Below are 72,089 nucleotides of genomic sequence, written 5' to 3'. Positions count from 1 at the left end.
TGCAACTCTTCCCTGTGTGAAAGGTCATGGGTGCCGTAGGAGAGCATAATGTTCAGAGTAAGACGTCCTGGACCGAAAATGGGTTGTAGGACTTACCTTCTTAAAGCTTCAGTCCCTTTACTCACGAGACTGAAGATAAAGGTCAGTTGTTCCGATATTTAAAGGAAGTGTCTAGCTTGTGTTAGCATGATTTGTCCCTTCACTTCCGAAGTCTCTCCAATCCCCTGTTGACCTAGCAAAATTTATTTTGAGCTAGCAAAATTTATTTTGAGCAGCATTATTTAGTATCAACAATTTTCTATTTTTCTACCGTAAAAGTAAAATCTTATGTTCCAGCAAATAATAATAATAATAAAGCATTCAAAGTAAACCTCCCAGACTGTAGGCATTTTTTTTAAGCTGTCTCAGAATATTCAACTCAGATTCAATTACTTGCAGCGATAATTAATAGCACATTAGCAGATGAAGCCAGGTTTCTAGAAGTAAGAGCCCAGCAGCAGAAAATGAGCTCAAGGCTGCTCTTGGCTCTTAAGTCTCTGCTGAGGAGGAGAAAGGGAGCCCGCCAAGGAATGTTGCGGGGAATTATCAAGCTTGTGGGTTTGCCAAAGCAGAATTAGTCAGGCTGTGGGTGCCTTGCAGATGAGATGACTGGAAGCAGTGCTGGAACCTGGGTGGGGCGTGGTGGGGAAGGGCTGGGCTGCAGGGGGGGCCAGGGGACCGTGGTAAAGAGGGGCTAGGGTAGTGACAAGGAGTGGACTTGTGCACCCTGTTACAGGTGAACCCGGCTGAATGGCCAGACTCAAAATATGGGAGCTTAAAAAGGCCTCCACATCGGGTAAGAAATCTGAGGCCCAGCCTGGTCGACTTGCTCACAGACTTTCATGTTACATAAAGGAAGAACCTTCTTGTATATGGCTGGCTTTCTAGAAGTCATTCAGAGAAAGGAAATCCAGTGGTGTGGTTCTTGGCCAAAGTAAATATCTAGAAAAGGCTAAGCTCATCTTATACAAATCCCAAAGAAATGCCATCTCATGTCTGTCACCACTGGGCAGAAAGGGTCCCGCATACATACAGACTTACATTGCCAATGTCCTTTTGGAATTTGGGGTTGTGGGAGTTGAAGCCAAGTGCTACAGTTTAAAAAAAAATAAACCACCTTTGTTGTTATTGCAACACATATTTATAATATTTTTATAATAAAATATTAATACCAGTAATGAATCAGACACCCATTTGTGAAAATGGCTCATCTTCTCTGTCCTGAGACAGAGGTGTAAAATTGAATGCCTGTGACCAGTTATTGGGGGGGGCTTCAAACACACACCTCCTGATAAAATGTTGGAGAGTATCTCAGGAAGAAGTGCCCTCTCCCCTGCTGCCTTGCTATTCAGAGCCCTAGTTCTCAAGCTGGTGTCCCCCCAACACCTCTGCCCCCCTTGGCTCCTCCCCAGGTTAGGCTCCCCATTTGCACCTCACCCCACAAGGAGACAGCCTGGCACTGGGAGAAGGTGGTCCCTTGGTTCTGCAGCAACAGAGGTGCCAATTGTAGCCTTTATTAGGCTCACACGCAGTCTCTGCCTTTCAGCTCCTGAAGACCACACACACACTCAGTTTTCCTGCGCTGGGACAGGAGACCTGTGTGGTCCTGCCGACTCACTTATAATAAATCTGCGAGCCTAATAAAAGCATTACTTCTATCTTTTGATCTCTCTTGAATTACTCATCAGCTCTGGGTAACATACTTCTTGACTGACAGGCTCTTCCCAGGGAAAACCCAAGCATGGTGCTTCTTCAAACAAAAAGTGGCATGGAAAGGTGTGTGTGTGTGTGTGTGTGTGTGTGTGTGTGTGTGTGTGTGTGTGTGTGTGCGCGCGCACTGGCAATGACACACTATGTGATCTGTAGGCCGGAGAGTGTGGCCATCCTAGGAGACAAGGTGGTCAGAGGAGAAAGCACCACCTAGGGCCGGCCGCTCATGGCGGTAGACCGCACAGCCCTCAAAGGCCGTGGAACCCCTATGTGCCTCACCTGCTCCAGTCTCCCCTCCTGCCTTCCTTCAAAATCCTTCCCACGATTCCATTTCTCCATGGAACCTCTCTTTTCACTCCCTGTGAGCACCAAGTCAGCTTCTATTCAGTCTGCAATTGCTGAATGCACTGAGATAGCTTTCTTGTGCAACCTCTTGCCTATTTAAGTCCCTTAAGCAAAGGATCAATATTCCCTTTTCTTTCCCACTTCCCGGCATATCAGCCACCATGTGTAGGTATTTGCTGCACTTCCTCTGTGCCAGGCTCTGGACACATGCTATTCTAGTGTGTCTACACAGTAACCCTATAAAGGAGGGACTGTTACGATCCTTAGCATTTAACAGCTGAGGAAACCCAAGCTTAGAGAATCTGGATAAGTTGCTCAAGCTCACACAACTAATAGGCAATATATCAGGGGGTCTCATCCAATAGCTGTCTGAATCTGCTGGCTCTGCTCACACCTGCTCTGCCCTAACCTCTCGCACCTGGCCTCTCTGGGCTTCTCTGCTGTGTATGAATTTTGTACTCCCTGTGATACCCTGGCCCTGTGTCGAGGTGAAGTTCTCAATGTTCCTGCCTCCCTAGGACTCACATCATACTCACAGCTGCTCAGGGAAATGACAGCTTTAAGGAATCATGGGGAAGATGCCAAACTCAATATCAACTCACTAAGTGTTGGTGTTTCAGGTGAGAAGACAACACTAGCCTCATACCTGCCCTCTTTATCACACAGACACAGCCTTTTTCATGGCCACTCCCACATGAGACCATAGGTACAGGGTCCACAGGGCCACACACAGCAGAGATTTGTGTTGCCTGGTGGTGAAGGGTGTAGACTCTGCAATCAACCGAGGCCACATAGGATCCCAGCTCTGACCATTCATACCCGCTTGGCCTTGAGCAAATCACTCAGCTTCTCTGCTTGGTCTTCTCACTGGTAAATGTGAGATAATAATGGTACTTATTCTGTGTGCATGTTAAATGAGATAACCCATGTAAAAGAGCCAGAATAAAGGAAAGTCTTTTTTTTTTTAAAGGTTAGGAATTTATTATTTTTGTGGATTGAATTGAGTTCCCTCAAAAGATATGGGAAAGTCCTAATCCTCTACCTGTGAATGTGACCATAACTGGAAACAAGGTCTTTGCAGATGTAATCATGCTGAAATGAGATCACTGGGGTGAGCCAGAATCTAAGGACTGGTGTCCTTATAAGAAGTGGGAAAGTTGGACACAGGTGTACAGATAGGAGAACACGAGGTGAGGACACAGATATAGGAAAGATGGCTGTATGGAAATGAAACAGACATGGAAGTGATGCTGCACACACCAGAGAGCTCCTGGAGGCCCCAGAACCCGTAGAGGCAAAGTCGTACCTAGTGGTTGCAGACGGAGCCTGACCCTTATAATACCTTGATTTCAAATTTCTAGACTTCAGGCCCGTGAGAGAATAAATGTCTCTTGTTCTGAGGAATCCTGTTGGGGACTTCATCACAGCAGTCCTAGGAAACTAATAAAATCAGCGTTACAAAGGTCACTGGTAGCGGACCCCTCAGACTTTGGTCCTGGTTTTGACTTTGCTTCTGACTAGTCTTGTGAACTTGGACAAGTGATGGAGGCACAGGCTTTTCGACTTGGAAAAGACTTTATGCCCAGGGCAAGAGAAACAGGCCCTCAGAGGAGAGTAACTGGCGTGGGACTCATGACCCTCAGTTACTTCATCTGTCAACAGCAGATAATTGTGCCTTCCCTGTCTGCTTTATGAGCCACGGCTGAGCTGTCAGTGACAGCTCTTAGGTGTACCAGTTGCCATCCCAGTCCCAGCAGCACACATGCTGCCTGCCTTCAGAAGAGCGCCCTTGTCAGGGTCCCAGGATCTCAGTTGATTTGGGGAAAGGAATCAAGTCAACAATGAACTGTTTGAAGGAGATAAAATCAGTAACAGCCGTGGGCACCCATGGGACAGTCAGCCCACCAGCTGGGTAAATATGAAAGACTTGAGTGCCACTTGAGAATCGGTATGGACAACATATAGTGGCACCCACGAAGAGGGACTCGGTCTCTTAGCGAAAGACATGATGACTCCAGGCACCCTACTTGCAGTGCTGCTGTCTGACTCACTGCACGTTCTTGGACAAGTTTTCTCTGGGCTGCCTGTGCCTGTCTATGAAATGTGGAGCTGGACCTATACCAGGTCTGGGTGACTCTGGGGTCTCTGATCTCAACCAGCACTTCATGCTGATTAGATATAAAAGAGATGAAACTAACTGGTTGTTCTGGGGAGCAGTGTCAGTGGGGTACATATGTATATATGTCTACATCTGAAATCACAGAGCGGACAGGGTCAGGAGGTTATCTGGCTTAACCTAATGATGGTGATTCTATGAGCAGATAGATATCTGATGGACATTGTGGCGATATTTCCTCATGCTTTTTAAGGATGCTCATTCTGTTGTCATGGAAGCAGTTTTTCTTATATGGGGAAATGATGACTAATAAAGTAAAGGTTGACATTCAAAAAATCAGAAATGCCTCAGTTTTGGTTCTGCCACTTTTATTTTCTTAGCTCAGATGACTTTAGGAAAATCACTTTACCTTGCTAAGACTGATGTGAGGACTTTGTAGAGTCCCTGTAAGGTGAAACAAGGTGAGGCTGCAAGAGCTCCTGGTGGCCCTAGAACATAGCCAGTGCTCAGGGAACCTGGGATTTCCTTCCTTGTGTTAATCTGGAGCTGGAGGATTATACCTACTCTTTGTATCTCTGTCAGCTCTTCAGCTGTCTGAAGACAATGCTCAAGCACCTCCCAACTCTTAGCATTCTCATCACATTTCTTTTCATCACCGCCTTTGTCATTACCAACATCCTCATCAACACTGTCACCTTTTGCCATCATGCATTGCTTAATGTTGGGGATATGTCCTGAGAAATGAGTCTGTAGGTGGTTTTGTCATTGTGCAAACATCATAAAGGCAGTTACACAAACCTAAATGGTCTAGCCTACTGCACACATAGGCTAGATCAGTGTTTCCAAACCTTTTTTGTGCCATGCCCCACCTTAACCTTTCTAAAATTTTTATGTCCCCCCCTATGTAACATACATAATTTTTAACATTAAAAAATTGATTTGTTCACTTAATAAACATAAATGATAGGTTCTAGGAAGAAATCACTATGAAATTGTTAACAAAACACAGTAAGTAAAATTTCAAAACATATAATGAAAAACAGAAATTTAAATTCCAAATAATTTTAATACAGATTTTTCTATATTAATTTATTATTTTAATTTAGTGTGATCCTTGCGCTTGATGCTTGCTACACAGAGATTTTATATTAGGTTCCAATTTGGTTAGCTTTAGTCTCAAGTCTGCACGTTGTGTTATATCCAGCCGATTTCTTTTTTTTACCAGTAAATCATTTACAGCACTAAATCCACATTCAGCTAAAAATGAAGATGGAAATGGTAGCAATAGTTTTCTTGCACATTTGGTTGAATTTGGGTATTTGATTTCTGTTTCCTCACAAAGCCATGCCATTGCTCCTTTGATATTAAATAAAGCTTTAACTGACTCATCATTTTGCAATTCTGCGAGTTCTTCTTGATACTGCATATTTGATATATCAGACAAATCCACTTACATTGGCTGCATCATCCATGTTGGGAAATCAATTTGTTTTAAATCAGAAAATCTTTCTTTTAAATCAGCCGATAGAATATTCAAATGATTGACAATAACAAGTAAAGCGGTATCAGTTACTTCACATTTTTGGAGCCAATGAAACTGTTTAAAGTTTTTGTTGTTAATATGTTTCTGACATAACTCAATATTGGTAATGAAACCAAATATCTTTGCTTTTGCATCAACAAGAGTTTTATTTGTTCCTTGAAGTTGCTTATTTAATATATTTAGTTTTTCAAAGATTTCGGCTAAATAACTCACAAATGCTTTACCATCTATTGTTAACAGATACTTCATTTCAGGTTTGTCGCTTAAAAAATCACTAAGAGTATAAAACAGTTCCATAAATCTTTTCAAACAGTTTCCTTTAGATAGCCATCTTACTTCAGTATGAAGTAAAAGTCTCACATGGTCTTCATTTTGTTCTTCACAAAATAGCTTGAAAAGACGCTTACATTTGGCACTAGCTTTAATAGCATTAACACACTTTATTACTGTATGTAATACTTCATTCAGAACAGGCGAGATGTTTTTAGCTACCAAGTTTTCCCTATGAATAACACAATGCACAAGAATCATTTCTGGATTCGCATCTTTCATCAATTTTAAGCAGCCATTTTTCTTGCCTATCATATTGGGAGCACCATCTGCAGCACAAGATGTTATATTTTTCATTGGTATATCATTGACATCTAAGTAGTTTTTTAGCTTATTATATATATCTTTGGAGGTAGTGGTGCTTTCTAATCTTTTACAGAACAACATTTCTTTTACATCTTTGTCATCTTTTTCAAGAACCATTTTAGAAAATGCTGATATTGACAGTTTTATTAAATTCTCTCCTATAGTGTGATTTTCTCCAGTTTTAGCGATGAATAAAGAAATTTGATAACTAGCCTCAAGAACATGATTATTAGTTGAAGTATGAGCAGTAAATAGAGACTTTAATGTTGTTCTTTTTTCAAAATTTTTCTTTAAAGTTTTAAAGTAACTCAAGTCTGAATTAATATGAGCACTATGTGTCACCTTCAAATGCGCCTCAAGACGACCTCGTTTCATTGATTCGTTGGTCAAGCATTGCTGGCATAAAAGACAAAAAGGAATCCACTCATCGTGAACAGCGGGTATGAACCCAAATTTTAAATATTCCTCCAAATATTGACAAGTTTTTTTCTTGCTTGCACCACTCATTTTACTATGGGCTATAATAAAAATAAGATCAATTAAAAACTAATATTAAAATATGTGTTAAAATATATTAAATGTAACATAGAGTAAACGTATACTAAAAATTCATATTTATTTAAATGTATATAACACATTTACTACACTACCACCGCAAATCAAAAGGTATCTATATTTTTTCCACTTGACAAAATTTTCTGGAAAGTTATGCTTCTAAAATTAAAATTGTAGTGCATGCACTATTATAGCCCCAATAATATTTATAAAATATTAGTGCTTTCTAGCCCCGATGCAAGAAGTACTTAATAAAGAGTTTAATATTGATAAAAATAAAATCAAATACTTACCAATTATATCTATGCAATATATATATATGTATATTTATTAAATCAACGAGCTTTTACAACAGTTTTGACTGACACTTATTTCAAATTAACACCAACTGAATGATGTGAAACACTACAGAAGTTGCGATGGGCCAATTAGGTGAGAATAACTGCGTTGTTTAGCGAGTTTTTAAAACGTCCGGGGTTCCCCGTGGCAGACGGCAGGCTCCGCGGTGAACCCAGGACGAAGTTTACTTGATGACGCCAATCACCCAGTTGATATTTTGCTCTCGTCAAACGAAATTATACTTAATAATTATTTACTGCAATTATTTAAGAATTGCATTTTTTGTTAAATTTGTCACCGATATCTAGCATTGCATTTAAATGGCCCCGGGCGAAAGAGTTAAAGTCATGTCGAATCCATTTTCAAATTGCCCCCCTTAACTATCGAATTGCCCCCCTGTGGGGCGTGGGCCCCACGTTGGGAAACACCAGGCTAGATGATATAGCCTATTGCTCCTGGGCTACAAGACTGTACCGTACGTTTCTTCACCCAACACTACAGGCAATTGTAGCACAATGGTGAGTATTTGTGTATTTAAATGGGTGTAAAGATACATAGAAAAGGTTCCGTATAAAAGATTTTCAAATGGCACCCCTGTATAGGACACTCAACATGGAGGGAGCTTGCAGGGCTGGAAGCAACTCTGGGTGCATCGGTGAGTGAGTGATGAGTGTATGTGAAGGTCTAGGACACTACTGGACACTACTATGGACTTTATAAACACTGTACATCAGCATCACCACAAACGTGTGAGTAATGCATTGTGCTGCAATGTTAAGGTGTTTCCAACATCACTAAGCAATAGGAATTTCTCAGCTCCATTACAATCTTATGAGACCACCATTACATATTCAGTCTGTCGTTGACAGGAACATCATTATGTCCTCCATGACTGTGTGCTTGTCATCAGCAACAGTCTCCTCACCATCATCTTTATCACTTCATCATCTTATATCATTATTGTCCTCATCGTTATTACATCATACATTTGAATTAATACTAGAATTTATTATGTATTTTCTCTCTTTTTTAAAAAATTATTTTAATTAGAGAGGAGAGAATGAGAGAGAAAGGGGGGAGAGGAGTGGGAGGCATGAACTTGTAGTTGCTTCTTGTATGTGCCTTGACTGGGTAAGGCTGGGGTTTTGAACCAGTGACCTCAGCATTTCAGGTCGACGCTTTATCTACTGCACCACCACAGGTTCAGATTTTATCATGTGTTTTCAGAAGTGTAGCCAGTGAATCCTTCAACAATTTAATGAGCTGAATATCATCATTATTTCATAGATGTCGAAAGTGAATCTCAGAGAACTGAGATGGCTTTCACAGGCTCACACAGCTAGAAACATCAAAGACAGGGACCTAATGTGGGTCTTATTATGCCAAATCTCAGGATGGTCTTCTCATGGCATTCCTGTTTTCAGCAAACATGCACCCAGCTATCTCAGGTTGCACATGAGGTGAGGTAGGAACCTGCAAGTGTTTCTCAGTGAGTTTGCATATTCTCTGCTATATTCTTGTGCAGCTAACATCTCAGACATAAAGTGAAGGTTTTATGTGTGAGTGTGTCTTCGTGCATGAGTGCATGTGTTTGTATGTGCGATAGAGAGAGCGAGAGAATGTACATCCCCCCTGGATATCTTGGGGCTCTCCCCTTGCCAAGCAGACTTGAGTTTCAGCCCACACCTGCAGATTTGGATGTCTTTTGTCCCCTGGGAGTCTCACTCTGACTGCCTAATCCAGGCAGAACTTCCTGCTGCCTCCTTATAGGATGCAGTTCAGACCAGAATATTAATGGAGATTACAGGAAGGAGAAGGTAAATTTGGGGGAGGGTGGGAGCTTCCTGGTGGGGAAGCTGAGCACCCAGGTGGGAGCCTTCCTTGTATGATCTGGAAGTGTTTGGTTGGAAGCAGGATGGGAAGCATCAGGCCCTTCCCGGGGATGCTCATCTACACAGTATATTTACTCTGTCCCTGGGTTGTTCTTTAGACATATCCAAAAGTGTCCCTGTTTGGACATTAATCATAGAACATTTTTTCAAGGGTGAGCATCAAAGAAGGCAGGAAACAAGGCCACCAAATGAGTGTTTTAACATGTGGGAAGAGTATTACATTCAAAAACTGGGAACTTAAAGTCTCAGCTGTACCACTCTCTACCTGTGTAGGACCCAGTTACTACTTCTTTAAAATGGGTACAATTATACTCACTTTACAGGGTTGTCAAAGGTGAACGACTTTAGTAGGCTCTCTTACCTGTCTGTGGCCATCACCTTGAATGATTTGTTTTGCCTTTATCATTCAGGTATAACAGAGCCAATCTGGTCACAGGGAATCAATGGGGCCTTGGCCCAGGGTAAGGCGCTCACCACCTTGGGTTCCACTCAGAGTACTAAGAATTTAATTATACCTAAAAAATCCAATTTATCAATCAGTACAACACTAGCTGGAGCAGCCAGGAACTGCGATTTTGGTAGGTGGATTTGGAAACTCTGAAAGATTATAAAAGGCACTTATTTGTTGGAATTTAGAAAATTAGAGCCCAAAAGCAGAAAGCAGGATTGGGAGGTAGATTAACTAAAACAAGGGCTAAATTTGTGTAGGAAAGGAAGGGATTGGAATCAGCCCCGGAATGTTATTTCCCTGCAGATCCTGGTCTAGGATGTTCTCTCCAGCCTGTTTACTGAGCCCAGCACTGCTCACCAAGCCCGATGTCAGTGAGTTCCAAGGGGCTTCCAGATGCCTCTCCTGCTCCATTCTCTGCTATGGCCAAAAGAAATGTCCCTCAGACACACTTGGCCTGCTCACCATGCTAACTCCTTTTCCATCCACACACCTTCTACGTGCCTGAGACCTTACCTCCTCAGAGCCACACATCATGACCAAACGCAGAGGGCACTGCCAGGCCTTGTTTGGGTTGTCTTCTCCTCTTCACAAGCCCTTGTTCTCCCCTCCAGGTGAGTGCCACCACCTTTCAACACCTAAATAAAGATTGTCAATGTTCAAACTCTTCTTGACTTTGTCTCCCAGGCAGTGTGAATTGCTCCTTCCCACCTTTTTACTGTGAGCTCAACTCTCCTTGTAAACACAGCCATGCTTCACTAGAGACTGTCTCTCTACCTGTCTCCATCCATCCACTATGAGCTGTAAGGGGCAGGCACCATCCCCCCCCACCCGGCTTTGTATCCCCAGTGCCTCACACAGTGACCTTGGTCAGGTTACCCTCTCAATATAAGGTGTTTTGAGGGCTAACCTATGTTAGCCAGGGTTCTTCAGAGAAACAGAACAAGTACAATATTTGTGTGTGTATTTGGATGAATAGAAAGACAGAAAGCCAGGCAGGCAGACATATAGGTACACAGATAGATAGATTATAAGGAATTGGCTTACATAATTATGGAGCCTGGCAAGTCCAAAATCTGCAGAATCAATGACCTAGGTGGAAGACCGTCTTTTACTTAGGGACGGGGTCAGCTTTTTGTTCTATTTGGGCCTTCCACTGACCAGATGAGCCCCACCCACACTGGGGAGAGCAATCTGTCTTACTCTGTCTACCAATGCAAATGTTAACCTCACACAAAAACACCCTCACAGACACACCCAGAATAATGTTAACTAAATATCTGGGCACCCCATGGCCCAGTCAAAATGACACATGAAATCAACCATCATAACCTTCCTGTGCCAGACATTGTTGAAAGGCAACGGGCATTCTTCCCCTGACCTTTCTATACTTGCCAGTGCTCCACAGTGGCTAGAAACCTGAGAGCTATGTTTCCCAGCCTCCCTCACCAGCAAGGATAGAGTTGAAGTTCTGCCAATGAATCAACTTGCGAGAGATTTAGAGACAAGGTGGAAGCATCCTTCTTCCCGCACAGACACTGGAGTGTGAACATCTGCTGATGTGAACCTCACGGTGGTCAGCTAGAGTTCCCATCCTGTACCTGTCATCCATGCTGGCAGCAGCAGGTACTTGCAGCTTTCTCATCACTGGATTGCAACTTGCAAAGGCAGCCTCACCAAAATCTAGTGGCGGTCCTGACTTCGATTTTTTACTCTTAGCACCTCATTCCTTGCAATAAACCTCGTTTTCCTTAAAACACCTAAAACAGGGGTAGTCGATCTTTTTATATCTACCATCCACTTTTGTGTCTCTGTTAGTAGTTAAATTTTCTAACCACCCACCGGTTCCACAGTAATGGTGATTTATAAAGTAGGGAAGTAACTTTACTTTATAAAATTTATAAAGCAGAGTTACAGCAAGTTATAGCATATAATAATAATTACTTACCAAATACTTTATGTCAGATTTTCGCTAAGTTTGGCAGAATAAATCTTTATAAAACAACTACTATAGTTAAATTTATCTTTTTATTTATACTTTGGTTGCTCCGCTATCACCCACCATGAAAGCTGGAACGCCCACTGTTGGGCGGTAGGGACTAAGTTGACTACCACTGACCTAAAGTGTGTTTTAGACTCTGGTTTTATAAATACAAACGTTTAAAAACAGAGCTATACCAATATTAATACATTTTTACCGAAAGAGCACTTTTGAGAGCAAATCTCATTAAACTAATATAATTAATTTCTAGGTCAATTTTCTATACAATACAGTTAATTCAGTTCCCCCTCCCTTATTTCCATTTTTATTTACTAGAAAAGTTTTCATCAGAATTATGTTTTTTTTCTCATTTGAGAACAGAAAATGATTCACATATCAACTAGTGCTTTATTTTTGTCGAATTGAATAATATCATGTCTTTTAACATTGAGATTTTGGTTTCTTGCTTGTATTTCTAACAAACTCAGTTTTCATAGTGAGAGTCTAAATTTTCAATTTTTCCAAGAAAATTGAATTCTTTTGTCCATTTTTAATTTGTAACAAATTTTACCATGTATATAGCTTTAGCTGTTGACACATTTATTGAATAGTTTCACACAGACCAATTTTTTCGGATTAAACTTTTGCAATTTTAAAATCATTGTTAAAACAACAAAAATTCAACTTGAGTAAATTTAAAGGTCTAAATGTAAAGATCATTAATCAGGTTGTATCCCATCAAGTAAGTAGAAAATTGCCCTGAGGATCTGTACAAAGTGAAAGGTTTTTAATAGGCAGAAAGAGAGTAGGACAAGGAATTCAAAAGAGTGGGTGATTTCAAGCAAGGTCACCTTCCCTTAGGAAGGGCTGGCTCGGGCAGTGGTGGGATTCAGCTGGTCCACGCTGGTTCGGCAGAACCAATACCTAATTTTTTGTTGAGTTCAGCAAACCAGTTGTTAAAATGGCACTTGTAATCAGGGTTCTCTCTAAGGTGGGTGCCTGGGCAGCCGCCCAATATGGAAATCACAAATGCACACTTCTTACTCTTTTTTAACGTCCATCTGTGCAACAGCGTATTCTTAAGCACCTATAATAATGTTCATTCTGTCCATAGGTGGAAAAAATTGCAAATGAGGATGCCAGTCAACAAGAAATATGGAAATATCTTAAATAACAGTTTTATTGTTTTTGTCAGGTATTATTTAATATTATTTTATTCATATTTTAAAACTCTTTCTTATAATCTAGTTTTGTGTACCTCTTTTATTGTTACTATTTAAGTATTAAATATATGAAATAATAAACCACCTTTCAGTATCTTTTTTATACTTAAAATAGTCATTATGACAGAGAACTGGTTGTTAAATTATTTGAATCCCACCACTAGGAAGGGGTTTTATCAGGCAGATCACATAACTAGTGCTGACCAGAAAATTCCAGACTGATTGCTTTACAATCTCATTCCTGGGAGAGATTAAAGTTGCAGTTGGATTAGGTATGCAGTGTTGGTGGGGTTTACCACAAGTGACTTCATTTTGGCACAGTTTTATGTATTTTTTAACACTACCCACAAGATGTGTGTGACATTGTGTACAATAAAAAATAAATATTTTAGTCTTTGTCCACAGTTTTTTGGGGGTTTTTTTTGTGGCAGAGACAGAGAGAGTCAGAGAGAGGGACAGGTAGGGACAGACAGACAGGAAGGGAGAGAGATGAGAAACATCAAATCTTCATTGTGTTTCCTTAGGTGTTCATTGATTGATTTCTCATATGTGCCTTGACCGGGGGGCTACAGCCAACCGAGTGACCCCTTGCTCAAGCCAGCAACCTTTGGCTCAAGCTGGTGAGCCTTGCTCAAACCCGATGAGCCCACACTCAAGCTAGCCACCTCAGGGTCTCGAACCTGGGTCCTCCGCATCCCAGTCCAATGCTCTATCCATTGCACCACTGTCTGATCAGGCATTTATCTACAGTTTTAACCTTGTAATTTTCCAAGTTTATTAAACCAGTGAGAGCATCTTTTGTTATAGAATTTGTGGTTTCTTTTTGTCCTCAGTTCCTAAAATATACATCTCACAAAAATTAGGGGATATTTCAAAATGAATATGAAGCAATTAAAAAAAAAGCATTTGATTTTTTTTATTAAACAAGAACATCAGAAAAGTAAATGACAAGTCAAAGAAAGCTGTTAAATTATGCAAATGAGATACAAAACCAACTTTTATTTCATTGGTGAAAATGCAAAAGGCTGAAAGTACTGGAGTATCTGCACCTGATCCCCTAAGTTTTGTGAGCAATTAGAGACATAAAGGTAAATAGATGTCTTTTATTATTCATAACAAACCCCTTTCAACCACACCTGAGTTTATGTTAATAGGGTATTTTTAGAAAGCCTGTAGATAATCACAAGATGGAGACCTGTGATTACAATGTTGGAATTTTAGCCCCTACCAGCCATGTCCAGAGAGGGAAAATAGGCTGGAGGTTGAACCAAGCAATAATGACCAGCGATTTCATCAGTGGGTCTCTGTAATGAAGCCTCCAGAGAAGTCCTAAAGAATGGTATATGGGACTTTTGGTCAAGATGGCAACATAGGGCCCTGGCCAGTGGGCTCAGTGGGAGAACGTTGGCCCAGTGTGTGAATGTCCCAGGTTTGATTCCTGGTCAGGGCACACAGGAAAATTGACCATCTGCTTCTCTACCCCTTCTTTCTCACCCTTCCTTTCTCTCACCCCCTCCCACAGTCATGACTTGATTGGCTCGAGCGAGATAGTTCTTGTGCTGAGGATGGCTCCATGGAGCTTCCACCTCAGGTGCTAAAAATAGCTTGGTTGCCAAGTAATCATAAATGGGCAGAGCACTGCTGAGGGAGCTTGCTGGGTGAATTCCAGTTGGGGGCACATGTAGGAGTCTGTCTCTCTGTCACCTTTCCTCTCACTTAAAAAGAAAAAAAAAGACATAGGGTAGCTGTGTGGATAAGAGAATATGACTTATATATATACTGTCTGCAAGAGACCCACCTCAGAACAAATGATATACATAGACTGAAAGTGAAGGAATCGTATTATATACCATGCAAATAAAAAAACAAAAGCTAAGGTAGCAATACTTATATCTAACAAAATAACTTGTAAAACAAAGGCTATATAGTAAGGGACAAAGGTAATAATAGAGGGAGCAATCCAACAAGAGGATATAAAATCATTGTAAATATTTATACACCCAATATGGGAGCACCTAAATATATAAAGCGATTTTGATGGACATAAAGGGCGAGATTGATAGCAGTTCTATAACGTAGTGAATTTTATTCTTTTTTAACTATTTATTTATTTTACAGAAGATGGGGGGGGGGGGGGAGACCAAGAAGCATCAACTGCCATATGTGCCTTTACCAGGCAAGTGCAGGGTTTCAAACTGGCGACCTCAGCGTTACAGGTCGACACTTTATCCACTGCACCACCACAGGTCATGTTATAATAGTTGGGAATTTTAATGCCCCACTAACATCAATGGACAGATCCTCCAGGCAGAAAATTAACAAAGAAACAGTGACCTTAAATGACACACTAGATCAACTGGATTGGTCTGATATCTTCAGAATATTTCACCCAAAATCAAAAGAATATACATTCTTTTCAAGTGCTCATGTCACATTCTCTAGGACAGACCACATGTTAGGACACAAAACAAGTTGCAATAAATTTAAGAAGATTGAAATCATATCAAGCATCTTTTCTGACCACAATGGCATGAAACCAGAAATCAACTACAATAGAAAAACTGAAAAACATTCAAACACTTGAAGGCTAAATAGCATGTTATTATATAACAAATGGGTTAATGATGAGATCAATGAAGAAATAAAAAATTTCCTTGAAACAGGCCCTGGCCGGTTGGCTCAGCGGTAGAGCATCGGCCTGGTGTGCAGGGGACCCGGGTTCGATTCCCGGCCAGGGCACATAGGAGAAGCGCCCATTTGCTTCTCCACTCCCCCCTTCCTCTCTGTCTCTCTCTTCCCCTCCCGCAGCGAGGCTCCATTAGAGCAAAGATGGCCCGGGCACTGGGGATGGCTCCTTGGCCTCTGCCCCAGGCGCTAGAGTGGCTCTGGTCGCGGCAGAGCAACGCCCCGGAGGGGCAGAGCATTGCCCCCTGGTGGGCAGAGCGTCGCCCCTGGTGGGCGTGCCGGGTGGATCCCGGTCGGGCGCATGCGGGAGTCTGTCTGACTGTCTCTCCCCGTTTCCAGCTTTAGAAAAATACAAAAAAAAAAAAAAATAAGAAGAAAAACAGAAAAGAAAAAAAATTTCCTTGAAACAAATGAAAATGAACATACAACAACCCCAAATCCATGGGACACAGCAAACGTAGTCTTGAGAGGGAAGTTCATAGCATTACAGGCATACCATAAGACCAAGAAAAAGCTCAAATAGACAATCTAACCTTGCACCTCAAAGAACTAGAAAAAGAACATCAAATAAGGCCCAGAGAAAGTAGAAGGAAGGAAACAATAAAGATCAGAGCAGGAATAAATGACATAGAGGCTAAAAAAAATAATACAAAAGATCAATGAAACCAATAGCTGGTTCTTTATAAAAGATAAACAAGATTGACAAACCTTTAACCAGACTTATCAAGAAAAAAAAAAGAGAGAGGGCCCAAATAAATAATATTAGAAATGAAAGAAGAGAAGTAACAACTGATATCACAAAAATACAAAGGATTGTAAGAAAATTCTATGAAATCTAAATGCCAAAAAGTTGGACAACCTGGGAAAAATGGATAAATTTCTAGAAACATACAATCTTCCAAAACTGAATCTGGAAAAATCAGAAAACCTAAGCAAACCAATCACAACAAAGGAAATGGAAACAGTTATGAAAAACTCCCAGCAAACAAAACTCCTGGACCATATGGCTACAAAGGTGAGTTTTACCAAACACACAAAGAAGAACTAACACCTATCCTTCTCAAGAAATTACAAAAAATATCAAGAGGAGAGAAGGCTTCCAATTCATTTTACGAGGCTAGCAGTATCCTAATTCCAAAACCAGATAAAAACACCACAAAGAAGGAGAACTATAGGCCAATATCCCTGATGAACATAGATGCTAAAATTCTCAAAAAATACTAGCAAAATGCATCCAGCAGTACATTAAAAAGATCATACACTATTGTCAGCAGGATTTATTCTGGGGAGGCAAGGCTGGTACAATACTCACAAATCAATAAACAAGGTTCATCACATAAACAAAATGAAAGATAAAAATCATATGATGATATCAACAGATGCAGAAAAACCATTCAATAAAATCCATCACTCATTTATGATCAAAACTCTCAGCAAAGTAAGGATACAGGGAACATATCTCAACATAATAAAGGCCATATTTGACAAACTGACAGCTAACATCATACTCAATGGGCAAAAATTAAAAGCAATCATCCCCTTAAGATAAAGAACAAGACATGGGTACCCCCTTCCACCACTCTTATTCAACATAGTCCTGGAAGTCCTAGCCACAACAATCAGACAAGAAGAAGAAATAAAAGGCATCCAAATTGGAAAAGGATAAGTAAAACTGTTATTATTTGATGACAACATGATACTGTACATAGAAAACCCTAAAGTCTCAGCCAAAAAACTACTAGATGTGGTGAATTCGGTAAGGTGGTAGGATATAAAATTAATATTCAGAAATTGGTGGCATTTTTATATACAAACAAAAACTGTCTGAAAGAGAAATTAAGGAAACAATCCCTTTTGCTATTACAACAACAACAAAAAAATAAAGTATCTAGGAATAAATTTAGCCAAGGAGGTAAAAGACTTATACTTTGCAAATTTTAAGACATTGACAAAAGAAATTGAGGAAAATACAAAGAAGTACTGTAGGAGCATATACTGTGTTCATGGATAGAAAGAATTAACATCATTAAAATGTCCATATTACCCAAAGCAAGCTATAGATTCAATGCAATTTCTATTAAAATACCAATGACATACTTTGCAGATCTAGAAAAAATACTCCAAAAATTTATATGAAACCAAAACAGAACCCAAATAGCCTCAGCAATCTTGAAAATGAAGAACAAAGTGGGAGGTATCGCACTTCCACACTTCCTTATATCAAATTATACTACAAGGCCATTGTAATTAAAACAGCTTGGTACTGGCATAAGAACAGGCATACAGATCAATGGAACAGAACAGAAAACCCGGAAATAAGCCCACACCTTTATGGTCAATTAATATTTGACAAAGGAGGCAATGTAGTAAAGACAATCTCTTTAATAAATGGTGTTGGGAAAATTGACAGGTATATGCAAAAGAATGAAACTAGACCACTAACTTACACCATTCACAAAACAATCCCAAATTTGTTAAAAGACTTAAATATAAGTGACAAAACCATAAAAATCCTGGAGGAAAATAGGCATTAAACTCTTTGATATCTCTTGTAGCAATATTTTTGCTGATATATCTCCAACAGGTAAGTGAAATAAAGGACAAAATAAAGAAATGGGAGTATATCAGACTAAAAAGTTTTTGCACAGCAAAAGACACCATTAACAAAATAAAAAGACAACCTACTCAATGGGAGAACATTTTCTTTGATATGTCTGATAAGAGGTTAACCAAAATTTATAAAGAACTTCTAAAACTCAACACCAGGAAGGTAAACAATCCAATGAAAAATGGGCAAAGAACCTGAAAAGACACTACTTGAATTCAAATTATACTACAGAGCCACGATAATCAAAACAGCATGGTATTGGCAGAAAAACAGACATACCAGACCAATGGAACAAAATCAAGAGCCCAGAAATAAAACTACATATATATGGACAAATAACCTTTGACGAAGGAGCAAAAACACACAATGGAGAAAAGAAAGCCTGTTCAATAAATGGTGCTGGAAAAATTAGAAAGCCATATGCAAAAAAATTAAACTCAACTACAGTTTGTCCCCCCTGCACAAAAATTAATTCAAAATGGATCAAAGCATCTAATTATAAGATCTGAAACAATAAATTACATAGAAGAAAACATAGGTACTAAACTCATGGACCTTGGCTGTAAAGAATATTTTATGAATTTGACCCCAAAGGCAAGGGAAGTAAAGGCAACAATAAATGAATGAGACTATATCAAACTAAAAAGTTTCTGCACAGAAAAAGAAACAGACAACAAAACAAATAGGCAGCCAACCAAATGGGAGATTATATTTACAAACAACAGCTCTGATAAGGAGCTAATATCCAAAATATATAAAGAACTTACCAAGTTCTTTATACAACTCAGCAACAAACAAGCAAACAATCCAATTTAAAAAAGGGGAAAGGACCTGAACAAACACTTCTCAAAAGAAGACATACAAATGGCCAACAAATATATTTTAAAAAATGTTCATCTTCACTAGCTACTAGAGAAATGCAAATTAAAACTCCAATGAGATATCACCTCAGACCTGTTAGATTGGCTATTATAAAAAAGACAGGTAATAACAAGTGTTGGAAAGGCTGTGGAGAAAAAGGAACCCTCGTTCACTGCGGGTGAGAATACTAATAGTATGACCATTATGGAAGAAAGTATGGTGGTACTCAAACTTTAAGAATAGAACTACCATGTGACCCAGCAATCCCTCTACTGGTTATCTACCCAAAAAACTCGAAAATATTTATACGCAATGACTCATGCACACCCATGTTCAATGCAGCATTATTCACAGTGGCCAACACATGGAAACAACCAAAGTGTCCCTCGATAGAGAATTGGATAAAGAAGATGTGGTACATATATACAATGAAATACTACTCAGCCATAAGAAATGATGACATATTGCCAATCACGACAACATAGATGGACCTTGAGAACATTCTACTGAGTGAAATAAGTAAATCTGAAAAAAAATAAGAACTATATGATTTCACACCTAGGTGGGATATAAAACTGAGACTCATGGACATAGCTAAAAATGAAGTGGTTACCAGGGAAGGGAGATGTGGGAGGGGGATGGGGAGAAGGGAGTAAAGAGGGGCAAAAATAAGGTGACGGAAAATGATTTCACTTTGGGTAATGGGCACACAACACAATCAACAGTTCAAATGCTGCCTCGCTAAGTGATGGTATAGTGGATTAAATGTTGACCTGGGATGCTAAGGACCCAGGTTCAAAAACTCAGGGGTCGCTGGCTTGAGTGTGGGATCACAGACATGACCCCATGGTTGTTGGCTTGAGCCCAAGGTCATTGGCTTGAGCAAGAGGTCACTGGCTCAGTTGGAGCCCCTCGGTCAAGGCATGTATGAGAAATCAAACAATGAACAACTAAGGTGCCGCAACTACAAGTTGATGCTTCTCATCTCCCTTCCTGTCTGTCCCTGTCTGTCCATACATCTAAGTCTCGCTCGCTTGCTAAAAAAAAAGTTAAATGCTATAGGGATGTTCACCTGATACCTATGTACTGTTATTGATCAGAGTTACTCCATTAAATTTGACTTCAAAATAAAAAAAAAATTATAAATACAAAAAAGAAAATAGAAAGAGAGACAGAGAGAGAAGAAGTGGTCCTGCAGTATGGGGAGGAGAGGGAGCAGGCCTGAGATACCCTTACAATGGCTGGCCATCACAGCCTTCAGAAGGCAGCAGGACAGGCTGAAGCCTGAGTGAGAGGCAGTTAGCCATGCTCTGGTGTGCATTGTCTGCCTTGCTCATGAACGTACACACTACACCGGGTCTGGGATGGTGTCATTTTATTTCCAGCAGCTATGATTTATTTGAACTGGCACTGACCCCATCTGAAATAGGGGCCAGACAAAACAGTGTTTTGCTGAAAAACATCTGAATGGGCGATGTAATGACAAAAGTATCAGGAACTCCAGAAAAGCCTGGTGCAACATAGGTGTTCCATAAGTGCTTCCTGGCTCCTTTCCCCCCACTGTCATTAGCACAGGTGCACTCAGAGCCTTCTAGCTCCATGAGACTTGCTTATCACCTTTTCGAGGAGGCTCCTTTCGGGAAGCTGCCAACTAACACGACTCCCTTTGCAACTCACTGTAACTCATGTACACAATGAAGGGCAAAGACTTCAGTCCCTGACCATGCAGGTATTTAATGCTAGTGATAAGTGGTCATTTAATCACAAAAAGTTAGAATTTTACAAAATCTTTTAACATATACCATGTCCCTTAATGTTTTCCGGATCCCTTTAACTCAGAAAGCACTGTTGCCCTGGCTGGTTGGCTCAGTGGTAGAGCATCAGCCCAATGTGTGAATGTCCTGGGTTCAATTCCCAACCAGGGTACACAGGAGAAGAACCCATCTGCTTCTCCCTACCTTCCCCCCTAACCCCTAAGCCCCCACAGCCATAGCTTGATTGGAGCAAGTTGGCCCCAGACGCTGAGCATGGCTCCATGGCATCCACCTCAGGCACTAAGAAGAGCTTGGTTGCTGAGCAACAGAGCAACGCCCCAGATGGGCAGAGCATTGCCCCCTAGTGGGCTTGCTGGGTGGATCTTGGTTGAGGTGCATGCAGGAGTCTGTCTCTCTGCTTCTCCTCTTACTGAATAAAAAAAAAAGAAAGCATCTCTACCTTTTTTATAGACAAAATTCCAGTCTCATAGAGTTGAAGGGTTCCCCAAAAGTCCCACTGTGGTAGGTGGAGCACTCTTGTCTGAGTTTCAGGTCCTCAGGCTACACCCCAGGCCAGATTGCACCAGGCTGAAGGAGGCACAGTAGACCAGATATGTCCGTTGGCCCAAAGTTGTGTGACCAGAGGCTGTCGGGTCCGGCCCTCAGTTGTTCCTCAGTGAATATTGTCATTTTTGGTGAAAGTTCTTTAAGATGAGAAATTTATAGCTAGCTAGAAAGGTACAACAAATTAAGGGTTAGAAACTCTGAAGGCAAGAGTCTCCCAAAGCTGGTGACCTAGCCTCAGGCATGTGAGGGAACCTGCTGTTTGATTACTCTTTTGTTTATAAAGCAAAACAAATGAACCGGGAAACAGTAATGAGCTTCCTTCCCTTCCTCCGATACAGGGTGGCCATGAGGACAGACGAGGCTAAAAGTAGTGTCCAGGTATGAGATGGAGCTGCTGTGCGCCTGGAGACTCACCCAGCATTTGATCAAGGAGGGTATCTTTCCAGAGAGAGGGAGAGACAGGCAGACAGACAGATCCCAGAGATGAAAGGCAGAGGAGTGGCCAGCGCTCATAGCCTGCAGCCACAGAGCATCCTCCAGGGTGTGGTATATGCTCCAATCAGTGGCCCACACGCTGCTGTTCCTCCCACAGCCAGGACTTCCAGGCTGGGGGTTAAGGGAAGGACAAGGCAGTGGCTCCTCTCACTGCTGTCCCTGGACCTATAGCCAGCATTTGCCTCCCAACCCCACAGCTTTGAGCCCCGCTGGTCAAGAGGTCTTGGTCCCCAAAGTGGGAGAGGACTCTTCACACAGGAGGGTCCACTGAGGTGGAAGTGGGACTGCCACCTGGCTCCTCATTGCGGTAAAGGAGTCACTGTACTATTTGGGGTGATTGATCCTGACTCTCAAGAGGAAACCAACTGCAAGCACACCATGGGGGTCAGGAGGAGTATGTCTAGAATGCAGGGTCTTCCCCAGGGATCTCAGGGCTCCCATGTACTGGGCTGACATTCAGTACAAATCCACAACAGCCCAATTCAACCAGGTCTGCTAATGGCCAGGGCTCTTCAGGAAGAAGGGTTCAGGCCACCCCACCAGGTGCTTGCTGAGGGCAGCTGGAATGTGGGATGGGGCAGTTGCAGAGGAGAATTAGAAATATCAGCTACCATAATAAGACCAGCTGCTGAAACAAAGACTATAATATTTCTTTTTCTTCCTCTTTTGGGTGTGAATGTGCTTGTGCATATATTAACTAATTTCTGTCTCCTCTCCTGCTCTCCCACCTCACATAAGATGCACTGACAGCAGTAAACCTTGTATCCTAGTATTTCATTTACAGGACAACAATGAGGGAACATAGATGAGCTTGAAGAATGAACATTATCTAAAGATGGGAAAAGGGCCCTGTGTCCTCTGGAGAAACAACCAGGCATGTTTCCAGTTGTGTATGGAATAGTTGTATTGTGATAGATGACAGTGTCACTCTGCTCTAACCTTGTGGTTTAAAGAGATGTATAGAAGTGCTAAATAGACAAGGGGTGGGCTACAGTGGCTTTGTAATGTAAGTTAGATTTCCCAAGATTCCCTTTCCTATGTTTTTGGTTAGGGTGGACCACAAGAACAATTTTGCATGAGCCCTGGCCAGTTGGCTTAGTGGATAGAGCCTCGGCCTAGCATATTGAAATCCAGGGTTTGAGTCCTGGTCAGGGCACACATGAGAAGCAACCATCTGCTTCTCTTCTCCTCCTTCTCCCCCTTCTTTCCCTCTTCCCCTCCTACAGCCAGTGGCTTGATTGGTTCAAGCATTGGCCTCACACACTGAGGACAGCTCAGTTGGTCTGAGTGTCAGCCTCAGGCACTAAAAATAGCTCAGTTGATTTGAGCATTGGCCCCAGACAGGTTTACTGGGTGGATCCCAGCTGGGGTGCATGTGGGAGTCTGTCTCATTATCTCCGCTCCTCTCACTTGGAAAAGAAAAGAAAAAAAAAGAGTTTCATGAGCTTTGATGGGCAGATATGAAGCAGTAGGCATGATGTGTGTGAGTGGCAAGGGAACTGGGCATTGTCACAGCTCACACCTGTTGTCACTCTCTGCTGGCTCACTTTGTTGTTGTGGGCCAGGTTAGGCTAACCTGCAGCTGCTCCACCTCCCTCCATCCTACTTTTTCATCTCTAGCTCGGGAGCTGGTCATGTTCAGCTTCGTGGTAAAGAGAACTAGCTTTTCTGGCAGGACATTTGTGTCCTGGCTGTGGGAGGCAATAAGGGCTGGTTGTGGACTAAACTGTGTCCCCCATGCCCTCCTCAAGCCCTAACTTGCAATGGGACTGCTTGGAGATAGGGTGTTTAAAAGGTAATTAAGATTAGATGAGGTCATAAAAGCGGGGCCTTAATCCACTGTGGCCAATGTCCTTAAAAGACGAAGGACAGGGCCTGACCTGTGGTGGTGCAGTGGATAAAGCGTCGACCTGGAACGCTGAATTTGCTGGTTCAAAACCCTGGACTTGCCTAGTCAAGGCACATATGAGAGTTGATGCTTCCTGCTCTTCCCCCCCCCCTCTCTCTGAAAATTGAATAAATAAAGTCTTTAAAAAAAAAGAGGAAGGACAGACAGATGGGCTATACGGGCATAGAAGACAGGTTATGTGAGAACAAATGAGGGGATGGTACCAATCTACAAGCGTAGGAGAGACCTCTGGAAAAACTAGACCTGTCGACACCTTAATCTTGAACTTCCAGCCTCCAGAGCTATGAGAAATACATTTCTGTTGTCTAAGTCACCCAGTCTGTTGTATCTATCTTATTACAGCAGCTCTAACGAACTACTCTGGGTTCCAGCTTGTGCACAGGGCATCCAGCCTGCCTTAGAGTCTCCCCACTTTGCATCCCAAGTGTCAGCAGTGGCCTGGTGGGCTTCAGGCTCCAGTATCAGAGATGGCAAAGCAGCTCACACAGTTGCATGGTCCAATCCTGTAACACAGCCCAGAGTCCTGTTCTGCCCAAGGCCTGACTGACAGACAAGGACAGGTTCTTGCACAAGCCTGTGGGGTGGCCCCAGTAGCATGGAATCCCTGAGCTGTGTCAAAAAACACCCATGGGTTGAGTATGCAGGTATGCTGACAACATGCCCCATGCCTCTGTCTCAGAACCTGGGCAGGAGGCAGCTAGTCTGCCACCAGCGACCCTCCAGCAGCCCCCAGGAGAGAAGGCACATGGCAGAGGGGAGGGGAGTCATGAACCAGGCAATGACCCAGTCTGCTGAGCAGATGCCGGCAGCCCCACCAGCAAGCTGCCAGGCCCCATACAACATCAAAACCCTGCAGCACCAGCACCTGTGCACCAGGAGGCCTGGCCCAGCTTCAGTATGTAGAGGCCTGAGAGCCAGCTGCTTTCTCCCCTGTGAAAAAGCCAGAGGCCCTCAGCTGTCAGGGAGTAGGGTGCCTCCCTAGGTCACTAAGGGGTTAAGCTATAGGCAGTTATCCTCCTTCACCTGAACTCCTCTCCTCTGTTGCCTCTGCTCTCCCTGGCTGTGATGTCCACTGTAGGCTCTGGGGTTGGGACAGCTGCTGGAGGACAGGCCTCTTGGTCAGGCTGATACTGCTTTTAGGATTGATTTTTAAAGAACACAGCCCCCGGAGTTTTGAGCATCCAGGCCCAGGAGTCCAGAGGCCTGGTGGACAAGCAGAAATCAAACAGAAGCAAACAAACTAACTATTGTGTGCCAGACACAGGCTAACAGTTGTTAATCGAGCCCCTACTATGCACAGCTGGGTTCGTGGTTATACTCTCAGCCACTCCGTGAAGTAGGCTTTAGGATCTGCATTTTCTAGAGAATTCTCAGAGGCTCAGAGAGGTCAGGTGAGTTAAGGAAGAATCATATGGAGACTAAAAAAAAAAAGAAACCAACAAAAAATCAAAACCTAGTTCATCTGACTTCAAAGTTCTTTCTCATCTCACTCCCTGAGGCTGCTGCTTGTTTAAAATCCACCTTAGTCCCGACGGGGCTTGGGTGTGGGAGTGAGTGGGGCAGAAGTAGGACATCGTGCCATAGTTCTCCAAGTGTGTTCCAATTGGCAGCCTCAACATCACCTGGGCCCTTTTTAGAAATGCACATCTCAGGCCTGCCTCAGAGTACCTGAATCAGACACTCTGGAAGTGGGCACAGAATTCCCACATTCAGGAGTCCTAGCCCTGGCCGGTTTGCTCAGTGGTAGAGCGTCGGCCTGGTGTGCAGAAGTCCCGGGTTCGATTCCCAGCCAGGGCACATAGGAGAAGCGCCCATTTGCTTCTTCACCCCCCCCCCTCCTTCCTCTCTGTCTCTCTCTTCCCCTCCCGCAGCGAGGCTCCATTGGAGCAAAGATGGCCCGGGCGCTGAGGATGGCTCCTTGGCCTCTGCCCCAGGCGCTAGAGTGGCTCTGGTCGCGACAGAGCGACGCCCCAGAGGGGCAGAGCATCGCCCCCTGGTGGGCAGAGCGTGGCCCCTGGTGGGCGTGCCGGGTGGATCCCGGTCGGGTGCATGCGGGAGTCTGTCTGACTGTCTCTCCCCGTTTCCAGCTTCGGAAAAATACAAAAAAAAAAAAAAAAAAGAGTCCTGCAGGTGGTTCTGAGGTGTGCTCAGGTTTGAAAACTGCTGGTCCAAAGGGCTGTTGCTCTCCAAGTCTGGCCTTGGGGTGCCCTGGCTATGCATGTAGGACTTCTGGTGGAAAGAGCTGAGTGTAGGCTCAACAGCAAAGCACTGCCAGTGTGTTACAGCCCCTCTCATTCCCAGAGCACCTTCCCACCCTCAGGGATTTCACCCTCAAACTGACCACAAGCATGATATATAGCATCACCTTCTTTTTCTCTGACATTTTCTGATAAGCACCAAGTTCAAATCCTGAGCCTACTACTTCCTACCTGGGTGAGATCAGCCAAGCACATTCCTGGTTGAGCCGTACAATCTTTATCTATAAAACAAGGTGGCTGTGCCTCCAGCACTTGGGTTTGAGTGCCATGAGCTCAGTGCACCTAGCAAGTGGGGTGGCACGTCATTGCTTTACTAGCAGGGCTCTTGGAAGGGAGGGAAGAGGCTGTGAGTCTCTCTGGCTGCCTGATGTTCGATGCTCCAAGAATCTGGGAAAAAAATTCTTAAGAGGACACAGGGGCCTCGAGGCCCTGCTCATGCCTCTGTGTCCTGTAAGTATAAGGCCAGATGTGCCCAGTCTATCCTCTTGATTCGAGGACTCCCTGGGCTCTGTGTGGGGAGGGGCAGCCTGGGCTGCCTGGGCACCGAGGCAAACAAATCATTTTAGGGGCTGGACCAAGTGCCCTTGTCCACTGTAAAATCTCAGATACACAGGTTTATTAAGATGTGAGCTTCCCAACTGAGAAATGTCCTTGCCCTGGGCCATGTGGCTGTCCTCGCCCAGCAGCTTTGCTCTAGTGGCCCCTCCAGGAGGCAGCAGGAAGTGTGAAACCCTCGATCACTTCCTCTAGACAGGTCTACTCCAGGGTGGAGTGCACAAGCTTCTGCCTCACACCTAGCAGTTTCAGGATCCAGGAGAAAGCAGTGATGCTGACGCTGAATGTGCAGCGGGTTTCTATGCCTCACTTGTCATTTTCTGTCACCGTCACAGGATGAAGCCTCCCCTGTATGTAGTTACGGAGCATTTCCAGTCTCATTGGCTCCTCCAAGTTGCCCTGAGAGCACAGCGTCATTGTTCCCATCTTCTGGAAGTTGGCACAGCTGGAAAGCAGCGGGATTGAGATTTGAGCCTTACTTGCACTGATCTACTAACTGCATGTGCAGTGGGCTTTATTTAGACCAGGGTTCCTAAAAAGAAAGACATGAAGCTAGAGTCACTGGGCCTTCTCAAGGGGCCTCCTCAAGGGGGCTGTGCTCTGCTCCAGCAGGGAAGCTGCAGGTGCTGAGGACCCAGCTTCCAGCTGCATGTCCTTTGACAAGCCAATCACCTCTCCAAATTAGGTAGTGTTGTCTCAGGCTGTAACTACTATGTTGAAGATGGCAACCCTAGCTTTTTATGTAGAAAGAAGAAGCCTTGATTGGCTGTGATTTGATAAATAAAAATGAATGTAGCCTGACCTGTGGTGGTGCAGTGGATAAAGTTTGACCTGGAACACTGAGGTCGCCGGTTCAGAACCCAGGGCTTGCCCAGTCAAGGCACATATGGGAGTTGATGCTTCCTGCTCCTCCTCCCTTCTCTCTCTCTCCTCTCTAAAATGAATAAATACATTTTTTTAAAAATGAGTGGAGCTTCCTTGTTTCATAATAAAAGTGGTTTATTTGGTGGTAGGCAAAACCTCTGAGGGTAGAGCCACAGACTGGGGGATACGTAATGAAAGGACTCCCAGTGATGGCCAGGCCAATCCGAGAACTATGCGCCACACAGGTGCCAGCCAGGGCCCTCTGCCCGCCTCTGGTCAGAAACTGTCGGCCTCTCAGAGAGGACGCGCCCTGCCCCTCGCCAGGTGCTTCCGGTGCAAGTTTTCCTGAAGGAAACTTTTTTTTTTTTTTCTGAAGCTGGAAACGGGGAGAGACAGTCAGACAGACTCCCGCATGCGCCCGACCGGGATCCACCCAGCACGCCCACCAGGGGCGACGCTCTGCCCACCAAGGGGCGATGCTCTGCCCCTCCAGGGCGTAGCTCTGCTGCGACCAGAGCCACTCCAGCGCCTGGGGCAGAGGCCAAGGAGCCATCCCCAGCGCCCGGGCCATCTTTGCTCCAATGGAGCCTTGGCTGTGGGAGGGGAAGAGAGAGACAGAGAGGAAGGAGAGGGGTTGGGGGTGGAGAAGCAAATGGGCGCTTCTCCTATGTGCCCTGGCCGAACCAACCGGCCAGGGCCAAAGGAAACTTCTCTGTACAGGATCATCTGCCTCTCCCCGGAGGTTCCAGCAAAGACAGCTCCCTTCTTAGGATAAACTCTCGCAGGTTGGATGACTTTCATTATTATTAAACTCTTCTGTAGAGCACATCAGAACCAGACTCCAGGACCTCAGGCTTTGGTCCCACTCCAGCCTTGGAGGCACCTGAGTAAGGTCGCCAAAGAGCCCTCTGGGTATTTGCAGACAAGCTCTGTGGCCTCTGCCTTCAAGGTCTCATGTGGTTGGGAGTCCACAGCCCTAGTCCCCATAATCTATCATCTACTCCCAGAGTATCCTGTCATTGTTCAAAAATTAAAGTTAATTAAGTTCATGTAGGGAATTTCATAACCTCTTCCAGGCTTATACATCCAAGGGCTAATGAGAATACCACCACCCAGTCCTCCATCTGGCTGGCTCTCTATTTCCTGCAAAGCACTTTCATATATATTATATTTTTTTAATTTCAATTATCTCTGCAGCAGCAACAGAGCAATGGAGATTAGTACCCCCATTTCATGGATAAGGAAACTGAGGCTCAGAGAGGTTGAGTGACCTCTCTGTGAGTTGTGGGCAGTGTCATTACACTGGGGCTCGTGAATCCGTAGTGGGTGCCCTTTCTACGACAGTTCATTATCAGACTAATGCTAGGTTAAAGAAAAAAATCTACTTCTAAGAATTTATCCTACAGGAATATTTATCAAAGAATGCACCCATCTGTGTACAGGAGTGATCACTGTAACACTGTTGGCAAATAATTGTCTGTAATCCGATTGTCTATCAATGAAGAATTGGTTAACAATTATGGGCCAGCTAGTGATGGGATTCCACACAGCTTTCTAGACAGAGTGCTCACAGGGGTGATGTGCGTGCATTTGGCTGAGCCGTGAGCACGGGGTGGGGGGAAAATTGATTTTTTAAGTGGGTAAAATGTTCCATTTTTACTTCAGAAATATATGCTTAGGTGTTATAAAAGATTGGAAGGACCCCCGCCAACTGTCAGGCATGGTTACGTTCTGTGTGGGAGATGGGCTAAGAGTGCGGTTATCCAGGAAAGGTGAGGCTTACTCTCCATGCCTCTCTAACTTTTTACTTTTTAAACAATGAATGCAAAAAATTTAAAAGGACCATAAGAATCTTTCACTCTTTACCTCAACATGGTTTTGTTTTGTAATAAAGATATATTTTTATTTGAAAGACAAAAACAAATATACCCAAAAGCATTGCCCAAAGTGGTTTTGATTTCAAAGTAAAAAAAAAAAAAAAATTTAAGTTCCAGTCAAGTTGTGATAACTGTTAGATTCAGGGAGTGCTGATATGCTGTGGCTGCCAGAGTGTAACTATTGAAGGAACAGGGAGTGCTGATAGGGCCCCTGTGAGGCTGAGAACAAAGAAGGTCAGAGACCCTTATCAGAAGTTTATGTTTGAAATTCGCCACTAAGCTGAACCTGGCCCCTGTTGCTATGCCGGCCCCTGTTGCTATGCTGCGTGCGACCTCCCTAGCGAATAGCTAACTGCCACATGTGCTTCTGTATAATGCTTGCTCACTTAGGATATATAAGGACCTAGCTGTAAGCGCCAGGCGCGACTCTTATTTGCAGCTCCTTGTGAGTACGGTGTCTCCGGACATCTTGGGAGTTCGCCCCTGCGCAGTTTAAACTTGGCCAATAAAGTACCATCTAAATGCCTGAAAGTCTCCGACGTTTGTTCTCGTACCCGGTGGATGCAACAATAACTTGGTCTTCACTAAGGTCTTTGTCTCATCCTCAGGACAGCATTTTACAGTTTACAGAGAAGACTCGCACACCTCTAAACAATCCTACTAGGGGCAGATTAAGGGTACTCAGTGGGCTTGATGGTTAGTAGGGTGAACTCTTGCAACAGGTGTTTAAATTTAAAGGACAGGACAAAACCACAGTTAAAGGTTTACACTGTTAGTTACAATATGACCATGGGTGATAGTTATAATAACAAAAGCTATTGTTGCCATTGTGTAATTTGAAACTCCCTGAAGCCTCCCAGCTAGTGCAGGAAGCAAGCAATCTAGGCTACTTCTGCATCTCCAGATTTTAAGACAGTTCTTGGAGCACAGTAGATGCTCAATGAAGATTTTTTGGTAAATGTCTGCTGATGGGAATGAATGAACACTGTTTAGATTCCAACCGACATTTTACCATAAATATAGTTTGCCCTAGAGATGCTGCTTTAGGAGTTTAAAAAACAAAAAGACAGTTTTCTAAAAATTAACTTTCACGATTTCCTCTAGTTATCAAAACTCCTGGCAGATCGTCCTCCTGATTCTGATTTCATGGGACGGAGCCCCTTTCCTTCTCTTTTGACACTGGAGGGTGAGTGGCAGGGCCTGAGGCCAATCTGGAAGGGGGGCCCTTGGCAGTCACTGCTGAATGGTGAGCCTGGCCACACACACACCCTGAACCACCTGGCCCCATGATGACTCTCTCCCCAGATCTTATGATGATGTCTACTAATTTGAAGATCAACAAAAGTGTTGAACTTTTCCATTAAATGTGTCTACTGAATCTTTGATTTTATTGTCCTAAATTTCATAATCAAGTCACTCTTTATATTCAGATGTTTGGGTAATAATGTTCCTTAACTTCTAGGTAGAGGCCAGAACTTCTTCATTTCTCACCCTCTTCAATTTCTCCAGGCTCCACTTTCTGAGGTGGTAGATCTGTCTGACCCAGGACATGGTGGGGAGGGGTTTCTTTGAGATTAGGGGATGGCTGCTGAGTCATCACCTAGTTGCACAAGTGACAGCAGCCATGATGTAGACCACATAATCCTCCTTACTGCAGGCTGAAACTTAAACTAATGGGTCACAGGGGTCCTCGAGTCTCAGCGGGGCCCAGTCCAATTCACCAAGGCTTTGACCTTGGAGCAGTTCAGATCCAAGCAGCTAGTGTGACTGTCAGCCACAGACCCCCCAGACCCTAAGCACATCTAGGGAATTCACACTGTGCCAGTCCTGACCATTTAGTAATGCCATTAGAACTGGCTTTCCAATGACCCGTGTCAATGGGTTGTCTTCAGGAGCCTCCCCTGACTATCTTAGGGTCTGATCATGTGAACTTCAGTGGGGAGTCTTCACCTGCCTGGCCCTCTACCTCCAGCACACTCAGTGCTGCTGTAGTCCCAGTTTCCTCTTCCGCTTTGCTCACAAGGAGCTGCGTGGGAATCTTATCCATGTAAAGGGAATCCCAGTGAACTCTCCATATTTGAGGGAGTCAGCATACCAATGTCTTAGTTATTGTGAAGATTAACAAACAGACCACATTAAAGTTGGGAGAGCCTGTCAGGGGAACTCCCACACCCTACCCCACACTGTCAGTTACCCCAACAAGAAAATACGTACTTCCTGCCTTCAACAGCAGGCTGTTTTCTACCCTCCCACCCCACAGGAAGGGCGAGGAGTTTGCCAATGAAAGACTGTTACGACTTAGCCACTGAAAAGCTGCCATACTTCAAACTTCCAGTTTCCTCCACTTACCCATTTACAACAGCACCTCTGAATCTCCTTCTCCCTCAATAAAAGAACGTCCGTCTCCTTTGACCTCTGTAGTGTGGTTCTCCATTAGATTACATCCCAAATTATAGTTCTGTGTTGTTCCTAAATAAACCCATTTTACTAGAGAAATAATCTGGCTATCTTTTTTTTTAAGGTCAACATCATCTATTTCTGCAAAACAGTAAATAGTATCATAAACTTAGTAATGAATCCAACACACAGTTATCTCAGCTGGGCTCTCTCCTTGGGGTGAAGGGGGTCTCTCACAAGGCAATAAGCAAAGTGTCAGCCAAGATGGGGTCTCTGAGGCTCAAGCAGGGGAAAACCCATTTCCAAGCTCATGTGGTGGTCCATAGGAGATTCATTTCTTTGCAGGTTGTTCGACTGAGGGCTTCAGTTTCTTTATGGCTGTTGTCCAGAGCCTCCCACCCCCCAGTTTCTTGTCACAAGGTCCTCTCTGTAGGGCAGCTCATAATGCAACAACTGGCTTTGTTAAGGTTGCAAAGGGAGAGAATCTGGCAGCAAGTTACCATTCCATGGAAAATGATCACGGGAGTGACAGCCTGTGCTGTTTCTATTGGTTCATAAGAAGTCACAGGAAGAAGACTGTTGGAGTAGGGCACAGATCACACAGTCTGGGTCCAGAGCTGGGAGCAGCCTCGGGCTTCTACCAGGAATAACATCTCCTGCTTATGAGGGTCAGTCCCACCTACCGAGCTGCCACCCAATCAGGGGTAAGTTCCATTTCTGGTCCATCATCCAACACCTAGCCAGACTCATCATAGCAACCCAGCAGACTGAAGAGGAACAAATCAGGATGGCTGACAGAATGGGCCTGATACAGCATCTGCCTAAGGAGTTTATGCCCCTGGAAGAGATGGATCAGAAAAAAAGATTCAGGAGTGTGTGATCTGTGTGGTGAACTTTGTCTATGGGGACCCATCTGACCTCTGCTACACCTGTACTCCCGTCACCGGGACTATGTGGATGAGGGTTGCTGAGGGCCTTTGGTGGCCCTCCTGCATGGAGCCAGCAGAGGCAGCATGCTTGCCCCTCCTCCCAGACTAACTGGCCAGGGTCTCTGTCTGGCATCAAATGAACCATCACTTTGGGTAGTTCTGACCTTTTATCACTGAGCCCAATGAGCCAGGGATGAAGATTTAATATCATACACAAAAGTTTCCTAAAACTTCTGAATGGCTGCAGGTGGAGGGAAAGCACCTGATATTTTAGAAACGTAGTGGGGAGGAGGGAGTAGAAAGTCATTTTGATGTAAAGCTTTGATCCAGTGTTTAAAAATATAATTGTATCTACATCTTATTATTGCTCCAGTCCAGAGGAATTGTGTGAAGTGTCACAGCCACTGTATATGTTTAAACTAAATGTGCTGAAAAATTGGAAGAGAGATAGTGGTTATTTTTTCTAAATAAAATACCTTTCTTCTCCCCCCCCCCCCCCATCCAAATTCTTTTTTGTAGTTGCTGGTATTTGGGCCAAAGTTTTTTATTTTTTATTTTTTACAGAGACAGAAAGAGAGTCAGAGAGAGAGGGATAGATAGGGACAGACAGACAGGAAAGGAGAGAGATGAGCAGCATCAATAATTAGTTTTTCATTGCGACACCTTACTTGTTCATTGATTGCTTTCTCATATGTGTCTTGACCGCGAGCCTTCAGCAGACCAAGTGACCCCTTGCTCGAGCCAGAGACCTTGGGTCCAAGCTGGTGAGCTTTGCTCAAACCAGATGAGCCCGCGCTCAAGCTGGCGACCTCGGGGTCTCGAACCTGGGTCCTCTGCATCCCAGTCCAATGCTCTATCCACTAGGCCAAAGTTTTTTTTAAAAGCTATGTCTTATAACACTAGCACAAAAAATTAAAATAAAGATAAAAAGTAAGTCACAGGCTCCACCCTCACTCAGGAGAAAGGATGACAAAGAGACATGAAGAACAGAGTGAATCAGGGGTCACTGAGAGCCTGTCCACCACAGGAGTCGGCACATTCCTATAAAAGGCTAGAGAGGACAGTTTAGGCTTGCCAGTTAGATGGTTTTTGTCACAACTACTCACCTGTGACATCGTAGTACAAAGTCAGCCACGGACAGCTCTCAGACAAATGAGCCTGTTCTGATAGAACTTTATTTATGAACACTAAATTTGAGTTTCACATAATTTTCATATGTCACAAAGTACAATTCATCTTTTGTTTTCTTCCCCCCAACTATATAAAATATAAAAAACCATTTTTACCTTGCAGGCTATATAAAAAACAAGCAGTGCACCAGACTTGGCCTGTGGGCCAATCCTGACTCTAACCAGTTAGAAAAATTAAATTTTTGCATATCACATTTTCTTAATGCACATTATTCCAGAGTTGGAGTCCTTAAGGCAGGCTCCCCGTGTGGAGTCAATTTCAGCTGTCAGGTTTTAGAGATTGTTAGTTTAGACACTCTATCCCAAACTCATGAACCTCAATTTCCTTCTCATTTCCATTCTGGTAGGCCAGGCAGGGGAATGTGTATTTGTCCTAAACTGATTTGTTCTGGGACTAGAAAGCACCCTCAGAACATATAGGCCACTGGTAAGGACATCCGAGTCCAGAGGGACAAAATGACTGCTCTCATGCTTGAGGCTGGGATTGGAACTCAGCTTCTTGCCTCCCAGTCCCTCACCTTCCTGCTTCCCACATCAGCCCACACCGATCCCTTTCTCTTTCCTTTCTAACCCAGCCTCTCGCACCTCAAGGAGACCCAGAGCTTCCTGAGGCCCCTGAAGAGTATCTTCTCTCTCTTCCATCTGCTCAATCCCTTCTGCTCCTCTCACACCTGCCACTGACCGGGGAGCAGGGCTGGGGCCAGGTGCATAGTAGGTGGGGAGGAAGGCAGCATTTACCTTCCATGAGGTCCAGGGAGGCATCTCTAAAGGAAGCAACTATCGATTCTGCTGTATGACTCTCTCCTTGTTGAGCCACTGGCTTTGAAGCTGCAGTGAACGTCTGACACTGTCTGCTCCTCAGGGATGCCCATCTACACTGCAAGAGGCAGTAAAGGCTGCTTGCGTTCAGTCCTCGTCCAAGGGCTTGTGAGTAAAAAATGAGTGGTTACTCAGTGAAATTATACTCAGGGCCTTAAAAGAGTTTGTCTCTAGACTCTAGACTCTAAAGTGTTAATGGCATCATGCCTTCCCTGCTTGGTGTCCCTAGAATAAAACACAGACTCCTTCTTGCATCTTCCAGGCCCTGCCTGGTCTGGCCCTCCTGCTTCTCTGACCACTCTTAGCCCTGCCTCCTTTTGCTGCAGCTCCCCCCACCCACTCACCCAGGCCTCCCTTTTGCTCCCGAAGGAGGCACAGGGCCATCTCACGAAATTTGCACCTGCTGTTCCCTCTGCATACTGGGTTTTTCCTTGCGGCTTTTGAAGAGCTGATCCCTCCTCATTCAGGTCTCCCTTTAACTATTATTTCCCCTGAGGGTCTCCACTACTGCTAGCCTGAAGGAGTCGCTCTGCACTGCCCATTTGTTTATTTCCTTCAAATTCCTTGTCACTCCTCAATCATCCTCCTTGTTTGCAGGGTTGCTGTCTTTTCTCTCACTTGCTGTTATATCACCAGTACTTACTGTAGAACTTGGTGAATGGAGGGACTCCATAAATATTTATCTCATTTTTCTCTATTGGTATTAAGAGAGAGAGAGAGAGAAGACCAGGAATCGAACCTGCAACCTTGTCATATCAGGATAATGCTCTAGCCAACTAAGCTACTTAGCCAGGGCTTCATATTTATTGAAACAACCGATACATGCTTCCCTTTTTTAAAATAAGGAATAATGGCAACCCAAATGTTCAGTGGGTGAGTGGTTAAACAAACCATAGTACATCCATGCTGTTGTTACTACTCAGGAAAGAAATGGTACAAACCATTGACACCTGTGATGACCTGCGTGGACCTCAGGGGAATTAAGCTAAGTTGAAAAAAAAAAGCCAGTTTGAAATATCACAACCGTAGTGAGTGATAGAGGGCAGATTAGTGGTTGCAGGGCTTGGGGACTGAGTCGGGGAAGAGGGTGTCATCTCTAAAGGGGCAACAGGAGGGAGCCCTCTGGAGATGGGGCAGCTCTGGGTTTTGATTGTGGACATGGTTACACAAAACTACACGTGTGACAAAGTAACATCCCAGAACCATGTGTGCACATACACAAAGGAGTGTATGTGAAACTGGCTGAGTGTGAACAAGCTCTGTGGACTGTGCCATGGTCAGCGTCCCGGATTAGATGGTGTGCTACCATCATACAAAACGTTCAAGCCCAGGGAGGCTGAGGGAGGGTGCACAGATCTCCCGACACACTCGTCTGCTTCTTCCTTTGAATCCACAATTGTTTAAAAATAAAAAGTTAAAGAAACTGTTCTGCACCATTAGGAAAAAAAAAGTCAAAATATTTTAATATTGCATCTATTTCTATAGGCTATTTGTTATTGCCATGTGACATAAAGCATATTCAATTCAACTAAAAAAGCCTTTTTTCAAAAATAATCATTCGGCATGTTTTGCCTCTAACATCAATAAAGAATTCTTTTGCCTTATTTAGGGTCTTTCTCCCTGATTCATACTTCACCTGGAGATGGCTTTCTAGATCATACAGGGCTTTCACAATTATCATTTCTCTGGAGGTTAATATTCTGAGGTTTTGCCTTGATTGATACCTCCATTTTATAGGTGAGAAAACTGAGTCTCAGATATAAAAATTACATACCTTAACTAAGAAGTAGAACATGAGTGATTTAAGACCCAGGTCTCTAACTCCAAGTTTCCCTTTTCCCCTTTTCTTCCAATGACATTTGTTTGAGTAACTATCTGGAAATCCTAACTTAACCTAAATGTATGCTGATATTTAGAATCTGAAGCCTGTACCCATTCTCTCCTCTCGAGAGGGTTATGGCCTCCCAGCCCAACAAACTCCAAGAGGCTAATTAACATTGCTTTTAATAAACTCAAGGTGGACTAAGAGAAAAAAAAAAAAGACTGTTGCTTGTTGCTCACTTGCAGATGTTTTTCTTGCAAAACCACATCAAAGCAGGGAAGCCCACCATGGACTTGGCTGGAAACCAGAGCTCACTGGCCAATCTGAGGAGTGGCAAGTTCCGTCAGGCAGAAAACATTTTCTCTTCTGGGCCCAGATTCCTCACTTAGAGTTGATGTAGGTGGGGTGCCCCCCAAGCAGCACAGCCCTCCCTGAACCCCCAGCTAGCTTAAGGAGCCCCCCATGTAAGGAGCCCCACCCTGAACAGGGCTAATTAGGACGGGAGCTGAGCCTCTGAACAAGCCCTACAGGTGGCCCTCACAGTGCCTGCTGAGCCCTACCAGGTGCAGAGCACGTGGCAAATGTGACTTTGGGAGGCAACTCCATCACATTCAGGTACTGAGGATGAAAATGTATTTTCGTCTTCCTGAGAGGCATCAACGAACATCTGCTGATTTTTTTGAAAGAGTAGTCAGAGGTGCTGTCCTGTTAGACTGTGAGTGTGTGTTCTGTAGGGCACTGCAGGAGATTCAGAAAGAATGTCATGGTCTGCAGCCTCCCACACACCCCTAACTCCCGCCATGCAGCTCTCCAGCAGACACCAGCATTCAGAACACACAGAGAAAACTGACCAGGTGGTAGCATAGTGTTTAGAGCATCGGCCTAGGATGTAGGACCCAGGTTCAAAACCCCAAGGTCACCGGCTTGAGCACAGGGTCACCAGCTTGAACATGGGATCATAGACATGAGCCCAAGGTCTCTGGCTTGAGCAAGGGGTCACTGGCTCAGCTTTAGCCCCCCAGTCAAGGTGCATATGAGAAGCACTCAGTGAACAACTAAAGTGTCACAACTACAAGTTGATGCTTCTCATCTCTCTCCCTTCCTGTCTGTCTGTACCTGTCTTTCTCTCGCTCTGAAAAAAAAAAGACACAGAGAAACATCTAAGTTCTCCCTGGGGGGTGAGGGGAGCTGGTAGTGTTTTGATTAGATCTGAAGGAAGCACAGGATTCACAGGACACAGGCATGGGAATGGGGTGGGGACTGGGGGCTGCCACACTAAAGACATTTCAGCAAAGGCATGAGGACGCAGACCTGCACGTGTTTCCGTCTCTCCCGGTGTGAATGTGTTCTTATCCTCCCCTTGCGCTGCACTCGGGTCCCTGGGGCTGAGCCCGCGGTGTCATCTTCATAGCAGTCTAGCACTGGACCTGCCACATACTAGGCACCAATACAGCCAGAGTGAGTGAAGAAATGAATGGGTTCATCTCTGAGTAATAAAGATTAATCAGTGACTTCTGAGCTGTGGAGGTGACGAAATTTTATGTATGTTTTAGGAAGATCACTTTGATTGCCCTGTGTGAGCCCTGACAGAAGGATGAGAGCTGGGATATTCAGGCTGGACATTCCAAAACTGAGAGGTTAAGGGGAGTCATTTTAATCCCTCTCACTCCTCAATCTGACCCCTGGTTTTATAAATAAAAAGCCCAGTTAAGGCTCGGTGCATGCAGGAACTGAAAGATCTTGATCTCTTAGGAGATCTGAGTTTTAGCTAATTGTGACAGTTTCCTTCCATTCACTGTGCCTAACAGTAACCTTGGACTTGATAAACATATGTTGATTCATTGACTAAAAAGACCCGAGAAATTCCATAACCATGGAGGCATGGATACTTTTCAATGCATTGTGTTGAGCTGCAAGAATTCCCCAACTCTTGTTGAGAAGGAAAGCCCACGTCCTGCTAAGAAAGCAGTAACCCAGCCTTCTTTACCGTCAAAACACTGACACAGCACCAAAGTTAGCTAACCAGAAGCCCCTACCTCCTTTGGCTTGAATGAGGTGTGGATGACACCACCCAGACCTCAGTCATGACGTTACTGCCAGGTACATATCACCCAGGAGGACAGCAGACCAGTGCAGACACCAGGATGGACCCCAGAGTATTCAGCAGATCCAAGGACTCGCCCTGCCGCGACAAGGCCATTGTAAGCCACTGTGGTACCCTGTGCCTGCACCGAACAGATGCCCTCTTAAAGGAGGAAGAGAGTGTAGTTCTCGGCCTATCCTGTTCAGGGGCAGGGCCTCTGACTGACAAATGGAAATTCTTTGAGTCAGCACTTCAGATTCCAGATAATGCTTCTCTGTCAAAGTCTGAGGGGTACTTGAAAAATATTTTCCCCATTAGTTGTTCCTGAACGTTCGGAAGGTATAGCACTTTGAGGTTGTTTCATACTCAATGGGAGGTTAAAATCATAATGTAGAGGCTAAATACGCAGACCCCAGAATGAGACAAACTATCATTTGGCCCTAAAATCCACCTGTGTGACCTTGGCAGCTGGCATGTGGTGAGTTTGCTTAATTGTGGTTGTCATGGTTATTACTTTGGGGAGACTCTGAGGAGTCAGATGGGAGAGAAGACGCGGAGCAGGCTGGCTCTGTGACTCTATCTGGGGGTCTGTCTTAGCCGAGGCGGAGAGTAGGAGGGGAACTGAATTTGTTCAGTGTGGCACTGAGGACAGTGGAAGATCCAGAGTGCAAGTTAGAAGGTGACATGGTTGGCTTCAATATAAGATTTTCTAATAATAATCTGAAGATGTGCCAGGCTTACTCAGTAGATAGGAAATCTCTTAGCATGGGGGCGGGGGTTGTTTAAGCCAAAGTTGGAGAAACACTTGGTGAGCTATTGAAGATAGGATTTAATAGGCATTAGAGTGACCAAAAGTTTAAATAATAAAGCTTCCTTTTCAAAGGAAATGCTCTGTGAACACCCATCAATGCTGTGATTACCCAAAAGGCATTATCAGAATACCAGTAAAGTAGAAAGACGGAGAGGAGAAAGTTCCATTTAAATAAACACAGCTACTACTGTTCTATCAGCAAAACTAAAAATGAGCTCCTTAAGTGTCAGTAATTACAAACAAGGTGTATGTAAGGATGGAGTCATCACAATATTCTCAGTATTTGGGGCCTGCATTTGGTCCTGAGCCCATTATAGCAAACAAATCAAAGCAGGACTGCTTTAGAGGCTGCAGGGCAAGAGCCAGGAGCCCCCTGCCCCTGCACCCACCCTACAGGCCTCTGCAGGACTATGGACCTGAGGATGACCATCAGCAGCCAGGCTGCAAACCCGAGTGCCCCTGGTCCTGGGAGAGGGGAGATACTCTCAATCCTTACACACTGGCTCAAGTCAAGCCCTATTTAGAGTTTCATCTATGATATTATTTAATCTTAAATTCTTAATTATTTTAACTTTTTAATGTTTTTTCCATGTTTATTATCTTAGTTTACTCTCTCAACATTCCCCAAGGTAAGTTGAAGAACGTCTCTTTTATTCCAGGAAACAGGTCTAGATGACACAACATTTTTTATTTAAGTGGAGGATTTTTACTATATAAAAATAGATATAAGAATGTGATAACTCCTCAAGTATCCATTATCCAACCCCGGTAACCATCAGTCTATGGCCAGTTCTCCCTTATCTACACCTTGTTCATGTCTTTTTCTGATTTTATCTGAAAGAAACGCCTGCTGTCATATTTTTTCATCCATAGTATTTCAGCATTTTTTTTTTTTGTATTTTTCTGAAGCTGGAAACCGGGAGGCAGTCAGACAGACTCCCGCATGCGCCCCACTGGGATCCACCCGGCATGCCCACCAGGGGGCGATGCTCTGCCCATCTGGGGGGTCACTCTGTCGCGACCAGAGCCACTGTAGCGCCTGAGGCAGAGGCCAAGGAGCCATCCCCAGCGCCCGGGCCATCTTTTGCTCCAATGGAGCCTCAGCTGTGGGAGGGGAAGAGAGAGACAGAGAGGAAGGAGAGGGGGAGGGGTGGAGAAGCAGATGGGCGCCTCTCCCGTGTGCCCTGGCCGGGAATCGAACCCGGGACTTCCGCACGCCAGGCCGACGTTCTACCACTAAGCCAACCGGCCAGAGCCCAGCATATATTTTTAAAAGGTTAGGATTCTTTTCTCCCTCTCTTTATAAAATACAACCACAGGCCCTGGCTGGTTTGCTCAGTGGATAGAGCACCAGCCTGGCGTGTGGACGTCCTGGGTTCAATTCCCAGTCAGGGCACACAGGAGAGGTGACTATCTGCTTCTCTCCTCTCCCGTCTCTCTCCCTCTTCCCCTCCCGCAGCCAGTAGCTCAGTTGGTTTGAGCATCAGCCCCAGGTGCTGAGAATACCTCAGCTGATCCAAGCATGTCAGTCTCAGATACTAAAAATAGCTCATTTGATTGGAGCATAGGCCTCAGACGGGGGTTGCTGGGTGGATCCTGGTCTGGGTGCATGAAGGAAGGCTGTCTCTCTATCTCCACTCCTCTCACTAAAAATGCACACAGACAGAAGACATATCCACAATACCATGATCATATCCAAAGAATTAAATATAATTATTTAATATAATCAAATATTTATTTGGCATTCACATTTCTAATTGTTTATTCAGAATTTTTTCCATTAAAAATTACAATCCAAGAAAGGACCACATTTTGTTAGGTTTTAGAATAATCTTTTCATCTATACACTCTCTCGTAGCACAACTTCTTTGCTGAAGAATTCAGGCATTTGTAGTATGAAGTTGATCACAGTTTGGATTTTGCCAATTGCATCCCTCTGGTGGCACTTACAGTTTTCTTCCCTCTCTCTCTCTCTCTCTCTCCTCTGTGTTTCCTGTAAATTAGTATTTGGACCAAGAGGCTTGAACAGATTTAGGTCATGCAGCTATTTATGGAAAGTAAAAAACAGCCTTGGTGTGATTGAGTCCATGTGTCCTGTTGGACCCATGCATGACCTCCATGTCTGCCACCAAGGTTACTCTGTTCACAAGCCATTGCGCAGACACTGGGGTGGCTGAGGACAGAAGTTAGCTGAACTGGTGGCTGAATGACCCTAATCCCTCGGTGGCCTATGCCTTTCTTCTGCAGTAAACACTCTCTGATGGGCATTCACGGGTGGACACAAAGATCTTCAGCGTGGTGCTCACTCCCACAGGTCTACCCACAGGCCTCTTCTCCAAACTTCTTTGTCTTTGATCTTTCAATTTTGTCCCTTCAGGCCCCTCACACATCGGCCAAGTCAATTGCCCACAATTCTGCCTTTTTTCTTTCCTTAGGCAACTGCTCTGTCTACACAGAGGATGACCAGGTGTTTGTTGGTAGATCTCCTCACTGCTGCTTTTGAGCGCCACTGCTAAGACAGGCTGTGACATATCAGCAGTCCACTTTGGGCTTGCACTCGCCACTGAGCAGACTCACCTATGGTTCCTCTCCTGCTTTGTCAGCTGGTCACGGGGGCACTCTCCTCCCTACGTAAGAGGGAGCTGAGGGAGATGCGTTAGAGCCATCATGGTAAGTATCATTTGTGTAGCTCCCTCATCCCCACTGGACCTGCCTAAGCCCAATTTCCAATGCATCACTTACTTTCATTTTATTATAGGTTTCTGTACTCCACTCCCCAGCCTTAGGACTTGGTGACTCTAACAGCATTTAGCTCATGGCCTCATGGCCATCTGACTTTTCATAGTCAGAGGGTGAGTTTCTGTGAGAGCACAATAACATAGCAGGAGCTGTTTTTGCAATAACAGTAAGTAATTACTGTTAATTAATCTGCTTCTAATGCCTTTATCTTGTTTCAGAACACCCTAAGGATTGTGCTCTTTCTGTCTCATTGGGGTGTGCAGAAGACTTACCTGACATTTCTCCCTGCCCCAGACTAGTCTGATGGCGTGTGAGCTCCCGCGGTGTACGAGCCAAGAAGCAGGGCTGCTTGTACTATAGTCTGGACCTGCTGAAGAGCCTGCTTTTGCTCTGGGCCTCACTCAAGACTAGCATCGCCCAGTGAATGGATCATAGTGGGACTGCTTATGTGTGGGATATGTAGCTTCCAAAACTCAACGCATCCTACCAAGTGTTGCTTCTTTCTCAGTAGTAGGAACTTAAGGGAGTAATAGTTGTCTTTTACTTCAGAGGGGGGTAGCCTGGCAATGCCTCCAAAACTGAAAAACTATATCAAGATGAATCCCTGAGTATGGTTTTTCTCTAGAATGTGGGTCTAGAGCACATGCCTTTTAGCAAGGCATCTGGTGTATTTGCTACTTTGTTGACTATCAAATCAATTAGCATGATTTTGCCAATTTATCATGGAGTCAAAGACACAGATGGTGCACCATGGGATGTAATAAATGTTTCACACACACAAAAAAAGTTTGAAGCTCTATTAGCCATATTTTTGCCCTAAAAAAATATTTAAAGTATCTATTTAAGAAAAATACTGGTGCCATTTTATAGATGCCATTGTTAATGTGGTAATCTGCCTTTTAAAAAATTAAGTGCCTTATCGAAGGACACCAGCAATTACCTAATCATATAGACCTGGCAGCTAAAATAGCCTTCCTTGATGTGCATGTGGTATTTAACAATTGACCCTTGTGTTGTGTGATTCTTTATTGATCACTATCAGCTTCTATTGTATGTTCAGACATATAAGGTCCAAATATAGTCGCAATGCAATTCAATGTTTCTTGTATCCTAAACATATCTACTACCCCACATCAAGCTAAATGGATTGAGAAGAAGGAAGTTTCAAATTAAAAGCAGGCTCATGTGCTCCCAAGGAGGGTTTGAATCATACAACCACGAAATTAGGCAGCTTCCAAACAAAGAGAGACCCTGTATTTTCTAAGGAGTTGGAGGAAGGACTGTTCAAAATAAAATAATTAATGATAATTATTGCTAATTATCGATAAAACACTGCAAACACTACAAATGTTGATCTTTTCTCCTTTGCTACATTGTACTGGTGACAGAAATAGAATATAAAAATAGATTTGATGTTGAAACTTGATAGCAAAGATCCAACCAAGCACCTTTCTCCTAATGTTAAGCAAAATGATAGTTTTTAAATAATGCGAAAATAATTGTTTCAATTAAAAAATTTGAGCCATATTTTGATATTTGTAAAATATTTTACAAAATATTTTGTAAAAATATCAAAATACATAGTTAAAATCTTGATCTAAAGGTGGTTTAAGTTTTAGAATCTGCCAATTCTATTTTAAATTAAAAATACAAAACTTCTTTTGGTAATTTTTTGCTACAATTAGTTAGTATGTTCTGCTGTCTGATGTGATCCAAGCACCTTAATGACTTTTAATTATCTTGGTGTCCCTTTAATCCATTATACTTTTTAAACTTTATTTAGATAATGATTTTAGATAACACTGATCCATAAGAGTACATAGGTTCCAGGTAAACATCTCTGTAGTATTTATTTGAACTGTAGATTATATTATAAGCCCATCACCCAAAGTCAAATCATTTTCTGATCCCTGCATGCTTGTCCCTCTTTACTCCGCTCCCCCTCCTACCCTCTTCCTCTGGGAACCACTTCACTTTTATCTGTGTCCATGAGTCTCAGTTTTATATCCCACTTCAAATACTTCATGATGACAGAATTGAGAAGCAGAGTCACAAGAGATGGCAGGTATGGGTGTGGGACGCCTGGGTTTGAACCCTTTTTTTTTTTTTTTTTTTACCATTTTCTCTCTGTGAGTCTGAGGCCGTTCCCCATCTTCTCATAATGTTTATTTTCTAGCTCTAGTACAAGGCAGAACCCAGGTTTCTTGGGAGAAAAGGCGGTCATACTAAATTAACAGTAGCCATGAGTATTTGACAGACATCTGAGTCCTCAAGAGGGAAGCTTCTGTCAGGGAGTGGTGACGGAGGTGCCTCCGCTCCCCCAGGAAGTTTTGCTCTGGATTTCATCTCGGTTTCTCCTCAGAGTGCTTCCTTTCTCTTGTTCCCCCCTCAAAGTGCCATATTGTCCCATAACTCTGGTCCCATCTCCGAGAGCCACAGGACAGCCCCGCTACCTTTGCCTTCCTGGAGGCACCTCCCAACAGCCTGGCCAGTGGTCATGTTTCTCCAGAAGCAGCTGCCTGGCCCTGGTTTTAGATTTTTGCCTTAGTGATTGCCTGCAACCCCCTCCATCTGTCTCTCTGTCTGTCTGTCCATCTGCCTCTCTCTCGGGGACTAAAGGGAATTCCCCACCATCCTTGGGAGTTCAGACAACACTGAGCCCCGACCCTGGGTGAAGATTTTCTGAGCTGTGAGATCACCTCGCACCAAGCCCTGCCTCCATAGGCTGGCTGCATCCATGGCTGGTGGACGGGAGTCAACAACTGCCCACTCCTGGGCCTTCCCTTGCTGTCCACAAGTCCTCACAAAGGCCACCCTAGAGTTGCTCTTTGCTGTCCCCTCTTGGCTAGCTCCCTCCCCCACCAGGATTTCCTACTCTGCACCCCTCCTATGAGGCTGCTCTGACAGTGTCATTTTTGGAAAGGTTCTTGGGCAGAATCTTCCTTTCTGATCTTGGCTCCAGTCTTGCTTGTTCTGTTTTCTTTGTGGGGAGGGAAAGAGACAAGCCCCCCACCCTAAAGAGAAGAGAAGGGGTAAGGGGAGGGCGGGAGCACGGAATGGCCTGTGGTCCTCACAGCCAGTCCAGGTGTGCTCACCTGAGAGAAGAAGAGACATCCCTACCTTTAGGCAGTGACACTGCAGGTCACCCTCATTTTCTGGTTTTGCTTTCCTTTATTTTCAGGATTTTTTTTTCTGTAATGAGCACATTCATGGGGGTGGGGGAGGCCAGTGAGGCTACCTTGCAGCAGGAGGAGGAAGTGAAGACTCAGGGCAGGTGGGCCTGGTGTTCACCAAGGGTGCTTGCAGTCCAGGGTGGCCTTGGGCAGCGGAAGTGAGACCCCACAGCTTAGAGGCAGCGCAAAGCCAGGATTTCTGGCCAAGCAGATTCCCTTATTCTTTGCTTCCAGCCCCAAATCCCACGCTTACTCACTTCACAGCACCTACTTTTAACCTGCCAAATGCCACTAAATCCACAAATTAAACCTCTGATTACAGATTTCCTTTTGATGTAAAAAAATGTGGGGATTTTTAAAATGTAATTATTCATACACTAAGATTTTAATTGTGCTGCTTTCTCCCTCTCTTACCATTTTTTTTTTTTCAGGGCAAGGTGATTCCCCATGCGGGCCTGCCCAGGCAATGCCTGGCCTGGCATGGAGGAGCCCACAGAGCTGTCTGCTGCGGTCCTTGTGCTCCTCCAGGGTGGGGGTGGGCGAGGATGCAAGGGGTGGGGAGGTAGAGGTATAGGTGAAGGGGGCGCCACCGGCAGGCCCCAACTCCACCCCTCAGCCTCCCCAACTCAGCAGCAAAATAGCAACTTCAAATGGCAGGCCACAGTGTGGTTCCCACGTGTGGTCCAAAGTCATGGCCTCTGCTCAAGTTCCAAGTCCAGGGCATGGGCCTGGGACGCTCCCTGGGCGGAAACCCAGGAGCCTGCAGGGGAGTGGCCCTGCTGCCAGTCTCCAGGCTGCTCCTGCAGCTCTACTTCAACCACTCTGACCTTTTCTTTAAATTGTTGCACAATGTACATAACATAAAATTTACAGTGTTAACCATTTTGAGGTGGACAGACTTAGCAGCATTAAGTATGGTCACAGTGTTGTACAACCTTGTTGCTAACCATTTCCAGAACTTTCTATCAGCCCAAACAGAAACTCTGGACCCATTAGATGCTAACTCCCCATTCTCCTTGCCCTTGGACTGTCTCTTCTCTATGAATTTGCCTAAACCATGTGCCTCAGTAAAGTAGATTCTACTGTACAGACAATCCAACTAAAATGTATTTAAATGTAACTAACCTTGTTATGTCCCCTGAATAGAAGTGTAGAGGTGGGAAGCTCCAAGCTGCTGAGTTCAGAGGTTCACAGCAACACAGAAGGCCCCAGCCTGGCCCCTCTTTGCTCTGCTGTCCCCATGGGAACAAGATGGTTGTGCATCCATGTTCATAGCAGCATTATTCACAGTAGCCAAAAGGAGGAAGTCAGCCAAGTGTCCACAGACAGATGAGTGGATAAACAAGATGTGGTTTAGCCAAACAATGTAATATTAACAGGCTTACAAATGAAGGAAAGTTTGATGCACACTACTCCATGGCTGAGCCTTGAAGTCACGGTGCTCAGCAAAAGAGCAGTCACAAAAGGGCAAATGCCAACTTTTCTCTCTGAGCTTGTTCGTTCATCTGCAAAAAGCAACAATTGGGGTGGGGTGGCCTGACCAGGCAGTGGTGCAGTGGGTAGAACATTGGTCTGGGATACAGAGGACCTAGGTTCAAAATCCCGAGGTCGCTGGCTTGAGTGCAGGCTCAGCAGCTTGAGCACGGGGTAACTGGCCTGAAAGTGGGATCATAGACATGACCCCATGGTTGCTGGCTTGAACCTAAAAGTTGCTAGCTTGAAGCCCAAGGTCGCTTGTTTGAACCCAAGGCCACTGGTTTGAGCAAAGTGTCACTGGCTCAGCTGGAACTCCCTGATCAAGGCACATATGAGAAAGCAATCAATGAACAACTAAGGTGCTGCAACAAAGAACTGATGTTTCTCATCTCCCTTCCTGTCTGTCCTTGTCTGTCCCTGTCTGTCCCTCTCTCTGTTTCTCTCTCTGTCTCTCTTGCTTAAGAAAAAAATAGGGTTAGGGGAGATGTTAGTCAACTGAGGCTCCAGACTTGCATTCTTAGTGTCTAAACTTTTCTTTTTCTTTCTTTCTTTCTTTTTTTTTTTTTTTTTTTTTTTTTTTTTTTGTGTCAGAGACAGAGAGAGTCAGAGAGAGGGACAGATAGAAACAGACAGACAGGAAGAGAGAGAGATGAGAAACATCAATTCTTTGTTGTAGCACCTTAGTTGTTCATTGATTGATTTCTCATATGTGCCTTGACTGGGGGCTACAGCAGACAGAGTGACCCCTTGCTCAAGCCAGCGACCTTGGGTTTAAGCTGGTGAGCTTTGCTCAAACCAGATGAGCCTGCACTCAAGCTGGTGACCTCGGGGTCTCAAACCTGGGTCCTCTGCATCCCAGTCCAATGCTCTATCCACTGCTCCACCTCCTGGTCAGGCTGTGTCTAAGGCTTTTCAATGAGTGATGTGTTTCTCTCTGTGCATGATTTCATCTCGATATAATATATTAAAAAAAAATTTTAAGATATTTTCTGGATATTTAACAACTAAGTCTTATATATTTCACTGTCTGCATTTGCCTCTGTATTTACAATTGCAAACAATATTATCTCCATGGTGGTGACTAGGCTGCAACAGCTGGGCCATCAGCACGGTTCAAGAGAGGATCAGCCCCAGGTGAGGCTTTAGTACCAGGACTCTTCCCTTCTAACATATAAAACTCTTTGGAATAGATGATCTTTCTATGACTTAAGTGGTTCCTCTCGATAAGTCAGGATACCTATTTTTTTTCTAGACAAGAGAAAGAGTGGGTGTGTGGGCAGCTCCTAGGGTTGGAATAGATGGCTCTGGGCCCTGAGACCTTCCTGGGGACAAAGAAGTGGCCTGGTGCATCCCGGGGCCCCATTCCTGCTTCTGCTTTTGCAGCTCTAGCTGGGCCCTCAGACACACCTGTCCCTTCTGGGCTGCCGTACTTTCGCCTGTGATGAGCGAGGCTGTGCTCTTCCCCGGTGCTCACACCTCTGGCCTCTGACCACTCTCTGTTCAGCTGTTCTACAGAAGAGGGGTGGGATTTCTCAGAGCAAAGCATTTTGTTCTATCTCAGCATTGGTGTCAATGGCCAGTTGAGCATTTAGTATTTATAAAGCCCCTACTATGTTTTCGGTACTATGCTAGGCATGATGAGGTATCCTGACAAAGAAGGGAGACCCTGCTCTCAAGTAACCGCTAGAAGATCTGTGTATCTGTGCACGTGCACACACACACGTGCACACCCCAACACACACATGGACGTGAAGTGGTGGGAGCACTAATTTCCCATGGTGGTTCTGAGAGGGGAACCACTGGTACAATGTTGGGCAGTTCACAAAAACATCCTGGAGGCAGTGACTCAGGTATATCGCTGTTATGGACCAATTGTATCACTCCCAAGTAGTCTTATGTTGACTTGTCATTACAAGGGTAATTAGATTAAAATGAGGTAGTTAGGGTAGGCCTTAATCTGACAGGTGTTGTTGTGAAGAAGAGGACATTAGGACATAGCTGACATACAGCAGGAGACCGAGTGAGGACACAAGGAGGAGAGGCCATCTACAAGTCAAAGAGAGCGGCCTCAGAGGAAACCAGCCCCACCCACACCTCCACCTGACTCTCAGCCTCCAGACTGTGAGACAATAAATTTTGTTATTCAGGCCACCTAGTCTGTGATAGTTAGGGCAGCCCCAGAAAACTAATATACTCCTTAAGGCACCTTTTTTTTTGTCTTAGTAAATATAAATATAATATCTCCCCCTCAAGTCTTCAAATAAACCATATGTTCCTGGAAGATACTCATGCCCAGTCTATGGCTCAAAGCACACCTGTAACCCCATCCACCTACATGAAGAGGCAGACAGATGTGACAGACGTGCGCCAAGCTGGTGCCAAGCGAAGGCCGCGTGGCAGCAGAGCACACTGTGCTGGGGATGCTTCCTTGTGGGTAGAAGACAAAAGCGCTGGGAGAGGGCAGTTATTTCACAGGTGGGAAAGAAACATGCCAAACAGCAGTGCGACAGAAACCACGCCCAGGAATGCAGGTCCACAGTAACATGCACCCGAGATTTATTTGAGTGCAGCACAAACATTAATGAAATAACTTTGAATTTCATTGATCTTTGTTTGTTGATTTTTTTTCTCATTTAATTTTAATTTTTATTTCTGGTTATCCCTGTGTGGCCGTTATCAGTCTTTGGAGCTTATAGGTAGAGTAATGATACTCAAACCTCAATGGTACAGGTTTGAGTATCATTACTACAAAACAAAAAAGCTATTTGAAACAATGTTGGAAGCAAATGTGATTTTTTTTTTCTTTACTTAAAAAAAAGGAGAGTTCCCAATATTAAATGTGAGAAACAATGAACTTAAAAAATATATTTGGAGACTGTCCCTGCCTCTGACCTTCAGGGCCTCTTATTTCCAGAACACAGACCAGCATGAGGCTTGGGGAAGGGCAGGAACTTTGGGATGTGCTCTGCTGCCCTCTGCTGGCCATAGAATCATTGGCTGGACTCATCCTGAGCTTGGAGAATTTGGTGGATGCGTTTGCCCACAGGTGGTGGGGACAGGAGGTAGATGGGGCGATTATGGCTCCAGGTGACCTTTATTTGCCAGAACACTGCACAGAGCTGGGCCCCGACCCTTCCCAACTCTTAAGACCTCAGTTGAATCAATTTGACAAACAACTGTTGTTCCCACTTGGGGCTGAGGCCTGGAAAAGGCACAGCGTATGGAAGGGTTTTCCAAACAAACGATGAGATGAGGGGGAAACCCCAGAGGTGGCACTCCTGTGTCCATCCCCTTAGCGGCCAAACCGTGGGGAAGTTCCAGGAGTCTCACCTGGGCTTGAATGACTCAGAACACTGTCCCGGCTTGGTACCTGTCACAGGACCTTGCCCTGAGCACTCATTCAGAGGAAAGGATCCCTTCCCTAAGTGCACAGACTCTCCTGCTGTCACAGGAGGCTGTTGCCACCTTCTTTGGCGTAGTGTTTATAAAAGATCTTTGTGATGACTAAACCATCGAGAAAACAGTTCTGAATCTAGGAAGAGGACCCCCGTGGCACCCAGCAGACCCTTGGAAAACCAGCCCAGACTTGGCCACCCCGCTCCCTCCCATCCTGCCCAGTCAGCTTCCTCCTGTGGAGCTGCAGCTCCTCCTGCCACATCTGCCCCAATCAACCACCCCAGAGCTGTGCTCTCTGAAGGCTAGGTTTCCAGCTAGGTTCTGCGTTATGAGGTATTTGACAACAGACGTCAGGAGTGTGTAAGTACTGGGAAAGGGGACCCTAAACCAATCACTAAGACACTGAGTCAGTGCTGAAGTGGGACAGGGAAGAGGGGCTGAAGGGGAAATGCTGAGTTCTTACATTCTAGAACCAGTAGTATCAAGTCTTGGAGCAGCCCCAGGGCATTGTCACAAACTCTTACCCTTCTCCATAAGTCAACTCCAGCCACATATTTTTCTACTTTTTATCTGTCCCTTGGAGCCGAACATAGTGCCTGGCACTTTGTAGGAAGTCACCACACTGGTCCTCAGCATTTGCCCAGGCCCTGGCACCCTGGAGGCACCCAGGTTGTAGAATCAATGAATTGACAGGTGGGGCCTGCAAAGGGGAGATCTGGGAAGACGCTTTTATGGGCAAAGGCAGCAGGAAGGCCAGTGAGAAGTCAGCCCTCTTTTCTTTTCCAGATGCTAACAGGCCAGCCCTCACCCTTTGTTTATGTGGCGATGCAGAAAACAAAGCCTCAGCCAGCTGCAGTCTGAGTGTTCTCAGTGGCCAACTCGCTCAGCCTCCTTGCCAGCAGCTGGGAACCCACAGAGCCACCTCTAACAATCTACTCTGACACCCATTCCACTCAGCAGACACTTGCACCCAGACACCCCCAGTGAGGAGCCCAGCTCCCTGTGAGAGTCTGAGCCAGAGAAAAGCTCCCTACAGAGGTACCAGCTCAGGGGCCCCTCATCAGAGCACCTGATCTTTCTCCTAACTATGAACCCTCTTCTCTTCCCCTTACAGGCGTCCCCAAACTACAGCCCGCGGGCCGCAATGCGGCCCCCTGAGGCCATTTATCCAGCCCCCACTGCACTTCTGGAAGGGGCACCTCTTTCATTGGTGGTCAGTGAGAGGACCACTGTATTTGGTAGCCCTCCAATGGTCTGAGGGACAGTGAACTGGCCCCCTGTGTAAAAAGTTTGGAGACCCCTGAACATGGCCATCTCCCTGTCTGGCCTGCAGACTCTGATTTGAAGAAGAGAAGTCACAGCACCTCTCCTGGTCTAGCATGAGGGTTACATTCAAACACCCCCACACCCATGTCTCACATCTCTCTTCTGCCACTTCCTGGCTGGGTGGCCTTGGGCAAGTTACTTAACCTCTCTGAGCTTCATTTCCTCATCTCTACAGTGGAGATACTAATATTATTCTTCACACAGTCCTTGTAAGAATTGAAGGGCCCATGTCTGGAAAGTGCTTTATCAACGGCTCAGCACGACATTAGTGCTCAAGAAAGGGAAGTATTCTGTCATCGTCGCTGCATGTTGACAAGGCTTGTTAACCTGCTAGCAGAGCCACCATTGACTCATTTGTGACAACTGGCCCAGACGGCCCTCACAGAGCCTGTGGCTGGGCGTGCTATCCAGGCGGTGGTCACTATAGCCTGTGCCAGAGCTGTGCCAGCACGGAGGCTCCAGAAGAGCTCTGGGCTCCAGAAAGAGGTGGCTCGCTAGCAGGGTAAGACTGGTCCTCAAAGCCATCAGTTAAACACACAAGATAGTTTAAAAGTACTGAATTATTTGGTACAGACTATAATTATGTTAATAAGAACCATCAGTGCAGCATATTAGCACTTCCCCAGCACTTGGAAATACACCACCTCCTGTAATCCTCAACACAAACCAACAAGATGAATATTATAATTGGCAGATGAGGAAACCCAGGCTCACAGAGGTGGAATGGCTTGTCTGTCTTCACACTACCAGGGAGTGATTGACTCAGAAAAGACAACTTAACCTGACTCTGACTTCGTTGGTGTGAGGCTTTTCACTTTTTTCAGTAAGTGGGAGGATGTGTGTGAGTGCACGCGCACGTGTGTTTGCAGGGATGGGTGCTTTTTCAGACTTCATCTCAGTCTGGTTCTTGGCTCTTACACTCAGCCTGAGACCTGCCCTTGAGGCTCATGTTTCTGTTTGCGCTGTGTCCAGTGGCTTTATGCTGGGCCCCCTTTCATAACTATGGTGGCCTCTGAGTGTCTAGGCCTCTGAAACATCCAGAGGACAGTGGATTTTGTGACCCCTGGGACCCCAACACTGCCCTCTGAGCCCTCAGAAATATGGAGCAGAGGAGAAGGAACCTGTGCTCGGCCCACCGGCAGCTGGCCTGGGGCACAGAGCATGCTGGTGACAGAGGCAGAAGGCACGGCTGCAGTGGTGCCTGGCGGAGGGCTGGAGAGGTGCACTTGTGCTCCCCAGTCCTCCTGCAACTGTGGGGGGCAGAGGGAGGGGGCCCAGAGCAAGGCGAGGCCTGGGGAAGTGTGGAGACTGCACGAAATGTGACCAGCTACACAGGATGTGCGGCCGCGGGGAACTACAAGCCGGGCTCCAGTCTTAGCCCCTCTGCGCCCTGCTGCTGCCACCCTGGCACAGTCCCCCAGCTCCCTGGACCCTTCTTCCCCACAGTGCAGACCACAGCAGCACGCACCCTGCAGGCTGCTGTTAGGGATCACGTTGTTAATTTTGGTGACGTATCACCTGGCCATATTTGGTGACATCACTGCCATGTTGTGACTTCTGTGGGCCCTAGGCACCCCAGCTTTTCCTTCAAAGAAACTCAAATATGTTCATGGGCCTCTAAACACACCAAGACCCCAAGCATTGGGCCTACTGTACCTGGAAACTGGGCCCCGGAGATGAACCCGCTCACCACACATGCTATTGTGGATGTTCAAGTCTCTCAGGAACCGTCCCGGGCTGTGGGGTGTGAGTGCCATGCCCATCCCTTCAGGACCACTTTGTCCATCCTCAGTGTGCCAGCACCTTCGTGCTGAATAATGCCATGCTTCAGTGACAACTTTCCCAGTAAGAGGGTGGCTCCCCTCAGTCCTGGGCGCCACGGAGACGTAGGGCTGGCATGTTCTGATGTGGGGGATGGTATGCAGACATCAGCCCGGGCAACCAACTCCTGTAGACCTTGAGGCCGAGGCCGAGGCCCAGACTCAGGGCCAGGGAAGGCGGCTCTGGAGATCAGGTAATCACTGGGTCCTCCCACAGCCGTCCTCAGAGTAGTAACAGCGCCCTCTAGTGGCCCAAAATCTCCCTGCATGCGGCGCCTGCCTCACCCCCCCTCCCCCGCCCCCCCAAGCGTGCAGGGAATGATTGAGGCAGGTGTGGACATCCACCTATGGTATTTGTGTTTGTGTAACCACCCTCTGCCCCCAAAACACAGGACTTCAATCCAGCAGTAAAACTAAACCCACAACTATGTGCTGTGTGTGTTCATGTGTGCACAAAGGCAAGGCTGAACTCCAAACCACTGTTGCCCATACAAGTACAATATGAGCCACCTATAAAACTGCAAATGTCCTCATAAATGGAAACTGTGGAACACATTTTATTTAACCCCAAACATCAAACTATTACCCTCCTCAACAGAATCAACAGTTCAAATGCTATAGAAGTGTTTACCTGAAACCTATGTACTCTTACTGATCAATGTCATCTGGTTAAATTTAATTTTCTAAATAAAAATATATATATTATATATATTACCTTCAACATGTAATTGATATAAAATTATTAATGAGATATCTTAGTGGGTTTTTTTTTTTCATTTGAAGTCTTTCACGTTCAATATGTATTTTACAATCGGGGCATAGCTCAATGTTCTTAGTGCGTAACTAACTTCACTGGAAATATACTTACATGTATTTCATGTACTTCTTAAAATATAGAGCTGAAAAGTCTGATTCACATACCAGCAGTTTTCCAACCACACTTAAAACTTTTCCAATAACTGAAATCAAGTAACAGTTTTGACATTTAAATAGAAATTAGTTAAAATTAAATAAAATTTAAAATCTGATTCCTTAGTTATACTACTCACATTCCAAGTACTCAGTAGTCACATATGGCTGGCTAGTGGCTACCGAAATGGACAACACAGGGCTAGGTCATGAAACAGCAGGAGGCATAAAGCCTGCCCTTATGAAGGAAGGCTCTCTGCTCTGGGGAAGCTCACTTGTCAACAAAGTCCAAATGATCAAGCTCAGAAGTCCTTACTTCCAGCTGGGCTGAGGCGGCCAGCTCCATGGCAAACAAGAGGCAGGAACCAAGACTGAAGTAGCCTATGGGATGGGTCCCGTGGCAGGGGCAAGTGTCACAGGGGCGAGTATAGGGTCAGAGGCATGGGGAGGGGACAGCGTGAGTCACGTCTTCAGAGAAAAGACTGATTTGATTTCTCTGGGGCATTGTGATAATGATGGTACCTATGGAGACGGAAGCTTCTGGGCTTCACTTAATGGTCAGCGAGGAGTCACTGCTTCTTGCTACGTGACCCAGGCCCCAGTTTAATAAAGCAGGTGACTCAGCTTGCACCTTGAAGGGCACATTTCCCCACATGGCAGACACCTAGCGACCCCGCTCTGAACCCTGCCCACCACCACCGGTGCCTCCCGCCCCTCAGCTGCTCTGCTGTTCCCTCCTCAGTGGGCCCATCCAAGCAGTGGTACCATCACTCTGCGGCAGAGTCGCCTTCACACTGGACGTGCACTTGTATGCTAGGGAATCTGACATTTCGACAGGGTGGAAGCCTCTGACAAGGCCGGCCAAGACTCTGGATAAACAGGTTTGGACATTGTGAGTCCCAGGCCTGCGCTAATGGAGTGCAGAACCCCCACCTTTACAGATTCAGGGTCTGGGGTCCTAAACCCTAGAGCCAAGGTCGACTCTGTGCCCGAGGCCCCGCACACAGCAGTGATGACCCTCCACTGTCTTTTGGGGGGTGCACTGTGCCAGCAGCCATCCACACCCAGACCCAGCACCATGGTGAGAGCACAGAGCGGCCATGGAACGGAGCAAAGCCAGTTGGCTCCAGGCCCCACTAGTGGCCTCTGGAGAACCTCCTACACATCGACTCCTCACAGGGGAAAGGTGTGCAAGGTAGCTCAGGGGGCAAAGCCCCCGCCACACACCCTAGGTCTGAAACCTAAAGGAAGCTGACTCCTGCTTGGCTATTCTGAGGCATCCAGGAAGTGATCCCGCCACCGCCGGCCAATGTCTTCAATTTTGTCCCGAAGCATCAGCGTCCAGTTGTCACTCCTCCACATTGGGGTACAGCGTGTCTCCTTTCTCTCCAGGGCTAAGATCTCCGGAGGAGTTTCTGGGGTCAGCCCGGCCGCCAGGACAGCTTCTGGGAACTTGGCTGCAGAGGCAGGGGCCAGACAACACCGGGGAGGGCTGTGGGGGTGGAGCAGGTAAAACATGTGGGCAGATGGGAGATGATTGAGGGAGGGACCGGTATAGAAAGGGGAAGGGAAGGAGAGAGGAGGAGCAGGGAAGGTTATAAGGGTACTGTTAAGGGGTGTGGAAGAGAAAGAGAGAGACAGGTGTTTGGTACCTTAAACTTATCACTACCATGACTGCTGAGCAAATTGCTGCTTCTTGTTAAAGGCCTAGCTCACCTAACACCTCTTAGTGGACTGTTCCTGAGATACCTATCACACACCCTCTCTGGAACCATGGCTCTTAGGGCAGAGTTCCACAGGGGACTCCTTGTGCTCATTAAAGCCATCTGTTCACATTCTCGTCTCCCTTGATTGGAGAAAAAGAGGGCCCCTGAAAGCCAAAGGGTCCCCCCAGGAACCCAGGTGCTCACAGCCATACCTGGGCGTCTGCCTGTGCATCTGCTGGTAATGGTAGCTCACGGCCACGGCTGAGTGAGGGCACAGCAAGTACTGGTTCTCTTCCCAGCAGCGGGCCATGGTCTGGGTGATGGCCTCATCGGACACGGACACCGATGTCATTACCGCTGAAAGCTGACAGGTCCCGGGCCAGAGGGGTGAAAATCAGGGTTGAGGGGAAGCAGAGAGAAAGGCAGATGAACATGAGACTCGAGTGAAATGTTCACACTGAGTGGCTTCGATTCAGCTCAGAGAAAAATCTGTGTCTCCACGTTTCCCAGTTGTAAACTGATTCACTCAACTCAAGGGGAGAATGTATTTGACTTTCAGGTCAAAAACTTAGTTAGAATTTGGTTCATGAATCAGCAAATATAGAGTTTGGTTCAACAACCTCAAAAATACCAAAGATTAAGTTAAGGGCATGCCGACATCCCCAGTGCATTGCCGCTGGTGCGCCCCTCCTGTGGGAGTGAGAGCCCCTTCCTGTTCCCAACCTATGAGGCAACTCCTCAGGAAGCCTCCCTACTCCCCTCAGACAGAAAAAACTCCCTTCTCGGTGTCCCTCCCAGGTAGATGGCTTATTTGATCATTCTCCAAAAATTTATTGCATACTTACAATATGCCAAACACCTTGCATATATACTGATGACAACAGAAGCCAGAGGGTGTGATAAATTGTTTATATAGTGGCCTGTCCCATTAAGGCTCATGGAAGACAAGAAATGTGTTTTAGCCTGACCAGGCGGTGGCGCAGTGAATAGAGCATTGGACTGGGATGTGGAGGACCCAGGTTCAAGACCCCGAGGTCGCCAGCTTGAGCACGGGCTCATCTGATTTGAGCAAGGCTCACCAGCTTGGACCCAAGGTCGCTGGCTCGAGCAAGGGGTTACTCGGTCTGCTGAAGGCCCATGGTCAAGGCACATATGATAAAGCAATCAATGAACAACTAAGGTGTCGCAACAAAAAAACTGATGATTGATGCTTCTCATCTCTCTCCATTCCTGTCTGTCTGTTCCTATCTATCCCTCTCTCTGACTCTCTCTCTCTGTAAAAAAAAAAAAAAGAAATGTGTTTTATTTATATTGTTATCTCTGGCACTGAGCACATAGTATATATGTGTGAATGAATGAATGATTGAATGGATGCTATTCTAGTGGATGAAATGTCCTCTCTGTGCACAGCCAGGGAGAGAATGAAGGACCAGGGAATACTGTGTGTTCATGGAGCACCTCATCCATGTGAGGAGAAAGACAGCGAAGTCAAAACAAACCATTAACCACCTGACCAGGAGATGGTGCAGTGGATAGAGGGTCAACATAAGATGCTGAGGACCCAGGTTTGAAATCCTGAGGTCACTGCCTTGAGCATGGGACCATAGACATGATCCCATGGTCACTGGCTTGAAGCCCAAGGTCACTGGCTTGAGCAAGGGGTCACAGGCTCAGCGGGAGCTCCTGGGTCAATGCACTTATGAGAATCAATGAACAACTAAGGTGCCACAACTACGAGTTGATGTTTCTCATCTCTCTCCTTTCCTGTTTCTCTCTCTCTCTAACCCCCTCTCTATAAAAAGAAAACAAAAGAAAAACAAAACAACAAAAAAAACATTACTCAAGTTGACCTGTGCTTGTGTTGTAGTCTGAATGTGTATGTCACCCCAAATTTCATGTGTTGAAACCATAATCCCAATGTGATGGTACTAGGAGGTGGGGCTTTAGGGAGATATTCAGGTCATGAGGGTGGGACCCTCATGAATGGGATTAGTGTCTTTATAAAAAAAAAAGGCCAGAGAGCAGGCTAAATCTTTTTTCTTCTACATGAGGACAAGAGAAGGTGCCATCTGCAACCTGGCAGAAGGCTCTCAGCAGAGCCCCTCGTGCTACACCCTGACCTTGGGCTTCCGCCTGTACCCGGACTATGAGAGGTGAACCTGAGTCGGTTCTAAGACCCCAGTCTGTCACAGCAGCCAGACTGAGAAGATGGGGAACACCAAAAGCACATTGATTCCACTCCGCTCTGTGGGAGCAGCTAAGCCCAGAAGACTGTATTTACTTCTGGAAACAACCCTTTAAGATGGACACTGACCACTCAAAGTTATGTCACAAAAGACACAGCTAAAGGAATCAGGAAGGCTTAGTGGATGAACAAAGCTCCTCTTCAAGTACAGGAATCAGACTGCCTGCCAGTGTGCAAGCTAGGAGGGGCAGATTCCAGCTCCACATGAACTTTGTAATGATTAGAGTTGATGTGGGGTAGTGAGGTGCTGGTCCCTGGGGATGTCCACAGTCTGGATGACCACTATGTGGGAACGTAGCAGAAAAAAGGTGGCATTATAATAAAAGCAATCCCTCCCAACTAGATTCTGACTCTGAGGAGATAAAATTTTATCTCCTTTAAAAAAAAGAAAGAAACCTAACAGGACAATGGTTTCTGTCAAGTGACTTCCAGTTGTTGTTAGCATTGGAAATAAACAACAATAAAAAATTAAATAATAATAGTTAATATATTCAGCCCTATATTGTCTGGTAGTATTCAAAGTGGTTAATAAGTTTTACTTGATTTAACTCTTCATAAAGGCAACGAGATCAGCATTCTTATTATCCCCATTGTACAGATGAGGAAACAGAGGCACCAAATTTAAGAAATGATTCCAAGGGTCACAGCTGGCTTGGAATGGAGCCCTGTCTGACTCTCAGCTAGTCCGCTCTACTGCCTCTCCTCCATCAATGAATCCATATAAAGGAACTGCACAAGCTCCAGGCTCAGAGCAGGTGCTCAAGAAACAGGCATCTCCATCCTTGAACAGATTCTCACACCCCAAATCTGGGTGGGTCTTGGGGCTGTACCCTTTCCTCTCTCTGTGGTGTATGAGTGGTAACTGACCTTGTTCTGCAGTTCCTTAGGTAGACTCACACTTTGGGTTCTTTCAAACTGCTCCATGAGGGCTCTTGTCACCCGGCTGTCACAGCCAGATAGCAACCAGAAAATCCTCTCCATGTTGTAAGGCACCTGGGCAGAAAGGCAGGAGCCCGGAGGGTGAATGTGATGTCAGCCCTTGTCTACCTCCACCCAATCAACATCTGCCAGACCTGCAAGCCCCCCACCCACAGGCAGGTCCCACCTGAATGTCCATAGCTGATGCCAGAGTTGGTGTGACAGCCTCAGACAGAGAGAAGTCGCCTCGCTGGACACTCCTGTGAATGATGTCATTGCAGTTCACTGCTGCGGCCAGGCAGATGGGCAGACCCATCTTCTGCGCAATGCACCCGGCTTAAGGCAAGAGAGGATAAGAACAATGGTTGCTTAGGCTTGACACCAACAGCACAAACAAACAAAAAAGAGGAAAAATAGATAAACTGGACTTCATCAATTTAAGAAACTTTCATGTTTTTGAAGCTTCTGTGCTTCAAAGGACACTATCAAGAAACTGTAAAGGCAACCCAGAGAATGAGAAAAACAACTTGTCAATCATGCATCTGATAAGAGAACAGATAAAAGACTCTCACAACCCAACAATAAAAATACTAATAGCCCAATTCAAAAATGAGCAAAGGACTTGAATAGATATTTCTCCAAAGAAGACACACACGTGGTGAATGAACGCATGAGAAGATGCTCAGCATCATTAGTCATCAGTGGAATGAAAACCCAAACCAGTGACACACCAGTGCACACCCCCCAGGATGCCAGCACAAAAAGACAGACAGTACCACATCTCAGCCAGGATGTGAGTGAACCAAAAACCTCACACACTGCTGGTGGGATGGAAAATGATCTGGCAGTCAAAGAGTTAAACAGAGTTACCATAGGACCCAGAAACTTTTTCCTAGGTATATATACACTCAAGATAAATACAAACAGGTTCATACTAAAACGTATACACAAACGTTCATAGCAGCATTATTCACAATAGCTAAAAAAGTCAAAACAATCCAAATGTCTATTAACTGATAAGTGGATAAACAGATTGTGGTCTAGTCGTACAATAGGATATTATTTAGATATAATAAAGAATGAAGTAACAATATGGATGAACTGTGGATACATTATACTAAGTGAAAGGAATTACCAATAAAGGTCACAGGTTGTATGATTCCATTTATATAAAATTTCCAGGATAGGTAAATCTACAAATAGATTAATGGCTTCCCAGAGCTGGGGGAGTGAGAGGGTGGGGGTGACTGCTAATGCGGGCAGGGTTTCCTTTTAGAGCAGCGGTTCTCAACCTGTGGGTCGCGACCCCAGCGGGGTCGCCTAAAGCCATCGGAAAATACATAATGCATATCAGGTATTTACATTCCGAATCATTACTGTAGCAAAATTACAGTTATGAAGTAGCCACCAAAATTATTTTTTGGTTTGGGGTCACCGCAACATGAGGACTGTATTGCGGGGTCATGGCATTAGAAAGGTTGAGAACCACTGTTTTAGAGTAATGAGAATGTTCTAAAATTGAGTGTGGTAATGGTTGTACAACCCTTGGAATACTGAACTGAAAAACTATTAAACTGTGTACTTTAAATCGATGAGTTCTATGGTATGTGAATCATATACCAATAAGCTGTTAACCAAAATAAATAAATAATAAAATAGAAGGAAAGAGCAGGAGCAGATGCCAAGAGAACATGGAGATTCTGGGAAGTTTAAATGATCCATCCAAAGCCTGCCGAGTGGCAGAGTAAAGATTCAAACTAGGTCTAAGTCCAGAGCACGTGCTCATACCCTCTGACTCAGCCTTCCTAGGGCCAGTGCTGCAGACTGCACCTTCTGGAGAGGCACCAAGGGATGACAGAGCAGCTGCGCCTGGGGCCACCCTAACAGCAGGTCCTCACTCCCAGACACAAAGAACCCAGGAGGTAACATAGTTTATGAAGGTTTTATACAGGTATGGGCAAAAGTAGGTTTACAGGTGTGAGTACACAAAAAGCTCATTATTGTATCATTAACTATTGTCATATTTTTTATATTACAACTGTAAACCTACTTTGCTCACCCCTGCATACTTCCATGAATGATTGGTTAGAAATAATCACACCAACCCAATATAACTCTTAATTTTTCAAAGCATTTTCACGTTATTTCATTTAATCCTCATGGAAATGCCACAATATCCTTCTATGAACGAGGAGAAATGAAGGCTCAGGAGGGTTGAGGAGCATAAGGTCAAACAGCTGGTTCCTGACAGAGCTGGGATAGAAGACCCTCTGCTATTGTGCATTCCGTGCAGGCACTGCAGTGGGACCAGGATACCAGAGGAGAAGGCACATGAGGGGCATGGTGGCTTCTCCTGGGGTTGGTGGAGAAGGCTGAGTCATCTGCCTAAATGTGGAAGAAGTCAGGAAGACTCCTGATCACTAAGATGCTTGCATGGTCTCACCTGAGCCACCGCACTGGCACCTGCTGACAGAGCCACCAGATATAGTAAAGTCTGTTAGGGGGTGGCCTGGTAGCTGCTGCTGCACTGTCCCTTGGGCTCTGCTACTGACCAGTGTGGAGATGGGGGAAGCCAACTAATTTCTCTGTGCCTCAGCTTCCTCACTACACAATGGGAATAACACTACTGTCCTCTTCCTAGGCCCATGATGGCAAACCTTTTTATAAAAACTGCCCACTTTTTCAGTCCCTCCTGACCTAATGGGAGTTTCAACTTTCATGGTGGGCGGTAGCAACCAAACGGTGCGTGATTGGCCCACCATGAAAGCTGGAACTCCCACTAATGGGCGGGAGAGACCAGGTTGACCAGCACTGCAAAAGTGGGCGGTTTTTATAAAAAGGTTCGCTATCATGGTCCTAGGCACACATGAGAATCAAATACATTAATACATGAACAGCTCTTAGAGCAGTGGTTCGCAACTTTTCTAATGCTGTGACCCCGCAATACAGTTCCTCATGTTGCGGTGACCCCAAACCAAAAAATAATTTTGGTGGCTACTTCATAACTGTAATTTTGCTACAGTTATGATTCAGAATGTAAATACCTGATATGCATTATGTATTTTTCCGATGGCTTTAGGCGACCCCGCCGGGGTCACGACCCACAGGTTGAGAACCGCTGTCTTAGAGCAATGCCTGCTGTATAGTTAGTGCCTGGTAAATGTTAACTATCATTAGAGAAAATGAGTTTTATATCATGCAGCTGTACAAAGGTCACATATAAACAAAATAATCTTATGTGAACCTCACAGCAGCCCTGAGAGATATGGTAAGTGGCCCACTGTCCCTTTCATACGTGAGAATCTGAGTCTAAGGGACCACCCACAGCTGTCCAACTCATAAGGGATAGAACGGGCCAGAACCCAAGTCCAGAACTCTTTCCACTTTCCAGGTCTCTGGGTAGTTTCCAGGATTAGAAGCACATTGTGCCAGCCGGGGCTAGGGGCAAAGTCCGTATTTCCCAAAGAGGGCTCTGCCAGCTGAGCACAGTGGTTGAACCTTGACCTCACCGCTCCACACTCCGACAAGCTAGGGCATCAGAGGATGTCAGGGCTCACCCACCATTCCACCCCTGCAAGAGGCTGCTGTCCCCCCGGGAAGTTGGGAGGTTTGGGCGAGCTTCCTCTGCATAGTGTCCCATCACCTTCAGCGCTATGGCTCAGTCTTCGCTCAGTGGTGGGCCAAGGGTAGTGGAAAGGATGGGGGATGCAGAGGTTTTTCCAGAAAGCCTATGTCTGCCCAGGAGTCTCCTTACCTGCAAGGTTACCGGCGGCCCCTGTTGGCACAACCACCTCCACGACCGGAAGCGGGTGTGTATCTAAGGACTGCACACACTGGAAGTAAGCAAAGAAGTGGTGGGCCATCTGCACGAGGAGCCGGGACCAGTTGATTGAATTCAGGCTCATCAGATTGTGCTTCTTGACAAAAGCTATGTCCGCAAACACGGCCTTGATTGGTTCATCAAGTTCATCACTGTTTCCCTCCACTGCCAGGGGAGAGCGGAGAGGGCAGCCATCAGGAGCATGAAGGACCCAGGCGGTCAGCACTGCTTCCACAAGGCCCTCCTGGGCTAAACCCATCCAGCTGGGACTCTGGCTTAGCCTTGGTTTCTTCACTGTGTATTGGCCTGGCTCCCTACACTCAATATTAAGCTCCTCAAGGATAGAAACCGTGTCTCATATTCTTGTGGTCATGTGTCCAATGTTTCTACCATGATATAAAATAAGATATAAAATGCCACCTTTTGGGGATATGGAAGAAACAATTCTTGCTGGTATCCCATGCCCACCTCCCCCACTCTCTGGGAGTAAGAAGGAATGGCTTGTCAGGTAGTACGATAGTGAGGGGCTGACTCCACGGTCCTCCACCAGGAGTTGGGGGGGGAAAGTCACTAATGCATGGGCTCTGCCCTTCTTTTCTTGTTTAGGTCTCAAGGATAGAAAAAACAGAGACAGAAAGGAATAAGTAAAAAAAGCAGAGCAATGACCCCCCACACCAAAAAAAAAAGCCAAAGGAAAGTAGAACAAAAATAAAAAGAAAGAAAGAAAACAGAAAAGCTAGATTATAAGGTGGGTGTTCTGTTCTCTGCTCCTAAGCTGGCATGGGCAGAACTTCTCCCTGAGTTGGGTATGTTCACACTTTAGCTATGGATGAATTATTGGGTACATTTAGGAGAGAACTGGCTACTAGTACAGGCTGTATTCTCCACCCTCGATCAATAAGCAATCAAGCTGATATTGACCTCATATCTGAAACCTGGATGTACATCTCCTAATTTGCAGGAGAGCGGGGTGAGATTTACTGGGAGAAGTGTCCCATACACAGTGAGGTTGCTGACATTCTGCCTCCCCCACTGTGCAACAGTAGTGAGGTCTGGCGATGATTCTAAAACCATGCCCACTGGGAATGTGTGCTCGTGTTTCAGGAGAAGACTTATGGCTTTTCAGAAAAAACCACAGGAAGAGAGAAACCTGGTTACCTCAAGTGACCATCAAAGGCCTCAAGAAGAATGGGTCTTAGAATTGGGTCCCTGAAGGTACTGCTGAATCACTAAGTCAACCAGTCAGGAAGAGCCCATCCACCTCTGGAAACCAGAGCATATTCTTGTTCAAGCTGGTCTGAGTTGGATAGTCTGTTCCTTTCAGCCAAAACCATCCCAAATAATATATAACTAGCATGTGCCAATTATTCTGTACTTAAGAAGAACCACACATGCAATATGTATGCAAATTAATGACTTACAAAACACATAGCAACCCAGGTGATCCACCCCTACTCCCTGAGCTCACCAGTCTAAAAGAAAATACATATTCACTGTTCCTGAACTAACACACATCCTCCTGGCAACCAAATCAGAAGATTCTAGAAAGGAAAGAAAGAACTTGAACCGTGATGTTTAGAAAGAAGAAGGAATGTTAAGTCTGTCGCCTCACTGTCTTAAAGCTCAGAACATGTATGAAACAGAAATGTCCCTTGAACTCAAGCACTGACACATTTCTAACAAACTATATTCATCACCACCTACTTTTCTGTTACTATTTTGCAAATGGGCACCATTCTTCAAGTCACCACCAAGAATGAAGCTTCCACACACACCCTCCAGTAAAAAGCCTTCAATATCTATACAAAGTGAGGGGGCGGAGGCGGCAGGACAGAAGTACAAAAAAGCTACTCTGTTTTGATTCTAGGAAAAGATGATCCTAGTTCTACAACTAGCAATTATGGTGCTTGGGGTAATACAGGGACCCTCAGGAACCTGAACTTTATGCATTAAAATTTTGCAATGACTACAGGAAAATGCAGCCAGTTTGGACAACTAGCAAGACTAACGTGTAAGACTCTGCCAACACCTGCATTAGACAACCCATGATCTCCTCACCTGAATGTGTGCGCACTCGCTGAAGAAAGAGCACAGGGAGCTTTTCTCTCGCCCCTGAACAAATTAGACAAAGGATATTCCTGCTACTCCTATGGGAGAGGTTTGTCTTCACTGCATTATTGCTCCTGAAAAACTAACTTGGTGTTATACCAGAAGGACAGGACAGCTGTAGAAGGAATGTCTTCTGCCATAGGAGATGTCCTGCCAGAGAAGTAACCAAACCAAGCCAGGATGCCTGGACAGCTTACCCAAGACCGTAGTGTACAAAACCTCACCAAGACCCCTTCTTGAGGCTACCTAGAGTCTTGTGGGATATGAGAGGTGACAATAAACACTCACCCCCTCTTTCTCCATTCTTAATCTCCATAAAGATTAAATCCATTTGGAATAGATGGCCTGACATTAAAGGAGATGGTTTCTTGCCTTTCTCAAAGTGCTACGCTTTGTGATGTGGCTCAAGGGGCGTCACCAGCGATGAGTGCCTCTAAGTAGCTTCCTACTTTAAATATACCGGCTAACCAAGCTCATGGCTTAGTCCTTTCCACGTTATAAGGGAGAGCATGAGCTGTCAACCTATAATGACACATTCTTTTGAAATAATTATTTAACACATTTTTTCCCTCTAAACTTCAGTGCCCTGGAGGGAAAAAACCCCAGGTCACTTGGCTCAGGGCATGGTTTTCAGTCGCTGCATATACACAGCGCACTAGCAGGTTGAACCTGTGTGGAAGTAGTGTTCTCTGGGGTGTGTTTCAATCTGCACTTCCTAGTTTGTATAGTCACTGCTGGTTTATCCATCTGCCACCTCTAATGGTTTATGAGACCATGTAGCCAAGAATCTGTCCAGAGCTAAGCCAAGGCCTCTTACCAATCTCGAGATATGACTGTTCAAGAAAGGGAGGAAGGGAACAAGAGGAAGAGAGAGGGTGGTACTAGTCAATAACCAGCTTCGTTCCAGCCTGTCTCCCAGAGCAGGCCACCGAGCCTGGGAGCCAACCTTCACCTGCAAATACATGGACGTTCTCACTCAGCACCGTGGTCATCTGCAGCTCCTGGACCTTGGTGCAGTGGCCCTTGGGCAGTAGAACAATGATGTCCATGTTCTTTGCCCCTTGAACACTCTCGATGGCAGCACTGCCTGTGTCCCCAGAAGTTCCTAGATGGGAAGAAAAAAGTCCTGTGTCCTTCCCCTTTAGAACAAGGGAGATACAAAAGGAAAAAACGTGGTCCCTAAAGCAACTGTTGCCAAATAGGGCAATACCTACTATTACACTCTGAGGGTAGGGACCACCAAGGAACCCATGGAGAGAATTCAGGGCTTCTGTGAATTTGGAACCACATGATCTTATATATTTCGTATACTTAAAAATATTATTTTGAGAAAGTGCCTGTATTTGAGACCATGACAGAAGAAAAGGTGAAGGGCCCTGCTCTAAAAGAGCCGGTAACACACTCCCAAAGAAACATCAGCAGAGAACATCCTGTGGGTGGATCCCACCAAGCTGGGGCCCTACAGGCTTCACTGCGCACTCCCAAGGCACACACCTACAACCACAGTGACATGCTTCTCCCTCTTCTCCAGGAAGTACTGCAGAAACTGGGCTGTGCAGCACAGGGACAGGTCCTTGAAAGCGTGTGTGACCCCATGCCAGAGCTCGAGCACATTCAGCCCACTCCTCAGCCTGGACAGATGGACCACTTCTCGGTAGTGGAATCTGCGGAAGGCCTGGTGGATCAGATCTGCAGGGAGAGTGGGTGAAGGGCTTTATTATGTTTTCCCCTCCAGTTCTCTCTCAATTTCTTCACACTTTTGAAGTTTTATCTCTGCTACAGGATAAAAAGTGTGCCAATTCTCATCCCAAATGACACCATACATGAATATAATTGTATAATCTTAGAGAAAATCTGGAAAGACATGAAGCAATTGGGCTGTTGATAGGCCTCATGGTGATTTCCCCTGAGAACAGTAATGGCATTGTAAAACTTTGGTTTGCTTTTTAAATTTTTTATTTTATGAACATCTTTGGATTTCCTGTGAGCTTGCATTCCTGTAGAGGATTCAATTAAAGGTATGTGACAAACAGATCAATGTCTCATCTCTTCCCATGTTTCTTCTTAAAGACAGGATACTGTTTGTTTGTTGCATTACTAAATCTCACACTTGTCATGACAGAACCTTGTGAGGGTGAGCACACAACTCTACCTGAGGCAGGGCAGTCTAGAACGACACTACTCAAACATTAAATGGCGAACTAATTGCCTGGGATCTTAAAATGGAGACTCTAGTTCAGCAGGTCTGAGGAGATCTGAGAATCCTACTATGCGTCCAGGCAACACCATCAGCACTGGTCATTGGACCACATTTTTGAGTGGTCCTCTTCTGCACCTACCCCAAACTCTCAACATTACGTTATGACATGAAGTATCTGATCCATGGACCAGCCGCACCGGCGTCATTCTGGACACATGATAGGAATGCAGGTTTCTCAGGCTCACGCCCAGACCTACTGGATCAGAACCTACATTTTAATGAGACCTCTGAGGGGAACTCATGGGCATGGCACAGTTTGAGACCAGCTGATTCAGGACAAACTCAAAATCCCTCTGGAATTACCACTCAAGGAAATAAAACAGCAATCGGAGGGTCCATGTCCCTTATAAGCAGGAAAGAAAAAATCCCAACATTCAAGCTACTAGTCTTGAAAACGTGTTTTAAAAATAAACTAAAGAAAAAACAAATCCCTGCAGATTATTTTGGCTGGTAGGAGAAGTGGAAGTGGAATAGGCATGCTCACCATTTAAATCATTTCTTGGAATGAGCTCAGGGCCAATGAAGAGAGCACACAGCTCCGTCACCAGGCTAGGGTAGGAAAGCGCGCTCCACTGACGCAGGGTCTCACTGCTCAGCTGTGGGAGCTTCTCGGGCATGTAGAGGCCCCCGTCAGGTGCATAGCCAGAGAAGAGAGCCCCCTCAAAGTCGATGTGTGGAGCCAGCCCCCTGGTGCTGACGTACCACATGATCCTGGAGGTCTACAAAGGGGACAGTGCAGAGGAAGCTAGTCTGTTTCTCCAGCACCCCGTGGGCAAGCAGCAGTGTACACAGCCCATCAGCTAGCTCTCGGATCACCACCCACGGGCTCAGTGTCCCAGACCAGAATACTGGACACCTGCTTCGGCTCTCATGCTAACTTCATCTGGGACTAGAAAATCATAAACCTTCCAATCAAAATGAGGTAATTCCACTGACTTATTACCATAGGAGAGGGGGTATCAGAGCATGCTGGGAAAGATAGCTTGTTTTTCTCTAGTGAGGAAGAAGGCCAGGCCTTTGTCAGGGAAAGATAATGGCAATAAAAGTAACTGCCACTGTGATATCTCTTTTGATAAGGAGAAGACCACCATACTTGGTCATAAACCCTTTTGAGAGATGTTTGTGCCCACTTCTGCTCAAAAAAGAAGCACCTTCAAAGGTCATTTAGTCATGTTGCCTATAACCCAGTGGTTCTCAACTCTGGTCATTTGTTAGAATCACTTGGGATCTTTACAAAAATGTTTCTACCTGGGACCTACCTGAATCAATTAAATTAGAATCTCTAAATGAGAAGCTCCAGCTGGTGTGCAGCCAGTGTTAAGAACAGGGTGACTAACTCATCTCAGTCTTTCCAGGACTTTCCTAATTTTAAAACTGAAAGTCCGATGGTCCAGGTGACCCCTCAGTACCACGCAAATTAGGGCAGTTGGTTGTCCTACTTGAAAACCAGTGCCCTCCCTCTCAGCCTAATCTTAGAGAAGTAGTTTGAAGTGCTGACATGCTGACTGTAATACTCCTTTCCCTTGGCCATGTGGACTCAAAGATTTCTGATTGGAGTTTGGTGGGAGGGTGTCCAAGGGCACCTCAGGCCTAGCTTTGATCATACTGCCATGTCAGCTGGAGTCCCAGAAATCAGGTACCATGTCAAGGAGCTGGGCTTGAGCTCTAGGCATCTTCCTCTGCCCTGGGCATCTTTCTCTGCCTCAGGTTCATAGTTGTAAATTCAGGGCTCTGATCTTGAAGCTCACAGTACCTTTGGGATGAGTCTGACTAAATGTACAGTAACTCTCAGGGCCACTGTGGACCATTTCTGTGCTAGGCAAGAGGGAACCCCTGTCCTCCAGGGGCAAAGCTACTTGAAGTTTCCCATCTGTATGGAAAGGTATGAGTTAGTATTGACCTAGAGGAACTCTGGTTTTCCAGACTACAGATATGATATGATACCACTCCAGCCTATGCAAGTCTCTGCCTTCAAATACAAATACATCCAACTTAGAGGCAGACAAGTTTAGTCATCTAAGTCATGAACCTTTTGAGAGTGGAAGCAAATACTATTAATACTTTGATGGGCAATGCGCATAAGCTTGAACTGTCTCAGGCAAACTGGGTGCATGTCAAAGAAGTAAAATCTAGGTAATTCCAAAAGTCAACTGCATCAGGAAGCAAAGCAGGCCCAGTGTTTCACAGAACAGAACCAAGGTAAGAAGTTCAGGGGCTAGCAATACCTTCCATAAGGGGAGTAATTTCTGTAACTGTGGCAAGTGTTAGAGTCAATGCAAACCGCCCAGGACCCTGGAGTAAGAGGAAGACCATCCCTGGCCAATGCACAGGACTAGACTAAAGGAAAGGAGGCAACTGAACTGCCCAAGGAGCGGCCAAGGGCAGAAGACACAGACGGGGCAGGCAGGCTATAAGGACAGACAGAAAACATCTGTGGAACACCGTCCCTAGGTGGCTTGGACTACATCACATCCGGGGCACTGGGCTCTGCACTTTATGAAGGATTTGGACAAACGCCCAGGAACAAAGGAGTGGAACAGCATGTGTCAGTGTGAGGAAATGGACTGATGAGCACGCAGGCGACCATCTTTGCCTGGAAAAGACTGCTCCTTCTCTGTCCAATGGCCCCCAGGGTAGCACTCTCAGGCCAACAGGGCAAAGCTACAGAGAACACACATCGTAAGTTTCAATGTAAGATAAAATAGAGGAGCCCAGAAGTAGAAGTTGCTGTCACAGGAGATAACAGAGTTGAGGAAGAAAATCAAGCACTTTTGCTAGACTGTTGTTGTGTGGGTGGGGGCTCCAAGCACACAATCTGATGGAGACAGGACTAAATGACTTCTGAAATATGAGTTCATTATTCACCCTTGTGACTCCTCTGTCTCCTATTCCAGAGTATATAGGTCAGAGAATAACCCGAAGAAGGGGAAACAGGAAACCACCCCACACTGGGAACCTTTTAGGAAGGGCTTCTCTGGAAAGGGGTAGAGCTGGGAGGAGACTTGGACCCTAGCAGCAGAAACCCTGGCCATTGTGGGCAGATCACAGACTGTGTTCCTGGTAGTCGAGGCTAATGCAGTCCTAAGCATACATCTGCCTCTCTACGGTCAGTCACTAGTCCCTGGTCCCCCGCTAGCCAGGCTCTAGGCCGAGAAGGTTCTGAAAAGGCCTGCAGGATAGGGTCCTACTCTAAGCAGAAAACCCCGCAGAGGGTGCAAGGCACTGGAAGCCCTACAGCTTCCCAGGTTCCTGTAACTTGCAGGGCCTGAACCAGAGATCAGTTACAGAAGGGGGCAGGGAGTTCACTCGGCCAACCCCTGAAGTCGGGGTTAAAAGAAATCTCAAGAAGCTCAGGAGCTCAGAATACTGATACACCGCCCTCCCGGGGAAGGAGCGCGACCCCCCAGGAGGGGACGTGCGGAGGTACCCCAGTCACAATCAGAACAAGACCGCTGGGTGCCGGCTGGCGGGCGGGGGCGGTGTGGTCACCGCAGACAAGAAGGTGGACCCCAAACCAGGGAGGGGGACCCCAAACCCGCCCGCGTCGGATCGATGGCCTCCGTCCGCCGCAGGCCAAGTACTGCCCAGCCGGGTCGCGCGCGGTTACCGTCCTGGGTGCCGAAGGCTGTGCGCTGCCCGCCCGGGAGGTGCCGCAGGGCCAGGCTCAGGCTTCCGGCGGGTGGAGCAAGAGGGAGGGCAGCGGGTGGATCAGGAGGGAGGATGAGGGCGGAGGAAAGTGGGGGGAGGAGGAAGGCGGGGGAGGAGGAAGGCAGCTGAGGAGGAGGAGTGAAAGGGAATAACAGTGTGCAGCCCTTTAAGTCTATAGGGCGTTTTTAAGTGCTGTATTCAATGTCTTAAGCTTCCTGGTAGCCTTGGAAGTTCCATAACCTCATTTTTCAGGTTAGAAAACAGGTAGCTGGGTTGGTTGGAGCACCCTCTCCAAGCGCAGAGGTTGCTGGGTCCAGCCGGGTCCCAGCACATACAGGAATAGTTGCATGTTCCAGTCTCCCTCTCCCTGCCTCTCTCTCAAACAAACAAAACAAAACAAAAAACTGAGGGCAAGGGAAAGAGATGAGAAGCATCAACTCCTAGTTGAGGCACTTTTAAGGTGACCAACTTTTTTACAATGAAAAAGAGGACAAAAATAAATTGAAGAAAACAATATTGTAAATAAAAGAAACATTTTATTCATTGCAAGAATACTACACTATAATATGATAAATGCATAATAAAAACATTTGTAATCTTCTATAATTATGCTTACATGCCTATTAATTTTTAAAAATAACTGTAAGAAAAGTACTCATTTAGATAATATGTAAATGAGAACTTTTCCATTGAATGAATATTTTTTGTCAATGTATCATTTTGTAACAATATATTGGAAATATCTGAACAAAAAATATCTTTCATATTGAATTTTACAGCAAGTGCTGCAGCTAGAGTAACAACATTCAATCTTGATTTCTCACTTATACAAAAATCATTAGCAACTGAAAAACTTCTTTCACCTGCTGCATTAGGTTCAATTTACAATGTAAATTGAACAAGAATAAATAAATTTTTGATGGAATATGTTCATTTTTGAAATGGCTGAATATTTCCACCCATCTTTTATCAATTTTAATGTGTTCATTTTCTCATTATATTAACTTTTCTGAATTTAAATATACATTCAGTCTTCTAATTTCTTCAAAGAGACAGTTGTCGCCTATTTTGATGTCTGGCATTGCTTTAGATAAAAAGTCTACAAGATTCAATATCTGTCCAATATACTTGCAATGAAGTCAAAAAACACCATTGAAAACTGTTATTTCTCATGATATTTGTTTCAAACCATTCTTTGATATATTAAAAACATGTCTGGTAAGAATTCTTCAC

General features: G+C 45.2%; 1 protein-coding gene across 1 annotated transcript; it reads right to left on the bottom strand.

The window, feature by feature from the left end:
• Nucleotides 1–53,768: 53,768 nt before the first annotated feature.
• On the bottom strand, nucleotides 53,769–70,934 carry THNSL2 (threonine synthase like 2). Its single transcript, XM_066376890.1, has 9 exons — nucleotides 70,816–70,934; nucleotides 67,693–67,927; nucleotides 66,443–66,637; nucleotides 65,901–66,053; nucleotides 62,774–63,004; nucleotides 59,207–59,355; nucleotides 58,969–59,094; nucleotides 56,069–56,220; nucleotides 53,769–55,642 (listed from the first exon to the last, which is right to left on the bottom strand). Exons 2-9 carry the CDS (start codon nucleotides 67,913–67,915, stop codon nucleotides 55,417–55,419), a joined length of 1,455 nt encoding a protein of 484 aa, XP_066232987.1. The 5' UTR covers nucleotides 67,916–67,927; nucleotides 70,816–70,934; the 3' UTR covers nucleotides 53,769–55,416.
• Nucleotides 70,935–72,089: the final 1,155 nt, after the last annotated feature.

The sequence above is a fragment of the Saccopteryx leptura genome, chromosome 3 (assembly GCF_036850995.1).
Source record: "Saccopteryx leptura isolate mSacLep1 chromosome 3, mSacLep1_pri_phased_curated, whole genome shotgun sequence".
NCBI classification, from domain to species: domain Eukaryota; kingdom Metazoa; phylum Chordata; class Mammalia; order Chiroptera; family Emballonuridae; genus Saccopteryx; species Saccopteryx leptura.
The sequence above is the reverse complement of the archived record's forward strand: the minus strand, read 5'-3'. Positions and strand labels throughout refer to the sequence as shown.

What these genes read in the sequence shown, in the direction of transcription:
- THNSL2 (XM_066376890.1), bottom strand. Translation starts at nt 67,915, where the DNA reads ATGTGGTACGTCAGCACCAGGGGGCTGGCTCCACACATCGACTTTGAG. An exon ending in CATCAGCTATGGACATTCAG is followed by an intron (nt 59,095 to 59,206) that starts GTGGGACCTGCC and finishes CTTTCTGCCCAG; the next exon opens with GTGCCTTACAACATGGAGAG. An exon ending in ATGCACAGGCAGACGCCCAG is followed by an intron (nt 55,643 to 56,068) that starts GTATGGCTGTGA and finishes CCACCCCCACAG; the next exon opens with CCCTCCCCGGTGTTGTCTGG.